General features: G+C 39.3%; 3 protein-coding genes across 21 annotated transcripts; all 3 read right to left on the bottom strand.

The window, feature by feature from the left end:
• Positions 1 to 10,203: 10,203 nt before the first annotated feature.
• Positions 10,204 to 19,794, bottom strand: LOC105056676 (AT-rich interactive domain-containing protein 4). Of its 4 annotated transcripts, none has more exons than XM_019854589.3 (17): positions 19,311 to 19,794; positions 18,395 to 18,553; positions 18,074 to 18,265; positions 16,259 to 16,312; positions 15,479 to 15,567; positions 15,118 to 15,403; positions 14,964 to 15,020; positions 14,047 to 14,100; positions 13,814 to 13,845; positions 13,464 to 13,599; positions 13,210 to 13,383; positions 12,091 to 12,726; positions 11,875 to 12,012; positions 11,636 to 11,734; positions 11,107 to 11,207; positions 10,907 to 10,997; positions 10,204 to 10,503 (listed from the first exon to the last, which is right to left on the bottom strand). In XM_019854589.3, exons 2-17 carry the CDS (start codon positions 18,536 to 18,538, stop codon positions 10,378 to 10,380), a joined length of 2,409 nt encoding a protein of 802 aa, XP_019710148.1. In that variant the 5' UTR covers positions 18,539 to 18,553; positions 19,311 to 19,794; the 3' UTR covers positions 10,204 to 10,377. The 4 variants fall into 4 exon arrangements, with proteins under 4 accessions (XP_019710148.1, XP_019710151.1, XP_019710149.1 ...); XM_019854592.3 differs by lacking the exon at positions 19,311 to 19,794 and adding an exon at positions 19,065 to 19,208; XM_019854590.3 differs by lacking the exon at positions 19,311 to 19,794 and adding an exon at positions 18,654 to 19,038.
• Positions 19,795 to 24,484: 4,690 nt separating this feature from the next.
• LOC105056675 (uncharacterized) lies at positions 24,485 to 33,627 on the bottom strand. 7 transcript variants are annotated; one of them, XM_073247678.1, is made up of 10 exons: positions 33,468 to 33,582; positions 33,239 to 33,313; positions 29,333 to 33,121; positions 29,142 to 29,222; positions 27,438 to 27,590; positions 27,102 to 27,265; positions 26,865 to 27,012; positions 26,573 to 26,695; positions 25,696 to 25,783; positions 24,485 to 24,962 (listed from the first exon to the last, which is right to left on the bottom strand). In XM_073247678.1, the coding sequence occupies exons 3-10, from the start codon at positions 32,207 to 32,209 to the stop codon at positions 24,787 to 24,789; spliced, it is 3,810 nt and encodes a 1,269-aa protein (XP_073103779.1). In that variant the 5' UTR covers positions 32,210 to 33,121; positions 33,239 to 33,313; positions 33,468 to 33,582; the 3' UTR covers positions 24,485 to 24,786. The 7 variants fall into 7 exon arrangements, with proteins under 7 accessions (XP_073103779.1, XP_010937269.1, XP_010937270.1 ...); XM_010938967.4 differs by lacking the exon at positions 33,239 to 33,313 and having other exon boundaries at positions 29,333 to 32,442; positions 33,468 to 33,627; XM_010938968.4 differs by lacking the exon at positions 33,239 to 33,313 and having other exon boundaries at positions 27,438 to 27,587; positions 29,333 to 32,442; positions 33,468 to 33,626.
• A 3,821-nt stretch (positions 33,628 to 37,448) lies between these two features.
• On the bottom strand, positions 37,449 to 43,399 carry LOC105056674 (uncharacterized). Of its 10 annotated transcripts, none has more exons than XM_073247644.1 (7): positions 42,920 to 43,399; positions 42,692 to 42,831; positions 42,302 to 42,496; positions 39,947 to 42,010; positions 39,577 to 39,690; positions 38,271 to 38,308; positions 37,449 to 37,617 (listed from the first exon to the last, which is right to left on the bottom strand). In XM_073247644.1, the coding sequence occupies exons 1-4, from the start codon at positions 43,382 to 43,384 to the stop codon at positions 40,441 to 40,443; spliced, it is 2,370 nt and encodes a 789-aa protein (XP_073103745.1). In that variant the 5' UTR covers positions 43,385 to 43,399; the 3' UTR covers positions 37,449 to 37,617; positions 38,271 to 38,308; positions 39,577 to 39,690; positions 39,947 to 40,440. The 10 variants fall into 10 exon arrangements, with proteins under 10 accessions (XP_073103745.1, XP_029123832.2, XP_073103743.1 ...); XM_029267999.2 differs by having other exon boundaries at positions 39,577 to 39,649; XM_073247639.1 differs by lacking the exon at positions 37,449 to 37,617 and adding an exon at positions 37,697 to 38,114 and having other exon boundaries at positions 39,577 to 39,649.
• Between the last annotated feature and the right edge of the window lie 26,723 nt (positions 43,400 to 70,122).

The following is a 70,122-nucleotide window of genomic DNA, read 5'->3' as shown; positions in this document are numbered from 1 at the left end:
TGATTCTACTTCAGTTATTTATTTTCAGTCAATAAATTTTAATGCATTTGGCTTTGGGTCCATAGGGCCATACTTGGATTTGTCCACGTCACCTTTGGAGCCACCACTCTCCACATGCCAAGAGAAGAAATATGCATGCCAGCATGTGCCGTGCTCATGCCAAGTTGTATCAAGCATCAAGCACCCACATGGAGTTCCATTTCTTCCTTAGAATTCCTTAAGAGTTCTTGGCTACTTACTTATTTTGTTGAAGACTGATTTCTTTCCTATGATAGATTATAATGCTTTACTTTTTTGTGGAGGGTTGATTTCTTCCTTGTAAAGATAAGAAATTCCTAAACAAACAAGACCCTTAGAGTCCTATATAAATCCTTGTATCTTTCATGAAAAAAGACAATGAATGATTTTACAAACTCCACAAATACTTGTGTCAATCGCTCCGAGAGGGAGAGGGTGTGAGACCCAAAATCGCCCCACAAGGGGAGGGTGTGAGGCTCACTTTCTATCCTATTCCTTCTACTTAAGTTTCAGTGTTCCTACGACTTTGATCGACTCCACCATCTACCCACGCAAGCCTATTCCGTCAAGAGAAGATCTGTCTCCTCCAGAATTTTCATCTGTCATGCTGAGAGAAGGAGTGATTTCTTATTCTACAGATCATATGCTGTCAAGGACCTTCATTCCTTAACAGTTGATCTTTGATTTTTTTTTTTAATCCGATGTTGGTAAAGACCTAGTTCTTTATCGATGGATCTATTTGGTTAAAAGATTAAGAGCCCTAATCAGAGTAGTTTCTTAACTACCACGATCCGGATTCTTATCATCTTCTTGGATTTTCTCACGGGTTTAATGCTTTATTTTCTCTCGTTCCATTCTTATTTCTTTTTTTTGCATTTACTCGTGAGCATGTTTAATTTCTGCTATCTGTTTATGAAATTTTCTATTGCTAATTGTTTACTGATCTCTCGAATGGCATTCGTCTGTATCATTTAGATTGATCTCGCTTTAGTCTCGTATCAATCAATCATGCCTCCTGAGCAGAGTATAGGCAACTATACTGTCTGTCCTGGGAATAATGAGCCCCTGGCCGGACGTGATTTGTTGTTGATGAACAGAAGAGAGCTTGATTATTAGGATTAATTTTCTTTTTAGGATTGTCCCACATCAATTTGGTATCAGAGCAGGTTGATTAGGGCTTTAGTTTAAATTCAGCAATTTAAATTTTTGCAAGTTAAATTTTCGCACTCTAAATTTCGTATTTTACTTTCAAACATTTTAATTTTTTATTGCACCTTATTTCTGCATCTTAGAGTTGCATGACCACTAGATCAGATACCTGATACCAACGTCCTACTTCCCCACCCAATACCAATATGGATCCCAATATAACAGCCATCATTAATGCTCTGACTGAAAAGTTTGATGACATGAAAAATTTTATGAAAGCCATGGATGAGAGAATAGTAGTATTAGAAGAAGCTTGGCAGAAACAACCTGAACCTGAGTCTCCCCGACTACCTATAGGACAAAGAGATAGGAATCTAGAACTTGATCGACCTATAGGGGCACGCCCGCACCATAACCAGTTCGATCAAGATGAGCATATTCTTAGGAATGTGAAAGTCGAAGCCCCAAATTTTGATGGTTGTCTAGATCCGAGAGAGTACCTAGATTGGGAATCAGGTATGGACCACTATTTTGGATGGTACGAAATGTCTGAAGCAAAGAGAGTTAGATTTGCTAGGATGAAATTGGTGAGGCAAGCCCGACTTTATTGGGAAAGTGTTGAGCGTCTTCTCAATCAGAGAAGACAAGATCCGATAGAAACCTGGGATGAGATGAAAGAAAAACTCAGAGAGAAGTACCTCCCCACCTCTTACCAACAAAGACTTTTAGATCAATGGCAGAGGCTTACTCAAGGGAATAGATCAGTCACTGAGTATATCACGAGATTTGATGAATACCTCATGAGATGTGGAGTAGCCGAAGATAGAGTTGTTACCTTATCTAGATTTAGAGCTGGATTACGAGAGGATATTCAGCGTGAGCTCTTTCTGCGAGAGGTAACCATGTTGGAACAAGCTTATCAACTTACTTTAGATTTTGAAAGATTTTCTAGATATTCGACTCCCCGTCGTTCTGAACCCAACCGAGTAACTCTTTCTGGATCGAGACCTAATATTAATCAAATTCCTAGTAACAGACCTCCACTTATAAATCCTATTGGGAGAAAAGAAGATAAAGGAAAAGGAGCAATAGGAGAGTTATCAAAATGAAGTAGTTCTCGATCTCATTGCTTCAAGTGCCATGGTTACGGTCACTTTGCTGCACAATGCCCCAATCGATCATTATTCGTAGAAGAATTAGAAGGAGAAACTCTAGAAAATATTGAGGAGGAAGTTTATGAAGTTGATCCAGATTTAGCCTAGCAATTTGAGAGTACTGAGGACATCCTAGGTTATGCCACACCTGAGTCAGACCTTAGGCTTGGAGTCATTAGGTATGTCCTAGCCCAAACTAAGAAAAGTGAAGACTGGCGTAGGACCTCTATTTTCCATACCTTCATAAAATTTGGCGATAAAATTTGTAAGGTGATCATTGATAGCGGTAGCTGTATCAACGCCATCTCCACCGACACGGTTAAGCGATTAGGATTAACTCCTGTAGATCATCTTAGTCCATACCGTGTGTCTTGGATTGATTCCTCCTCTATTCCCATCAAATTTAGATGCCGTGTGTCCATCCAGCTTCATTCCTATCAGGATCATGTGTGGTGCGATGTCTTACCCATGGAAGTCGGAAGTATCATATTAGGTCGGCCTTGGCTATTCAACAATGATGTTACGATTTATGGCCGTACCAACTCCTGCAGCTTTACTCATCAGGGTAAGAAGATCACGATTAATCCTTCCCCACCTAAGGCTACTAATAGAAAGATAGGCGATGGACCAAAAGAAAATCTTAAGAAGAAAAGCCTCAATCTGATAGGTGCTAAAGAATTAGAGACGATCATGAGTGAAGGATCACCAGTTTGGATGCTTGTTGCTAGAGAAGTTCGTGAGGATTCTAAGGTGGATTATCCTAAGAAAGTAGCTAGCTTTCTTACTGAGTTTCATGATGTCTTTCCTGAGGATCTTCCAGATTACTTACCGCCTATGAGAAACATTCAACATGCCATTGATTTAGTTTCTGGATCTACCCTACCCAACTTGCCCCACTATAGGTTGAACCCTAATGAGTATGCCGAGCTACAAAGACAAGTTGGAGAGCTGATAAAAAAAAGATTTGTGAGGGAGAGTTTGAGTCCTTGCGCAGTTCCTGCACTACTGACTCCAAAGAAGGATGGTACATGGAGGATGTGCATAGATAGTCGTGCCATTAATAAGATCACCATTAAGTACCGCTTTCCCATCCCTAGGTTAGATGACATATTAGATATGATGGCCGGATCCACTATCTTTTCTAAGATCGATCTTAAGAGTGGTTACCATCAAGTAAGGATTAGATCGGGAGATGAGTGGAAAACTGCTTTCAAGACAAAAAATGATTTATATGAGTGGATGGTGATGCCATTTGGATTATCTAATGCCCCTAGTACCTTCATGAGGTTGATGACCCAAGTACTACGACCATTTATAGGAGTATTTGTAGTCGTATATTTTGATAACATTTTGATCTATAGTCGAACTAGGGAAGACCATTTAGATCACCTCCAAAGAGTGTGTCAAGTTCTTAAAGCAGAAAGCTTGTATGCTAATCCTAAGAAGTGCGCTTTTATGACAGACCATATCATCTTTTTAGGTTTTGTTGTTACCCCCAATGGTGTATCTGCTGATCCTGAAAAGATTAGAGCAATAGTTGAGTGGTTGGTGCTCAAGAGTGTGCATGACGTGCGGAGTTTTCATGGATTAGCAACCTTTTATCGTAGGTTCATAAAAGGGTTTAGCACCATAGTCGCTCTCATCACTGACTGCATTAGAAAGGAAAATTTCGAATAGACTAGGGCAGCCAATAGAGCCTTTCTAGACATTAAGGACAAGATGACTCATGCCCCAATGTTACGTCTCCCTGATTTTTCTAAGGTTTTTGAAGTAGCGTGCGATGCGTCTGGAGTTGGGATTGGTGGTGTCCTTAGTCAAGAAGGTCATCCGGTAGCATACTTTAGCGAGAAACTTAACGATTCTAAACTCAAGTATTCTACCTATGATAAGGAGTTTTATGCGGTAATTCAAGCTTTAAGATATTGGAGGCATTACCTACTACCGCAAGAATTTGTTTTGTACTCTGATCATGAGGCCCTTAGATTCCTGAATTCTCAAAATAAATTGAATCGTAGACACGGTAGGTGGGTCGAGTTTTTGCAAGCCTATATTTTTGTTTTGAAACACCGTGCAGGTGTAGAGAATCGTGCTGCTGATGCCTTGAGTCGTCGTCATACTTTGCTGTCCACCATTAGTATAGAAGTTGTTGGTTTTGATAAGGTTAAAGAAAATTATGAGGAGTGTCCAGATTTTGGTGACATACTTACCGCTTTACGTAAGGGGCCATCTAGAGAACGTAGTGAATATACCCTTCAGGATGGTTACCTATTTAGAGAAACTAGGCTGTGTATCCTCCGTACATCTTTAAGAGATTTTTTAGTTTGGAAATTACATGCTGGAGGATTAGCTGGACACTTTGGTAGGAATAAAACTATAGAGTTGGTAGAAGCCCAGTTCTTTTGGCCAAGCTTGAAAAGAGATGTCGCCCGAATTGTTGCCCAATGTAGAACATGTGCCGTGGCCAAGCAGAGAAAATAAAACACCGGCTTATATACACCCTTACCTATACCAGACTGTCCTTGGCAAGATGTTAGTATGTATTTTGTTTTGGGATTACCTAGGACAGCTAGGAAGCATGATTCTATTCTAGTGGTTGTAGATAGATTTTCAAAAATGGCCCATTTCTTGCCCTGTTGCCAAACGTCTGATGCGTCGAAAGTTGCAAGGATATACTTTGATGAGATTGTTAGACTACATGGATTGCTTAAAATCATTGTTTCTGATAGGGATGTTAGATTTATGAGCTACTTTTGAAAAACCCTATGGCATCTTTTAGGCACAAAACTAAAGTTTTCTTCTGCCTATCATCCGCAAACAGACGGTCAGACCGAAGTGGTTAATAGAAGTCTTGAAAATTTTTTGCGTTGCTTGATTGAGGAACATATGGGTAACTGGGATCTTTTGCTGCCCCGAGCCGAATTTGCATATAATAGCTCTGTTAATAGGTCCATTGGCATGAGTCCTTTTGAAGTAGTTCATGGATATCAACCTAGAAAACCAATAGACCTCATCCCACTACCCATGCATGCTAGAATTTTCGAATCTGCAGAGTCATTTGCACAGCATGTCAAGAGTCTGCATAAAGAGATCAGTAAAAAAATTAGTATGAGTAATAAAGTTTATAAACAGAATGCAGATTCTCATCGACGTGTTCAAGAGTTTGCAGAGGGAGACTATGTGATGGTTCGATTGAGACCTGAACGGTTTTCCCCCGGAACCGTGAAGAAATTACATGCCCGAGGAGCAGGTCCGTTTAAGATCATAAAGAAAATTGGATCAAATGCGTATGTTGTGGACCTACCTTCTGATTTTGGAATTAGCTCTACTTTTAACATTACAGATTTTGTCGCCTATAAAAAAACCAACTCGGATACCTAGTGAGCCATTTGAGCCTGAACCAACCTTTGAGAGCGAACCTATCCCTGAGTGTCCACCAGCCAAAATGTCAGCAAAATACGATCAGATTGAGAGAATTTTGGATGAGCAGATCCTTTCCACCCGGAGTCGAGGCTATCAGCGATATCTGGTCAGATGGCGAGGTCGACCGAAGTCTGAAGATACCTGGATCACTCGAGAAGAGCTGCAACGCATTGATCCCGATCTACTTGAGCGTCACCAGAACGGAATCGACCCACACTCGACAGGGTCGAGTTTTTCCCACCCCGGGAGAATTGGTGCGGACACCAGAGCCATCAAAAATCGGCAACATGATTTAAGTTTGATTTGGATCGAAGAAGCCTCATTAAATTGATTCTACTTCAGTTATTTATTTTCAGTCAATAAATTTTAATGCATTTGGCTTTGGGTCCATAGGGCCATACTTGGATTTGTCCACATCACCTTTGGAGCCACCACTCTCCACATGCCAAGAGAAGAAATATGCATGCCAGCATGTGCCGTGCTCATGCCAAGTTGTGTCAAGCATCAAGCACCCACATGGAGTTCCATTTCTTCCTTAGAATTTCTTAAGAGTTCTTGGCTACTTACTTATTTTGTTGAAGGCTGATTTCTTTCCTATGATAGATTATAATGCTTTACTTTTTTGTGGAGGGTTGATTTCTTCCTTGTAAAGATAAGAGATTCCTAAACAAACAGGACCCTTAGAGTCCTATATAAATCCTTGTATCTTTCATGAAAAAAGACAATGAATGATTTTACAAACTCCACAAATACTTGTGTCAATCGCTCCGAGAGGGAGAGGGTGTGAGACCCAAAATCGCCCCACAAGGGGAGGGTGTGAGGCCCACTTTCTATCCTATTCCTTCTACTTAAGATTCAGTGTTCCTACGACTTTGATCGACTCCACCATCTACCCACGCAAGCCTATTCCGTCAAGAGAAGATCTGTCTCCTTCAGAATTTTCATCTGTCGTGCTGAGAGAAGGAGTGATTTCTTATTCTACAGATCATATGCTGTCAAGGACCTTCGTTCCTTAACAGTTGATCTTTGATTTTTTTTTTTTTAATCCGATGCTGGTAAAGACCTAGTTCTTTATCGATGGATCTGTTTGGTTAAAAGATTAAGAGCCCTAATCAGAGTAGTTTCTTAACTACCACGATCCGGATTCTTATCATCTTCTTGGATTTTCTCACGGGTTTAATATTTTATTTTCTCTCGTTCCATTCTTATTTCTTTTTTTTGTATTTACTCGTGAGCATGTTTAATTTCTGCTATCTGTTTATAAAATTTTCTATTGCTAATTGTTTACTGATCTCTCGAATGGCATTCATCTGTATCATTTAGATTGATCTCGCTTTAGTCTCGTATCAATCAATCATGCCTCCTGAGCAGAGTATAGGCAACTATACTGTCTGTCCTGGGAATAATGAGTCCTTAGCCGGACGTGATTTGTTGTTGATGAACAGAAGAGAGTTTGATTATTAAGATTGATTTTCTTTTTAGGATTGTCCTGCATCACACTATCTATTGCAGGTAGAATCATTCTAACTAGTTCTGTTCTTATCAATTTGCTGATTCACTTCATGTCCATCTTTAAGCTTCCCCTATGGGTGATCATACAAATTGACAGAAATGGTTTGGGCCTTTCCATGGAACTGGATCTGTGAGTGGGTTCTCTTGTTTGGTTGGACGGGATCATGTATGTAAATCAAAAGAAGAGGGGTGATCGGGTGTTAAAAATCTAGTGGAGTTTAACAATGCACTTTTGGCTAAATAAGGATGAAATTTAATCATAACAAGGAGGATGCCTAGAGAAAGGTTTGGAAATTTGCAAGGTTTTCCGATCCTTTTGGTGCTGATTTGCTTTTATTTTGGGAGAACGGCAAGCTATCAGGTTCTAGGAAGCTCTTTAGTTGGATAGTATTCTTATTTTGTTCACTCTTTCCTTGTCTGTTTCAGGCTTCTGTGAAGTCTAAAGCTTTAATTTTAGAATACTGGAGGAAAAGGAAGAATGCATGGAATAGTAACCTTAAAGGCCCCCTTAGCTATGAAGAATACAAGGAATGGTCACAACTGAAAGAGCTGCTGGATCATCAGACTGGCTATGGGACCTGATCAACCTCATTGTAAACCAACAAAGGACAAAAACTACTCAGTAAAGTCCTTTTGCACTTTCTTGAATCTGGGAGGGTTGGAATGCTCTTACTTTAGATCTTGGTGGCATACTAATGTTCCAGCAAAATTACATATCTTTATGTGGTTAGCCCTACGTAATCGATTGCATACAAGGAAGGTTCTAGCCAAAAATAATAATAATAATAAAGGATGGAACATCAGCAATGTTTGTGCTTTCTATCATTCCATGGTTAAGACTATTAATCATTTATTGCTGCAATGTCCTTTTGTAGGGGTATTTGGAGATGCATCAAGGAAACAACCAAATTCAAGGGTATGCCTTCTTCAATTATTTCATTGTGGACTGTTTGGAGAAGTGAATCAAGAAAGTTATTAGAAACTCTTTGGGATCATATTAGCCTTGCAGTATGCTGAAATCTATGGAAAGAAACGAACAATAGAATTTTCTTGCAGAAATCTAGAAAGTGAAGCTGTTTGTAAATTCCAAAGACAGCTGCTCATTGTCTCTTCTTCAGGCTTCAAAGGTTTCAGGGATTTATGACATCTTAGTTCAGAATGATGGTGGCTTGTCTATTGAAAATTTTTAGACGGTATGTGCGATCAATGGATTCCAAAAGGCATGGCATGGTCTAGTGTCAATGATTTGACCTACTCTTGGTCCAAAAATTAGCAAATCAAATAGCTCAAGCCATGGTTGGACCAGGGAAGCAATGTGATTAAAAGTTACATCTTGTAGAGTAATCTGTTGATCTAGCAGTTCAGTGAAGCTGTTGTTGCCAAAGCACAATGTAGAGCTGCTGCTTAGTGGTGGGGTTTTATTTCTTTCTTAAGATGATTATGATAGACAACAAATTGCAGAAGACACAATCTGTCTCTTATCATTTCAGGGCATTATCCAATTAGTGGTTACCAATCACTGGCTCAGGCTCTTTCTGGTGCTACCTAAGGTTAAAATCATTATAATTAGAGGAAAGATCACATCCCATCACACCTCACACTTCTTCCAAATTTAACTTGATTTGCAACAGCTTTTGGATTCCAAAATCTTAAATTTTATCCTAAAACAATATATAAACGTGCACTGTAAACTTTCTCATTCTTGTAATACCCCTGTTGTCATAAAACCCCCTTTCTGAAAATACTCCCATATTTCTAATATATATCAAAATGAACTTTCAACCCATGGAATAGTGAATAAGTAATACGTGACACTCTATGAAATAGATTGGCTTAAAACAACTGGCACCTTAATTCTGTTTTCAAATGTGAGAAAATTAAAAGAATTAAAAAAATTTAAGGAACTTAATACCACTGAATCAGAAAAAATTAAGCTAGAACGATATCCGACGGCTCAAGAGGCTAACACCATACTTGACTGATGACTCCTTAAGCCCAGAAATAACCAAAAAGAATATGAAATTTATAGAATTATCTCTTTGCACTTTTTAAGCCCAGGTGAAAGGGAGATCCTTAAAAAAAAAAAAAAAAAAAGCTTCTTAAGCCCATTTAAAAGAAAGTTATTAAAAATGTAAATTTCTTTCAGACTGTGTAGGAGAAAAAAAAAAAAAGATCAAAATAATAAAAAAATCTCAAGACAAAGATACTAAAAAAATACTTTTTAAGCTTATGTAACAGAGATTGTTGACTATCTTCCAAAGTGGTATAGGAGAGAAGAAAAAAAAATAGAAAAACATGTTCTAAGACATCACATGCCTATGGTATATCTCATAGAAACCTCAAGCCAACAAGCCAACAAAAGAGATCCTCAAAGAACAAGTTCCAAAATAAAGCCTGACAGTGAACATTGTTGCAATATACATCACTCACTGTGAACCAGCCTAACAAGTGGAAGGCCATTGCTACTGTAATGCTGGAAAGCAAGTTCGTGGAGAAATGTATACATAAATGATTCAAAGCCATCTTATCTTGAATATTCCACTCAAATTTTTGCTTTTGACTATAACAGATTTAAAATTTCGCTTCCCATCTCTAAAGACCTATGATCTCTTGCAGCACTCAAATTTATCTTCATTGAAATATTTAATTTTCATTGTCTCATCCATGTTTACATAGGATTGCCACTAATACCCACAAACCTGTACTCATCAGGATCCTTTTTGGAACCAGACCCATAATTTGAACTTTGTGTAAAAGCATTGGCAACCATCCATGTTTGTGCAAAACAAAAACTTTACAATCATGTCCCCAGAAATTCAGTAATTTTGTTTTTATTAAATTATATCTTAGTTAAATTATTCCAACTATAAAATCATTAGCAAGCAACTACAAGCATTGGCACATGCATTATAACTAGTGAAAGACAAGGATGGGATTGACAGCATCCATATAAATGAACATTTCTCTTATATTCCTTCCGTATGGTGTTCAGGAGCTATCTAAAAATATCAGCCTAGACTAACATTAATGAAACAACAATGGGGATCATACAAATTATAACCCCTCCACAAACTGGGGGCTCGGCTTGTATGCAAAAAGAGAGGGGGGAAGTAAAAGAAAGAGATTACATGGGCCGTGGAATGGAGGATGTATTCAAAAACCCATTTGCCATTTTCTGTGATTTTCTCTTAAAATTTGTCAAACTACAGTGAGGGCAAATATATTCCAACCCATCTGTCTTTGCATAATCCTGTCATCACACCACAACAACTAGTGAGGATTTGAAGTTACGAGTCACAAAGAACCTACAAAGAAGATTTTAGTGAAAAGATGGTAAAGTCTTGAGACAAAATTTTCACTCTGGTCTATAGTTTATCAGTGCTGCCATACAAAAGTGCATAGTTCCTCTAATGCATACATGACGAGAAAAGCTGGTGTGATGCATCAAGTACCATCAATGCTACACTCTCAAATTTGGCATACAGATGCAGATATTAATAGATTAAATGAATTATGTTACATATGAGCACTCTGGAAAGCAATAGGATTTAATAACACCAGGTCAGAAAATGCATGCGGAGAGCATTAAATTTTAATTGAAAGCTGAGCAAGTATGTTATGAAATGCTAAAGTGGATTTGATAAAGATCAAACCTTGAAAGCACCAAGACCCTGCCGTCTATCACAACCAAAGTGGGCCCATTCACCGCATAACCCACAGTTTACCCAATCACCAGGAGCACTACTGTAACTCAGAAAACTCGACATCAATATTAGCTTTGAGGATGGAACGAAAACCACAAAAAGAAAAAGAGAGAGAAAAGAAAAAAAGCAAAAGGATTCATGCCTACAACCTGCGACACAGCAAGCAGCACTCTCCATCCACATCATCATGTGCTAGTTCATACTCCAACAAGTAAGTTTCATAATGTCTTTTTAACGTATTCCCAACACCCTGAATCAAAAACAATGAGCAGTCAAGATGTCAGCTCTTTTGTGCAACAAATCTCTGTTATGCATGTCTGTAACTTGAGGATGTTAAGCAAATTCAAGTGCACACAATATTGTTTGAGAGGGCAAAAATAGGATTAAATTGTTAAAAAGACTGCTTTCTGAGCAATGATAACAAAAAGTGCACTGTGTCCACAAGCATTTTGGCTGAGAAGATGGCTCACTGATGTTTCGGTCATTTTTAAGCACATCATTTATAGCAAAAGGTGTGATACATAATCTCTAAAATACTCAAATAAAATGCCATGAATGATTCCATGGATATCTATTTCAGTATAAGCGCAAGATGAAACAAATAGAGATGTTAATTCCTTTCTAGTGAATTAAGAGCAATATGTACAAAAGAAGCAGATAGGTAAATTAAATACTCACTGTCATTCTATTGGAAACTGTATGGTTGCGCATCTTTGAAAAAACTTGACCTTTCCAGTTTATGCCATTCCCAACATAAAAACCTCCTCTTGAAACCACCTGCAGCAAGTGGTGCATATGCATTGTTACTCTCTAAGATTTTCAGAAAGCAAATAAATGATCACCAAAGTCAAGCCATGTCTGCTGTAAGCACAAAGCAAAATTATGTACTGTATATGCATGTGAGAACAAAAGCGAACCTCTCTATACAAATTGAAAAGGTCCAGGCGCTTGGCATTGAGTATGGCATCAGGAAACTCAGATATTCCTCCTTGGGGAACAAGTCGACTATGCCCCCTAAGGATTAGAAACTGCATAACGTCCTTCAAAAATTCTTCCTATAAGACAAGAAGAAAACAAAAGTTAAGCGGGAACATGCATGCTCTTTTACACAGTTAGAGGATTGGAAAACATACTTCGGAGCAAACTTGAATTGGGGATCTGTTACATCCATGTTTTTTCATTGGCAGAGGGTTTAAAGAAATTATCTGCTGAGCATGGGAAGAACTTGAAATGGATTTCCTGTGTGTTGAAGGAGCAGGAGGAACAATATTGTGCTTTACTGAAGGTACAACTGGCAGGTTAGGCTTTGCCTGATTTCCATTATTCAAATCAGTCTGAGGAACTCCAGAGAAAGGCAGCATCCTGCACTGCCGAGAGTGAGGAATTGGCCTCATTGCAGCAAGCCTCAATCTCTTTTTAACTGTCATGGGGGACAGGTTAATCCCTTCTACCAAACTTGCGTCTACCTTGACATCCTGATCATCTTTCAAAAAAGTTGCTCCATTCTCACTCAAAGTACCGTTACATGTCATAGGTTTTCTATCTGGAATGGGTCTGGATCTTTTTCTAATAAGAGAGGACGACCAGGTAGGCACACTACAAAGCAACCCATCTTGTATGCTCAAGTCTTTCCCTTGTTTTGTACAAAAGAATAGAAGGCGATCTGCATCATCCTTCTCAAAAGAAGCAACTGAAATACCCTGAATACTTGCAACACCAAGTGTAACCAAGCTACGATAAGAGACTTCAGGTGAAAGTTGTCTCAAGACCTGTATCATATCATTAAAATAAATTCAATTATCAAGCCCTCATGTCAGTTAAAAAAACAACTGGGGCCATCAATTCAATGTAACGATTCATGATTTGAATATTTATTCTTTATTAGATATGCTTTCATTTTCAGTGATAGATTTTTTCTTTTTGCAAGAAGATTCAGCTATTGACAATGTTAAAGTGCAGAAAGTTTAAAAGTTCTCATTCAAGAAAAAAATATGGACAGAAATAAAAATTTTCTAGTTCAAGTAAGGCCAGATCTAATTTAATAAAAAATCATAATACTTTTTACAAATGAACGGAAAGCATCAATACATATTGCAAGTAAATCAAAAGATAAAATATTAACAGAGATTAAAAAAAAAAAGACTATTTCAAGTAAAGGCCTGTTCTAATTTACTATAAAATCAAAATATTTTTACAGATGAACTGAAATATATTTGGAAGTGAATCAGAAGTCCAGTCAGCAAAAAAGCAACCTGAGCAGCCCAAGATGGAACCTTCATCCAAACTTCAAACACTGGAGCCCCACAAGCTATAGAAACAGAGTTCAGAGGTTCAGATAAAGAAGGCTTGATTTCCTCACAATTTGGAAGAGCACGAACTAGCTGACTCTTCTCAATGAGCTCATGTTTTATTTCACTTTCTAACAGCTGCATATTAGAAGAAAATGGCTCAAGAATCATGGAGGTTAACAACTCGACAAGCAAAAGAAAACAGTTAGAGCTTGTACCTGGTCATCGAAACATGTTTGTGCACTACCAGACACTAAAAGTGAGATATGAGCGGAACTACAAGTTGTGAGATCACATCTCATTGTCACAACTCCACGAGAAAATGTCCCAGCTTGAAGAGGAGGGGGTGCAGCACTGTCAGGCATTTTAATATTGTTCATCAACTCATATTACCATGATTTGTCATTGAAATGCAAACATAATTATAAGAAGGCAAACATTTGTTTTTTTTTTCAAAAGAAAAAAAAATCACCAAAGAAACTTCTGCAATACATAATTATAACGGTCACTTGAGCATATAATTGGTTGATTGATGAAAAAACTGGTAACATTAGTTTGTATGATATACCTGATTCGATTTTGAAGTTTGCTCCCACGAATCTGAAGCAGCAACAAGAAAAAAATTAGAGCAGAAATAAGTTGTCATTTCTTAATGCATAGACAAAAAGAAACAAAGAAGCAACTGAAACAATTCCTAAGCAATCAAATAAAGGAATTATCTTTATTCCATCAGACTTGATATGCATTAGAACAAGTTTCTTAGAATCCATTTATTTGATCCAGAAATAAGGTTTCTAGTACCAGTTTGTGCCAGTCTGTTGCCGGCTCTGGGCGTGCATGCGATGCCACAATACCCTGCATATCGCAGGGTGCATGAGTCAAGATACGTAGGTACAGCCAGTACAAAGCCAAAAAGTCCTCTTTTCCCCTTCTCCTTCTATTTTAATGCAGCACGGCACATGCCATGCCAGCCACTAGTCAGCAGAAGGCACTTAAATCCTTGTCTAAAAGTGGTTCCCGTGCATAGAGAGCATGAATGTTCATACATTACCCATAAAAAAAAAAAAAAAAAAAAAAAAAGAAGGTTAACTCTACTATATACACATTGCCAACCAATTACCACACACTCATGCTGCATCCAACCCACTGACTTGTCGTAGTCCTATTTTTGCATATATCCAACTCTACTAGAATCCTTCTTCTCATTATAATGCAAAAAAGTTGAACTAATTTAATGCAGTTTGTTGACACAAATAGTATACTAGAATAACTACAATTTACTGTCAGTCACTAAAAACACCAAGCTAACAGTAAAGACAAAAATCACATGCCACTTAAAAGGCAACAAACAATGAATTCTTAAAAATTGTCTCCTCTACACACCCACGTTTCTGCCAATTTGACACTTCTTGATTCGCATTGTCATACATGCATCTATATAGTTCTCCTAAAACTTTGTATTTTTAATGTTTATTAATTTCATTTCTTATAGAAAAGTGATAACTCTGCATATAGGAAAGAGGAAAAACTGTTAAAGGATACCAACTGGGTTCTGCCACTGCATGGGCATTGCGGCATAGTTTGACTAATTATTCTGCTTCATGCTGAAGAATACTAGTTCCATGCTAGGAGTCTAAGAATGACTTGGATCTATTATTTAGTGAATTTCAGCTAAATAAGATTGGCCAGTTACATAAATATTATCTCATTATACTTACTTCAATGTTCAAGAGGGCATTAAGGCCATCTTCCAAGGAACCCAGCAGACAAGCGTCCTGGGAAAGGAGAGGTTTAAATGATACACATTAAGTGTCAAATCAACAAATCAACTAAAGAAAGCAGTAGACTTGGGAAATAAGAGCTCCTACTTACCAATGTGCATGGTAATCCACAAACAAGAAATCTTGTATCCACATTGTCGTCATATATTTTTATAGCAGGTAGATTATCGGATGAGCTTTCTTCTTCTTCTTTTTCTTCACCCATAACTTTGTCTGGAGGAGTTATATTAATCTTAGGAGCATCTCCCAGTAAACGGGGCCCAGGTTTCCCACTAACCTTTTGGCTGTCAGCTGGCAAAACATAGTTGTTTCGTACACAATATAGCCAAAAAGATGCATGTGCAAGTTGAAATGCATCCCATGTATGGCTACATGAACTGAAAAAGAAAGACAGAGGACCATGAAGCTAACATAAACTTCATTTTGTCAAGGAGTGAAGGAAGCAAAGGTACCTCTGTACAACAGACAGCAATGCTTGGCGAAAGTGAGAAGCTGCATAAGACGAAAATGAATTCTTCCAATATATCACATATGGAATTCCCTGACAAAAATAAAAAAAAAAAAAAAAATCCTTGGATCAGCATGTCATCCAATTTAAGCACCATGAATGAGGATGAACTCAATAACACTGAAAAAAAAAAGTATTTCTATTGATGTCTGTTAGAAAAGTCAAACATATCCAGATGAAGCCTGAACTCACAAAAGGGTGTCATTTCCCAACAACCCACCCACCTACATGCCTCAAACACATGCAAAAAGGAAGCATGAAAGTATCAGGTAGATTAAATAGTTTGTTTCACAAAAATATTTAATAAAGTAACCAGAAAATGGAATGCAGAGAGAGAGAGAGAGAGAGAGAGAGTCAACGAACTTTTTAGATCTTCAAAAATAACGATGCCACCATGCGAAAAGGTGCATGTATCTAAGAAAGGGAAACTAAACTCCTTGCCTTTTTTTGGTATTCACACCCCTGACCTGCAATAGCAGGGTACAGTTGTAATTCTTATGACCACTAACCATCAGTGGCCATATAAAAGGTTATTTAAGGGTGGATATGTGCTTAATGCAGGTTAAATAGAGTGGCTTTTATTAAGAAAAGGTCAACGTATCTAAAGTAACAAAATTTTCATGTTTCAGTTCCTTAAGTTAAGCTGTTGCCAATCCAAATATATTATAGACAGACAATAGAATGTATAAAAAAGTAATGCACAGTGGTATTTCCCAGCTATCACCTTGGAATGAAGTGCTTGCGCAATTTTTTCACCATTTGGGACCTCCAGATAAACCTGCAACCAAATCTCATTTTGTCAGACATAAAAGGCAGATATAAAATTGTGCACAAACCACAATAAATACCCGTATAATCAATTATTTTATATGCAGTACACATAGAAGCAGTATATGGGTATGTTAGGTGTTTAGCAAAAATGATAATGAAGACACAGTGTTAGAACACCTCAACCACTAAAACAAGGTGCAAGAAAAATTTCAATCTTTTATCAGCAGAAAAGGAAGAAAAGACTACAGAAATATAAGATGCAAAAGGAGATGGTTATATGTGCCTCGTATAGGTCAAAAAAAGAAAATCGATCACTCCCAGTCTCAAAGTACAACCAAATCAAATGCATACCAAATGAATAAGGTTGTTGAATGCTTCAGCATCTATCAAGACAAAAAGGTTATCCCTTGAAGATCAAACAACTAATGTACTTAACATGATTAATCATTTCTCTTCCACAATAAGCAAAAGCTTATCCACTAGGTGAGAACTAAAAGATACCATTTCTCTTGTAAAACCTTTCAATGCCTCCTCGAAGAAGTAAATGTAGTTATCCGAAAATAAATGTTTGAACCAAAAATATCGATATATGTCTTTTAGTACATAATTATGTTGTTTCACATGCAAGAATTTTGCTAGGGTAGCATCAGGAGAACCCAAAGTCTGACAGCAAATATTCAATTAGTTTTTTTTCTATGGCTATTGGTACTACATGAAATGTCAAAAACACACAAAGAATTAGCATTTAGTAGTATCAATGTCAATAACAAAGTGTTTCTTCTCCCTCAAATGGAAATCCTGATAAAATTGAATAACATAAAGCGTACAAGAATTACTTCAATAATAAATTCTGTTTGAAATTTTTGGAATTTCACCAACAGGTTATTTGCAATTCATGAATAAGAATAAAAAATAAAGACAAAAAATGATAAGATGAATTCAGGTGGTTTCCAAGTGGAGCATGGCAAGAAAAATTGCAGGAGTTCTTTGTTGCTATAAAATGGTTACACCACATAACACCAGGTCACTCTTCAGCTTGTCACTGCCCTAAAAGGCTTTCCATTTTCTGTCCCCTTCTGTATTTCCTTTTTAAAAAAAAGAAAAGATAAGAAAAGGAACTTCAGCATTCCCATAATGAAAAAACAGACCTAATGCCACTAATCAGTTGGTAGAAAACTTGGACAAAATATCAGCTCCATGCAAATAATCATATTTGACCCATGATATATCCTACCTAGTGCAAAATATGATAGTCATACTTGTCTCATACTAAAACTGTCTCATGTATATCATGTTAATAGAAGAAAATCAACAAAAGATTAGCAATGTGTTAGATATGCCTTGTTGACAACCTATGTTTCTGCATAAACATCCGAGTGGCTGAAACAGGATATGAATAGCTAAAAAGCAAGCTGCAGAATTACAGAGGAATGTCTTGGCTTTAGGATGACTCTTACTTTGAAATTAATAATGTAAGGGAAACAACTGCTATTTCAGGAGTTACCAGTTAACGTGAATCATACTTACCGCCACATCTACACTTAGCCCAAATCAAACTAGGAGAGATTTGAGTCGAATATATTTATTGACCATGCATATCCCAAAACAAAAATAACAATGTTTTTTTAGATACATAGCTCACATTCAAACTTTGTAGTATCTAGACATTAAGCTCAAATGAGTTTAATAGAAGCATAAAGAACAGCATGCAAGCTACAATATCAACTATACTAGAGTATAATATTTTCAGAATTGTAGAATTGCTTACGATGGTAGGTAATGATGGACCGATAAGGGAGCTAAATGTTTGAGGCTCTGACACATCGACTGTTCCCCAAACAAGAGAACCAATTTCTTCTTCATTCTCAAGTTGTTCCCCTTGGAAGTACAAAATATTTGGATCCAATGACTTCTGAGCATCCCTGATTTTATCCAATGTCGGGTTAACAAGAGTGTGAACCTGCATTTACACAGGAAACTCAGTCAAAATCAGGCTAAAGCAAATCCCACCCACTTCCAGAATATGAATGCAACAACATTTTGAGAAAGCAATCTTGAATTCATGGAGGAAAAAAAAAAAAAAACTGACCTCCAGGCGCCCGGACGACACAAGCTCAGGGAAAGGATATGAAGACCGATGCTTCACCTCCTCCCTTTTCCTCTCGGCAAACTCCCCGCATAACACTGCAATAAGCCTACAGCCCTGTTTCGAAAAACTTGGAGCTTGAAACATCTTTTATGCATGCCACTGCGAAGAAGAAGAAGAAGCACTTTCACCAAAAGAAGAAGAAGAAGAAAACCTAAAAATTCCACTATCTCATCTCCCTCTCAAATCAAAACCTCCCCACCTCCACTCCCATCCACCGAGCCCCAAATTCAAACTCGAAATCCACGACCAAGCCCCAAATCCAGAGCCCCGGCCCCAAGAAAATCGTTAAAAAGATCAAATCCTCAACAAAATCCAATATTTTCTCGTCCAAACGCCTCAAAAACCCCTCCAATCGCAAAAAATCGACCGGGAGTCGACGCCGCCGGAAGGAAATCAACGGATTTGAGGGAAAGAAGGTCGGAGAACAAGAAGACGGAGGCCAAGAAGAGGGCAAAGAAGCGACGAAGAGTAAAGTAAACCAACACGGAAGAACAAACCCTAGCACCGTGCGACCTTTCCTTAAGATCACAATAAAAACAAAGAAGAAAATAATAATAATCCTAAAAAAGAGGGAAGACTAGAGACCCGAATTAAAAGACGAACCCAATACCATCATCGTTAAATCTCGCCAACGAACCCGATGGACTCACGCGCAGTCAAACCAAAACAAAAGAAAAACAAAAAGATGAGATTTTGGAGTATAAAAAATAAAAATAAAAATCCATCAGTTGGCGAAACTGGAAAGAAAAACCGAATCCAAACAAAAATAAGCGAGAGCCAATTAAAGAATCCGAGCCCCAGAAAAAAAGTAAAATTTGAAAATAATTAATAAAAGACCGTGGGGAGAGAGAATGACCAGAAGATTCGGGGAGAGATCTGTGACAATAACGTGTTATAATTACACCACGTTATTATACTCTTCCACTACGCTCCTGCTGTACTTCGCCGTAAAAGATTTTTTTTTTTTTCTTTTTGCGAGAGAACTCGGAAAAGGTGAGATTGTTATAGGAAATTCTTAAAAGAATCGAAGCGGGTTTGATTTTTCTAGGGCCTTTTTTTTCCTCTTCTTTCTTTTCTTGCTTTTTTTGATTGGATTCATGACTGCTACTGCTGCTGTTATTGCACGAAACCCGATCTTTTTATATCTCTTTCTCCACGCTTTCTCTCTCTCTTCAAATCAATCGGGAAAAAAAAAAAAAAAAAAAAAAAATCGATGGATCGAGGGATGATGGGCGACTAGAGATCTGGATCGATCGCGGTGGATTTAGTTCGTGGGATTGTTCTTGGACTGGCCGTTGGGAATGGGGATGGTGACGCACGTGATCGAGCACCGGACTCACGTGACTGGGAATGGACGTTGTTGTAATCTGTTGTCCCTCCGGAGCTACTTTATCTAAAGATCCCACCAAACACAAAATTGTGGGCATGGGATTTTAAAAATAAATAAAACAAGTATATGCGATTTTTACAGACTATATTTTGGTGGTATAACATCATCATTTTATTTTGCTGGAGAGGAATTGGTGAAAGGGAGGTGTTTATGAGATTTTTGGTTTCTTTTTGGGGGTAAATTTGTGGCATGGAAGGTCTAGCTTATATAGTGGTGAATCTGAGTTGAGTACACAACATGTGGGCCTAGAAGAGACAAGTTATTAATTTTTTAGATTTGATTTACTGTGATGTGGAAGGAAGAAATTGTGACTATTTAATGTGATGCTTCTCTACTTGCATGTTTGTAGTGGGCCCACATTAGATAAATTAGACTTAAAAGAAGGAAAGGGGGAGGCACATGCATCTTAGGTGCATGGGATATAAACAATGGATTTCTGTGTTTGATTACAATTAACATTCTTTAGGTATTCTTAATAAAAGAAATTAGTGAGTGTAAGCCCAACCATGAAAGCATTAACATTCTTGATGTCCATGTAATCTTACTTGCCTAGGCCTTCCTATGTTCTAATTCTCCCAGTTTGATGCATGTCTAACTTAACACCTATTAAATGAACCATGATTACTTAGTTGCACTCATCATTGGAATCTCAGTTATTTATTCTACTATTGAAAAAAAAAAAAAAAAACACTCTCAAGGATGGTATATTCATCAAGCTTCTTGTACTGTGTTTCAGTAACTCTCTACTCCTGTCCATCCTTGGTATACTTTTAAAACAAATGGCTAATCTGAATTCAGTTTTTTGAATTATGAAATTACCAACTATTCCTATCATTATCAATGTGCAGATCCATGTTCGTTTTTTATATTGTCGTATTCAAATTTGGATTTTCAGAATTTTGGCAGCAAAAAGCTCTTTAAATTGGTCAAAGGTGATCTCTGAAGTTGTACAGTGCTGTACTAAGAGGACTAGTCTTACCATCAGTTTGCTTGGAATTATCCTATTATTATCTTTGAAAAGTATGACCTCTGCCACATTACTTTAGTTATCTTGGAAGCTTCTTTCTTATGAGAAAGATCATCAGTGGACTAGCCTACAAATAGAATTGATGGTACCATATATCGTGATCACCACCCTCATCTATATTGTCCTTCTCATTATCATTAATTTTCATCGCTCCTCCATCTCCTTCTTATCACCAAAAACATAAAAGTTAACAGATTAACATAGATTAGCAATTCTCTAATACTCAACATCACTATTAAAGAAAGATAATCCTTAATTTGCCAAGCTGATGGTATTGATTATGACACGTGAAGTATCACCATAACCCACCACGAAGATCCCATGCATGCTTGATATTTTCAACAAATTGCTATTGGACTCAATCTATTTTTAACTTTATTATTATTATTATTATTATTTATTTTATTTTTAAGATAGGGAGGAAAAAAATCACCTACTACAAATTACTTAAGTAGTCCACGTGCCTGGGGTTTTACTAAGAATTCACCACTAATACAAACACATCTGGTGGCAATAACATAGTCAAAAGATTGGCATTCAGGAACAATTAATTAGACTAGATATAATGATTCAAAATTTGGAAGAAAACTGAAAAATTTGTCAAAAGTTAAGAGACCATTCAACTTACAAGAAATTTAAAAATAGCTAAATTAAAAAAAAAAGAATAATAATTAAAAAATATTTATAATTCTATTTGTTTATAAATAAGTATACAAGAGGCAAAAAGAATAAATAATAGAAAATAATAGTGGTACCATTAATTTGTAGTCCATAAAAAAATTCTTACATTGGTCATGAAAAATCCATGAATAAATTGTAAAATTCTATAATTTGAGAGTAATTGAATAGTTCTGGATTGCTTCATTTTTGGAGAATAATATAGAGAATTTAACAGAGAAAAATATTTCTAATAAAATAGAAAATATTATAAGTAAAAGTAATAATCATAACTAAGAGTGTGTTGGGACATTTCTGTGGGAAAATCTTATTGGAACTGGGCTTATTCAATGTTTAGCCTAATAGGAAATTCTTTGTGTACCGAGCAGTATAGAAAATCCGACGTGAAGCGCACCATTTTGTCTAATTGATCCATATAGTTATCGCTTTCCAACGCACATTTAATGTCTATAGATTGGTTTTTTCGTTTAAAAATTTTATATGATAAAAATACTCCTGTCCTTTGAAAAAAAAATTATGATATCCTGTGGCATATTATAGTCCAAGTTGTTATAATATGGCCCAGGATATCATAATATAGAAGGGATATTTTTATCCAATTATTTTTTAATGCGTATTTAATGCCTGTAGATCGATTTTTTATTTGAAAATATTGAATGACGAAAATATCTTCCATGTATATTATGACATCCTGTGGACAAAAATTATAACTTTCTAGTTGCAGGATGTCATAATATGGATATAAAATGTCATAATTTTATCAAAGAATAAGGATATTTTTATCATATAAAATTTTTCAATGAAAAAGTGGATCTGCAGGCATTAAATGCGTATTGAAAAGCGATGACTACATGAATCAATCGGATAAGATGGTGCGTTCCACGTCGAATTTTCTACACCACCTGTGGTGCATAAAGAATTTGCCTTGGCCTAATTGCCTAAATCCTAGTCTGCAAGCTTTATTCATATGCTGGAAAAAAAAAAAAGAAAAATCCATGGAGATCTTTTCTCGTTCCATATGATTTGAGTTGGATGGATGTTAGGTTGATATGGGCCTTCTCCAAATGGAATGTCCATCCACTAATCCAGTTGGAGATCTTGCCTAATGTTATTGGATTTTCCGAATAGCCCCCGAGTGCTAAGAATATAGCTTTTCACTGGATGGCATGGAATAGAGGGTTGGAAATGATCATGACTTAAAGCCCTGGCATGTCAAGATCTTTATATCGTGCTTGTATGGTGTAGCCTTGTAAAACTGCTCAATTTGATATGGACCTTCTGGTTGGATTGAACTGAGGTAGGCTTGATTTGGGCAGCATCAGTTTTGGGCAAATCAAGGATGGAATTCGGATGCTATGATGTAAGTTTTACGCCGCAATGTATAGCTGCAATTGTAGATAGCTGCCATATCATCTATCTCAAAAACAAACAGCTTTTATTGGTTCTTGGAATATAATGAAGCTTCGTTAGTGAGATACATAGTATGTCAGGATGACGAAGGAGAGCTATCTATCTCCAAGATAGATGATATGATAGCTATATTTCCACGATAGCACCACCTTATGTGGTGCAAGATCCCATTTTGATCTCATCCCAGAGAAGTGCCATTCCTTCTTTCCTAGATGCTCTTGTTGACATCTTAACCACATTAGCTTGTGCTCTCTCATCCCAGAGAAGCTCTATCCCTTCTTTCCTAGATGCTCTTCTTTGACATCTTAACCACATTATCTCTAACTATTGGCCGTTGGATCGATCGCCACTTCACAATGCCAGGTCATTTTGTCGATGGCCATCCATCTTCTTATACCGCGCACTGCTTTGGTTGATATGCAAATAAAGTGCTGAAGGATGGTTATTGCTGGACATTTGTTCGAGATAATGCCCCACAGAAATATAGTTGCTAGGAACGCGATGCCGACTGGGCTCTCGATGCTCGGAGTGGGTGTTGAGGTGCTAAAATTGTTTTCGTACCTACTCTAATGTTGCTTACAACACTTGCTGTGGTTTTCACACAAGTTCTCTTGCATAATTTCAAGTCCTTTCACCTCATGCTATCATTGATTTTTTCCTTCTGGTTGTAGGCTTTCCAATATAGATATAGACCTACTACAACTTTGACTCTCGAATGCACAGTGCAATGCAGCATCCATAAGGCCACCAGCAATCATATGATTACGTTTGGCTAGCAGCTTGCAGTTCACATATCCCCTACACAACAGTGACAACATATTAGTCTCGCCACCAACGAGCCATCGCAAGGTTCGACATCAATGCTACCAAGCAGCTTACAACTAACTGGACTTCTAAATGTTCTGAGAAATCTCCGAACAAGTCCCACAAAATAAGTACGAAAAGAATTTGGCTCCAGGATTGGACCCAGTGGTTTCACCTATTCTCTTTTGGGAGGAGGTTTCATGTATGAACCTTGGAAGGTATTTTTATTGAAGGATTTGACAACGGTAACTCTTTGTTTTAGTTTATGATTGAAAAATTTAAAAACTTATTCTGCATGGATTTTAGGAAGGATTGTAGCAAAATCTTTGTTGGGAAAAAGAAACATGAATTGCAGTCCACAAAATTAAAAGAAGTATCATAGACCACCAGAAGCAGAGAAGTGGTGTAGTAAGCAAAAGCCAGATTCAAGAACAAATGCTTCTATTGTAGGAACTGGGGGATGCTGAGTACCTTTATGAACACTAGACTTCTCCGAGTTTCAGCAGCAAAAAGCTTTGATAATACATGAAATGGTTCCATAGTCTATGATGAAGGTAGAAGAAAAGTTGTACAAACTAGTTAGTTCTAACTATCCTTATTTAATAAGTATTACAAAGAATGAATATGGTCTCTCTGTGCGTGTTTGTGTGTGCATGCCAGAACAAGAATAACTATTTATTAACCCTAATAAGTACTACAGCGTATTAATGGGATGATGAAGTTGAACTTACAAACACATAATAAGATCTTTAAGTAGTTGAAAAAAATACATAAATCTCATCCCATAAAAAGGAAAAAAGGAAGTTATTCCAAAGACCCTTGACCTTCACAGCTCCAAAGTAGGCACGCTCTCAAGCTCTCACACATCCCACAGACTATGTAGATAACACATTCATGCCCAAATTATGCTCACAATACCAAAGAAAAAAAAAAAAAAAAAAAAAAAAAAAGGGAAAGAAAAGAGGGGGGAAGAAAATGAACGACTCAAATGGCTACCCATAACGAGAGTGATGGCAAATCACATCAGCTGGAAGATCTAGTTTGATTCGCCACATACATGGAGCGCAGGCGGCTGGCTATTTGGGTGAATGACGGTCGTTGCTCAGGATCAGGTGCCCAGCATTGTTCCATCAACCTTCTCCAATCTGGGTCGCAGGAATTCGGCACAGGAGGCCTCAGCGTATTATTTAAAATACCTCCTGCTTGTAGACAGGGAAAGCAAATTCAGCACCAAAACTTTTGTCGAAGCTAATGCCATACTTAGTTTAATACTTCAATCAGCATATGAACATATTCTAGAGGTTAGATTTATTCTCATTCTATCTCCAAAAAAAGAGCAGTCCAGTGCATGAGGCTTCTACCATTGCAGGGTCTGGGGAGGTCACACATAGACAGCCTTTACTCCAGCCAAAGAGGTTTCCATGTTTTGTACCGGAGGGCAAAGTTGATCAACCATATCATCGTGCCAAGTCTCTCTCTCTCTCTCTAAACAATTAATGGAGGAGTGGACTATTGGTAGGAAAATCGATTCCAGCAGAATCCTGAAACCAGGATGATTTTAGTCATCCTTATGGATTCTTTCTGAATGATACAACTCATTATCACATAATTGGAAACACAGGCTATGATCAGTTCTTGATGGTTTGACCACAATCTAGGTTTAATATGCACGCTGGCATAATTTTGAACCCGACCAAGTTATGTCCTTGCATAAAGAGAAAAGGAAAGCACCAAGTTGTCATGAGATCAACATTCCTAAGAGTGATATGAAGAAGTATCAACTTCAGATCTAGAAGTTCTAGGATATGACTGTCCAAAAGGGTCATGAATTCTCCAAAGCAGGCATTGGAAAAAAACTACCAGCAAACATCCAGCATCCATGAACTAAACAATACAATTTACTGAAAATGTAGTGAAGTTTTGAAAGCATACCTATAACTGCACCATAATGCATATCGGCATAAGGCTCCTCACCAGTGAGAATTTCCCACATGACAATGCCGAAGGAATAAACATCAACCTGTAGTATCATTATAGATTAGTTCCTAATATTAACAAACCTTTGAATCTTGGTAAACCAGACTTCAAACATGTGGGTGAACTTTTTTCTTAGGAGACTTCTAGTGTCAATTTACCCCTTTTGACATACAATACCAGGTTACAAATTGATAGTGAATGGAGTAGATCACTATAAAAGAGGGGTATTCTGAATTACCTTATACTTAATTCTTCATATACACAAGAGGAGGAAAAAAATACATCACTAGCACGTAAATGATAGTGAAGGTCATGGCTTGCAAATAGTCAAAATTAAGAATAAACCAAAAGAATTATTGTTTCTTTCTGAGACCAGATTCCCCTGACAGTCCACTGGTTTCATTTAGCAATAGTAATGCTTGATGTTATTGGTTTATTCTGAGCTCCTACAGAGATATTGCTTAAACAAATGCTTCCCTCGATAACAGGTCTCTGAAGTTCGAGGATGAGCTCCTACAAAAGTTGTTGGGCTTCAATACGGTGGAACTCTGGGAGCAATTGTGGGACTGAATATTTTCCCAAATAGGCATCTGGCCATTACCCACAAGTATAGAGCTCGCATGCATTAAATATGTCATACCATCAGGGATTCATGCATACATGCCATGTCCAAATTTATTCAATATGCAACAGGGACAGTATTCAAAAAGTTGTATATGGCATACAATAAGTATATGGTATACAATAAGCACAGTAATGTGTTGTTGCTCTATATCCATAACAAAAGCATGGTAACTGTGTATCTTATGAAATGAAAAAGATTGGATGATACCTTTTCAGACACCTTGTTGCTGCTGATTGTTAATAATTCTGGAGCCATCCATGGAAGCGTCCCCCTCATACCACCAGAAACCATTGTATTTCTTTTCATCTTTGACAAGCCAAAATCACCTACCTGGATGAAACAAATACTAAAACTCAGATGGCTGAATATTTGGCATTGGCCAACTTGCAAATTATTCACTTGGCATCCATAAGGAGTGCCACTTTTAGCAGTGCACCTAATGAAGAGCATTTTGTTTAGTTGAAACTATGTCTCTCTTAACAACAAAAACGTATTGTACCTTACAAATTGGTCTTGATGGATCTTTGAGATTCACAAGCAAATTATCACATTTCAAATCAAAATGTACGATATTCTTAGAATGTAGATATTCCATCCCTATTGCTGCATCCATTGAAAGTATAAGCCGCTTACGTAGATCAAGATACCTATTATATCCAATTATCCATAAACCAAAGTGTTAGTTCTGATTATAAGAATATATAAACAGAGAAGATGAGAAAGAGAGAGCATATACTTGTCCTTGCGTAGTAAAACATGCTTAAGCGAACCATTGACCATGAATTCTGTTACTGTTGCTAATGTTCCCCCTGGTCCATCTTGCACGACCCCATAAAAAGCCACAACATTTGGATGGTGAAGCTTTGAGAGAATACAAGCCTCCCGCCAAAACTCTGAAGTCTGTAAGTGGACTTATTTGTTATTTATATATGTATGCTAAAAATTATAAAAAGAAAATTATCCAGGCTCAACATTGCCAATCAATTCCATTTGCTGGCACATAAGCTCGAAATCTGCTATGGCGCAACATTGAGAATTAGAAATGGAAAAAAAGAGAGCTCAACAAGCTTACCAATCTATTTGGAGATGATTTATCAGTAAAGCAACTGTTCTTAATCCTTTTAATGGCCACATCACTGCCCCTCCATTTTCCATGATAAACAGTTCCAAATGTGCCAGAACCTAGTTCTCTGAGCTCCTCAAGATCTTCATTCTTTATAATCTGCTAATGGATCATTCACAAAAATAAGTGCCACTAATCTTCATCAAAGATGAAAAGCAAAAATGTTGGCAGCCTATATGGAACCAGTATGCCATGATAACATACTAAAATGTCATAGATGTCAAATAGCAATTCTAAGCGACCATTAGTATTCTATTTTACTAAATGGATTACCAGAGAGCCCTTTTGACATTTTATACTGTAATTATGGTTGGGCACATAATTCTAGTTTTAATTTCCAAGGGCAATATTTTGAACCCTGATTTTAGTTCTGCTGGAGGGTGCCAACTAGTACAGTTGGTAAAGTCCTTGGAGATTGGTACCAAGTACCAACGACTTAGGTTCGAGTTCTGCATTTACCCAATTTTCAGCTAGGTTCCTTCCTGTCCTAGTTCATAAAAGAAAAGAAAAGAATAAGGATTTTAGTTTTATTGACCGGCTACTTCTCCATGTCTTCGTATATTAAATGAGTTTGTCATCTTTCATCTGTGTTACAGATGCTGTCAGAAGAGAGCTTCCCTGTAATTTAAAATAAGCAGCATAACACAGCAAACTGCCATGTGTCCACCAATATAGCATTAGAAGTGCATTAAATACTGGAATATAGAATTGCATTCAATTTCCTCCATTGATGATGAAGAAGCAAAGATATGAGGAATAAACAAAATTTCATATCTCAAATGAAGAAACTAAAACTATTGTATCTCACGAAACGTTTATGCAAAATGTTTTGCTTTCAAGTCTTTGTTGTTTTGGCTGTATTGCTGATAAGTGAGGGTACCAGGTTTGGCAGTTAGATGTATTCAACTCTGACGTAATCACTATTTTGGAGTTCTACCGGACAGGGTAAGAAACCAAGCTGAAAAGCCCATCTCCAATTGATGGATTCCCTTACTGTAAGATAAAAAAGGAACAAGATATACGCAGAAGATCAAATAAAGGAGAATTTGAATTTTTGTTCTCCTTGTATTTGAAATCTACTTGGAGAGATCTTAAAACTAATAAAATAATCTAAACAAGCATGTTTTAAAATGAAGATCAAGGAAGAATGAAAACTACATGTAAGTTTCTATAGTATCTAATGGCAGCATGATGGATAGGATATGAACATTGGAAACTTTTCACCCGCTGCTATCATTAAATGCACAAGAATAGCAGCTGCAATAGCATGCCACGTGTCTGGAAACTTGAGCCGAAAACAGCTACAACAAAAAGGACCATAAAAAGTAAAAAAGCAACACTAAGTTAACAACGATATAAACAATGGAAAAAGTCAAAGAATAAGAATAGTATTTATCTGTTAATAATGTAAGAATAGGACTCATAGGCCAACTAAAGCTTTACCGAGTTCCCACTTTCAACACAACCTATTGTCATGACATGTCATAGCGAAACAAGTAATTTTAATGCAGAAAAAACAAGTCATCTTCAGTAATTGCTAATATATGCAAATTATCTATCAAAAAGTGCAGGAAACTTATTAACTATTTTCAAAAGCCATATATCAGTGCTCCTAGTGCACGCATTACAGCAGAGATGCTCCAAGTAAAATACCTGCAAGCGACTTGGAACAAAATCTTTCAGAGAAGCATCATTTACTGGTACAGCGGCTGGCCCAATCTCCGGTTTCAATTCCTATAGCAAAAATAAATTAGCAAACTTTTGTCTGCAGAGTTCTGATGGTGGACAGCAATAACCATGCTACAAGTTAAAACATACACATGCCCGTGAGCACAAATACATACCTCACAATCCGAGATTAGTGTTCCTAAGTTGTTTCCAACTTCAGCCAATGGATTCCCAGCTTGCAAGGCATCACCACTTTTGTCCGGTAATTGAGTTTGAGTAACGTCTGATGGAATATCATTTGGGTACAACATATTAGCATCCTGTTCATGAGGGCCAGATGATTCTCGTTGCTTTTTCTCATTGCAATCAACTTGGGAATTCTTGTGAGATTTAGTAACATCATCCTTTAAAGGAGCAGAGTGATGTGCACTAGAAAATCCCGCTTCAGTTCTGGTATGCAGGGAACGGTGACTGATAATGTCTTGGTTGAAAAGAGAAACATCTTTATTTCCAGACTTGTCTTGAGCCAAATTTCTCTGGAAAGACAAGTCTTCATGGTTTTGCATCTTCAAGCCGACGCCAGTGTCATCTTCTCTGCATGCTGATAAACATTTCACTTCAGCTGCCTCTCCTCCTTCAATAGTGGATTCTTTGAAATGACTTTTAACCACACCAGTCTCACTAACAACTGTGGAATTTTCTGAATTCCTGCTCCTATCAGAATCATACCAGATCTTATCTTTGTTCATAACATTCTTATCACCAACCAAGCGCAATGGCATAGGGTCCTGATCAGATATCTCAATCTTCCTTCCCGTACTATAGCTCTTTCTATAGTTCTCTTCATTACTAATGTCATCCGTCTGACCATGTGCTGCATACTTGCAAGAAACTTGATTAACTGCAGCCTTTTCCGGATCATGCCTATTCTGCTTGGTTGAGAAAGTGTTGCTGCTTACAGGTTTACAAAAAACTCTTGAAGTTTCTGATTTCTCTGTTGCAGCTAAAGGTTTGAACTTGCTCATTTGATTATCTGTATCAGCCAATATTTCACACATTTTGATCTGTGTCACATCATCCATGATGGTTGCCAGTTCAGCGGCAGGTGGTTTTGCAGCTAAAGGGAACTTTTCACTTTGTGAAACTGGGTTTGCGTCAGGTAATGGTTTAACAGTTTCTTTAAATGACTCTTGAGTCACACTAGTATGTGGGTGAAGTGCTAGTTGTTGGAAACCAACTGAATCATCAGACTTTGATAGCCGAACCAGTAATTCTGCCTGTTCCCGTGGGATCAACTCAGTACGAAAAATTCGTAAAGAACTTGAAGCTGGATCTGCATAGCTAAGACCGGTGACATTAGCCTCATAGTCTGAAAATCCAGAAGCAAAATCTCCTGCAGATGTGCAGCGACTGTCATCCTCTTTGGGTGCAGAATTCTGGCCAGAAGTCAAAGTATCAGGTGGTGGTACCACCTGTTTGGTATTTACATGTTTTGCATGGCATTTTGAAGAAGCTACACACTCCGGTGCAGAAGAGCCACAGGATACATCAACATGCATAAAGTTTGAAACTGGACCATCATTCTGCAGTGTGGGTGCTGAACACTTACTTGCCACATGTTGTATCTCCTTGATTTCATTTTTTCGGTGGGCTAAACCATTAACAGCTGAGTCCACCTCTTTCACTGACACGTCTTCAGCCTGACTTCTGGTGTCTCTGTAAAGCCCTTCAACCACACCCTGATGAACAGGTACTAACTCATGGATTGGCTTAGGAACAGAAGTTTCACCACTGGGTGCATAGTGAACATTACTGCCAGAGTCAGGTGTAGATGATGAAATTGAAATTCTGTCATGTTTAGAATAGTCAAGATGGTGACTTGCAGAGTATGGATTCCCATCACCTTCAGCATTTTGCATTTCATGGTCCCGATGTTGTGGATTATCAAAGCTAGCAGACAAGCTTGATTGAATTGGAAAGGATGGCGTATTTACAGGAGTTGCTGAGTTTTTCTTGACCTCTTCGACTTCGGTATTAAGTAACTGAAACAAGTCACTTCCCAATGTGCTTGGAAAGCCAGATAGGCTCAAAACTTCACCAGATCCTTTCAAATCATTGACAGCAACCAGGTATTGAATTTCAGAATCCCCCTCCATGTTGCCTAGACTGAAATGGATGTCATCGTGGTCATCTGAAGAAAATAAAAATATCCTGGTTTTCTGCGATCCATCACCTTTGTGTAGAATACTGCACTCCTCAAACATATTTTGCAGATCCTCATCACATGATACCGATACCAAGGCATCAAAATCCTCCCCTGGCAGCTGGTATTTGATTGTGTGGGTTTGGCTATACATTGCTTTTGTCTTCTGCATGAATTCTTGCCAGGATATGCCCTTGCTTATTCGAAACATGCGGGTCTCACCTCCCACATACCTTAGCTTGCCATCACTTGGTCGGGGTAAAAATTTACCACCAAAACTGCAGACGAACTTCATCTTTGTTGATGAGATATTGGAAACTTCTGAAGGATACCCATGATGAAATCGTCGACCATTGCCTCCATCTGATAATGAATGTGATACTGACCTCACTAATCCACGATCACCCTTATTTTTAGTCTCAAAGAAGACTTTCTTCTCCTTTTCCTTAGATTGAACTTTATGTTCAGTTGCGAGCACTGGATCATCTGATACACGTTGAGGTCCCAGGGGAGGTAGACCTATAATCACCCTCTGGTCCACATAACCAGTGCCAATTATCTGATTTACAGATGTACTTGGAACAGGAGGCCTCCTGGGATTTGCTCTTTCTCGCATGAATTCAAGAGCAAACTCCTCACCAGTTTGAAATGAGTAATTCAATACATGCCCAACACCATATGATACAATAGACTCTGGAGGTCTAGGATTGGTGTTTGCAGAAGGTCTAGGATTGGTGTTTGCAGAACTTGATGGACCTTGCATAAACCTTTGGCTTGCAGGGCCAAGCCTCTCATTTCTGGTCTCCATGGAATCATAATGGAGGTGTTGAGAGTTTTTAAAACGCTCCATCAATCACATATACTTTAATTTTGGAAGGAATGGATATCCAAAGCAAAAGCCTCTGACGTTCTCATCCTATAAAACAAGACCATATTGGCTCTGCAATGACTTAAATTGTCTCGCTTCACGATGCCATTGCCGACACAGTATTTGTTTCTCAGAAAATTGAGGCTGTGTAAGTGGAAATGGTTGTACCAATCTCCTATCAATTTTTTAGCCTGACAACACAACCTAATACACAGCTGTGAGAAACAGAGCAGAGTCAACAAGATCGTGTATATTAAGACAATCTTGATGAGTAGCAAAGTCATTCCATGAATTTGGTACATCAAGAGACAAGCATAAATGAGATAAGATTTTTAAAAAACATATACGCTTTTAATCAGTTCATGACAACCAAATGAAGCATGATAACTAAAGCAACAAATATTAAATTCACCAAGAACAGCAAAGAAAAGAACATTCCTTGAAATCTACATCACAAGTCTTTCATCTCAAATTAGACAAGCAAAAGAATTCACAGGTTATTCAGGTCCATTCCTTTTTCCATATTTCATGCTCATTTCCCATATGTTATGACAGTCAAAATTCCTATGAGGACCTTCATTTCTCACATCGTTCGTGGACCTGATTCTTGCCTAGCCAATTAATAAAGAATTCCCTGTCAGTTATTCCATCTAATAAAAAACTTCTATATCGTTTCACTCATGATACTGCTCCTTGCTTTCCCCAAAACTAGAACTCGATAACCGCAAGAGAAGAAGATATCTCTTGTCACAGAAAGATGGAGAGAAGAAGAAATTCTTCTCTTTATATAGCAACAGACCAAGGTCTATTCCAATCATAACAAACAAATGGCAATAACAAAAAGGAGAAACATGACCGATCTCTCTGTTTTTTCTTCTCAATCTTCTAGCACACCTGAATTAAGAAGCAGAAGAAAAAGAAGAAGTTATTTACTATCAATATACAATCAGCTAAAGTCACTGCTTCTTATTAAAATAAACATGACCATATTCAGAAAAAAAATCAATTCACCTATAAATAGAGAGAGAAGGAACCTCTAGCATCTGCTAAAAAATTAGCTCCACCAAGAACTAAATTCTTCTCTTTCTATAGCAAAAGGCCAAATCCTATCACAATCTTAACAAGCAAATCTTAATAACCAAAAGGAAAAGCCCCACTAATTTCCTTGTTTTTTCCTTCCCAGTCTTCAAGAACACCCGAATTAAGAGTTCAGGGTAGATCGAGGAGAGAGATGACATACCTTCTGATCTTGGTTGCAAGCTTAACTTGCAGTAGATACATCCATCACTGGCCAAGCCCCACCCCTCTCTCTCTCTATTCCTCTCCCCTAGAAAACTGCCGGGTGGAAGAAAGAGAATTATGAGAGGGTGATAAGTTCAGGCGTGCGTAAGGTCAGAAAGAGACGGGTTTGGCGATTAGTGCGAGATGGGTTCGTTTTGGAGCATCATTGGTGGAATTTGGCGCATTATCATGGGCGGCTGAGACTGTTTCTTGATGGAGCTCCATGGCCAGGGATGACGTCAGAACCATTTATCAAACCAGTGGCACAGATCTCAAAGATGAAAGCTGCCCGGTTCCTATCCTTGGCGTGAAGGCAAATTAACCGCACCAAATTGAAGTTCGAAGCAACGAATTCTCTCTCTCGCCATTGCTTATGTTTTCTCCGTTTCTCCACTTTCGTTCTCTGACGTGCCGACCATGGTTTTTTTTTCTTTGTTTTCCACCGTCCGCTAACGACTGCTGAGGACTTGTTTCTTTTCTCCCCCCACCGACCATGTCGTTTCCCCACCGCCCAACCAAGGGCCTTCTCTTTTTCTTCCGTATTTTTCCCTTCACTCGTTGTCATTGATTGAGACAAAAATGCATTGGACATCCCATCGGGGACTCTTTTGGTTGAGGGGGAAGGAGAGGGGGGAAGTAACGATCCATGAAAAAAAAATGGTGAAAAACTTTATTTTTCATCATAGTTTTTGAAATAGAAAAAAAAAAAAAAATTTCTCTTGATTTATATATTTTATAAAAAAATTAGCTTATAATCCTGTACAGCGCATGAAATGCCATTTTTTAGATAATATTTAATTTTATTTATTTATTTTATAATATTTATTTTATATATATTTTAAAAATAATTAAAAAATTATATTTTATATATTAAAAATTATTGAACAAATCTTGTAAAATCCTGATGACCCTCGCACTATGAAATTCCTTCCTAAATTTATTGTCGATAATGTTGTCCGTCCACCACAAAATTCTAATACAACTCAATCTCATACTTTATCAATCTCAGATCATGAACGCTGAGCAGCCCAAAAGTGGAAAAGGAACCAAGGTTCAGAAAACAACCAAAAATCTTGATTAGGATAAATTTTCAAGAAATCCTCTTCATCAACTAAGATATCCTAAGAATCATAAAATCCTGCCCTAAGTCATCAACTGTCTTGCAATCATAGCAAAATCCAATCAAGGAAAACATCAAATCCTCAAATTTCCATTCAAAGAGAACACAAACGATGCAACCCACCACATAAGATTGGATCTATAATTTATCAATATGTAGCTTTCTCTGCATTATATTTGAGAGGCATGCGAGGAAAATAACTGCAGGGCCCATTTAAGTGTCCATGAAATTGGTAGGTGTTTGATAACTTGGGTAAACTATGGTGCCTTTCCTATCGCTTTCTCAGGAGAATATGTTTTTTTTTCCCCATTTGTCAAGACCTACTGTAGCAAATTAATAAGGATCTGGTAAACGATTTGATGTCACATCCGTTGATGTGATGCTCTTTTCACCCACCAGTGCAAGAATCAAACAAATAAATGAATCGAAGAGGCGGGAGAGGGACGGAGGAGGAATACTCACTTCCAGCGGCCTTCCCGAGTCTTTCTCCCAACTCCTGTGGTTCTCCTCCGCCGCAGGCAGCCGTGCGGGGGAGGCACCAGCTTCTATTATCGATTTTTTTTTTTTTTTTTTTGAAAGTCCTTTTCGAATTTCCCTTTCTTCCAAACGGGAGGCCACCCATATCAAATGTCATGATAAAAGTCAGATTCCTCGTATCCACCAGTCGAGCAAAATCGTTCAAGAGCCAGCCCAATGCCTTTCGCTTCCTCTCCGACTTCGAAAGTTACGGGAGTAAAAAAAAAATGACGTTGCTCAACGCAGCCCACTCCTCCCTTTTGAAAACTCCATGCGACACAAAATCTCTTATTCATGTATCAAACAGAGATGCACCAAGGTAAAAATTTTATTTTAATATATAATATATTAAATTAAATTATAAAATATTTTTTTTGATTAAATATATAATATATATTATTTTTTAAAAAAATAAATATTCAATAAAATATAAATCTCCTACGGTATATTATTTTTCTATGATCAACTAAATATACAAAACCTACTTTCATTATATCTAGACATTGATTCCTAAAATAAAAAATAAAAATACAAATGGATCGAATTAGATCGAAATATGAATAATCTTAGTTTGATCCAATTCTTTGATCGAATCCTAATGTTGGATCTAAATCCAACCCAATAGAAGATTAGGCCTAGTTTATGGCTAAACTTTTTGATTCAATGAGATATTTAAGTCGGATTAGATCTATATATAATCCTATCCCAATTTAAAAAATCTAGATCTAGATCCAATCTAGATTAACCACAGCCAACTACATTTTAATTGCCATATAGTCAAGTATTGTCACTACATAAAATAAGTAATAAATAATATTATTTAAAAAATAAATAAAAATATAAAAATAATTTTATATCTATCTTTATGTTAAAAATATGTCTATACAAATCTTAAATCACAATTTAGAGGATCAAACAGATTTAGATCATAATGATACACTAGATTCGAATGGAGTTGGATCTAAATTCAGTGATCTAATTCAACCTAAAAAATAGAACAAGATCAATTTTAGAACCTGGTCTGGCCCTACAAATTTTTTAAAATGGATCGAATTTAAACAGTCAAGCAAGATTGAATCACGAGACAATCTGATCTATTTACAATCTTAGAAAAAAATTTAATTCTTTCTGTAAATCAAATAAATCTTAAAAATATAAAACTTCCCGGATTGATCCATATCTTCCCATCATGCTATAATAGATACGTACTTCCCACGATAAAATGGTTGATGATTAACATCCTGCTATATAGATCAGATAATCCAAGGAATACTCAATGATTATTAAACTATTTGATAATCCCATATGATTTGAGACATTATTCACTCACGACACCCAAGACAGAAAATTCAACAATTTTTTGCCCAAAGAATAAGACACAAAAAATAAGGGGAGAGATCCACAGAAAAAAATTTATATATGATTGAAATTTTCAAAAAAAAAAGAAATGGAAAAATAGCTTTCTTATAAAAATAAAATTTACATATCATATAAATACATACATACATACAAATATATATATATATATATATATATAAAGATATATCTCTTTATTAAAGACATGATAGGTGTTTTATATAATTTTTTGAAAAAAAAATACTCAATTAAATATAAATTATTTTAAAATATATATTTTTTCATGATCAATAAAATTTATAAAAATCACTTTTCAAATATCATATATATATATATATATATATATATATATATATATATATATATATATATATATATATATATTAAAAAATATTTTATTAAAAAAAATTCTTACCACAAACCCAATGAGTCCTCAAAGATACAAAACTTTTTAAATGGTTCATATCTTCATGCCATACCATAATGGATAAACACTTATCTTGATAGAATGGTAGATAATTAACATCAGATTGTATAGACCATCAAACAATCCAATGAATACTATTTATTGTTAAACTATTTGACAATCCCAATATGGTTTGAGCCACCATTCACTTACGATACCCAAAATAAAAAAATAAAAAAAAATCAACAGTTTTTTGCTTAAAAAATAAGAACTCATCGCTCCGCCCCTTGGAATTATGGGGATAACATAACCCTTGGAATTATGGGGAAAACACAACTTGTTCCTCCAAAATTCTTCTTTCTCAAAGAGTAACGCAATTACCGGCGATAGGATAGAATGGAAAAGAAAAAGAGGAGATATCTTCTTGATCGGGCGGAGTTAGCAATATTTCCTAATAATATTAAAATGGCATGAAGGGATCTTTTGTGTCTATAATTTTTATACATGATCTTTTTAAACAATAAAACTAGCATTCTAGAATGTTAGTTAATAACGATTGTATTCATTAGTAAGATTGATGAGTAACATAATTCCAGACTCGTTTTGAGCAATAAGATTCACAAGCATGATCCGGTCATATGTGATTACTCAAATCCTTGTTTTTCCATTTTTGTTCTCCGCCTATGCTTACTTTCATCAAATACTCTTCACCTGTTAGGAGAAAAAAAAAAAGGGAGAAAAAAAGATCAATAAAAATTCAAGGATTATCTATGTGAATTTATGTGAATTTAAATGTACGTATCACTCGCCATATCATACATGTCCACATATTGGACATTATCTATGTGAATTTAAATGTACGTAGATGCAAATGGCTAATTCAAGGAACATCAGATGGATGGACAGATCAAACCAATAAATAAACATTAATTAGAATTTCTTATCATCAAATTCCCCTTATTTAAGTTAAGTAATAAACAATTATTGTGAGTAACGGACGTATTAATGTTGGCATACAGGATACAAATAAGAGAAGCACTGAAAATGACTAGGATCTCCAATTCTCCATTTGATTAAAACCTTATTTTATTATTTTTGTAACTTGATCTCCGGCTTCTGGCTGGCGCAGCGCACTAGTTTCTCTTCTTTAAAAGAGAACTAAACTAAACCACATAGGGTATTACTTGATAAATTTTCTATGCATCTTTCTGCAATGCAACATATAAATTGAAATCAATGTTTACACCATTCACACCATATATATCATATAAAGTTAATTAAAAAAGTCAATATTTGGAAACCCGTTCGCTACTTATGAAAGGTCACATGAATGATTTTTTGTCAAATGGACAAATTATGCTCACCATGATTAGAAAATACCCGAACAAATGATTGAATATGCCTGGAAATCAGTAAAATATAATGATTAGCACAAACATAGACTTGGATTTCGTACTCTCACAAAATTAGAAATTTTTAAACCATCCACTTGATAAAGCAATTAAAAAAAAGGAGTGCTAAAAGTTTATATGTCAATGTAAGTCATGGCAACCTCTCTACATCAACAGTTTCTACTTGGTCTGCCAACCACCACAATTTGCATCGACTCATCTGTTACCCAAGGCTTCCAAACAAACTTCTATTTTGTACTCGTGAGCGTGCAACCACGCAGGAGTAAAGAGAGGACTTTTACACCCATCTCAAAACTCGAAGTTGGGAATTAAGAAATGTGAAGCTTGACTGTTGCATGAGATTTAATCACATGTTTCAGTTAACACCTTGGCCTATGCATAAGTCATTTTACAATTTACATAGGCAGATGAAATTCTGAATTAGAATGTTCAGAAATTCAGCATTGAGGATATAGAAATGGCATAGTTCACCATGAAAGCCTACTCCAATGCTTTCTTAGTTCAACCAAAAACCTACAAAGGTTTTAATACTGGACACTGCCCAAAGTATGACTCCTACAAATATTAAATAGTTGAAAATTGTCAGGTTCAACTTGCCTCTCAAAAATGGATCTCTAATTAACTACATATTTTATTCCATTATTTACCATAAAACTATAAATCTTCCAAAACAAACCTTTATAGTTTACCATGAAAGCCTACTCCAACATTGACAAAGGATTTAATTCTGGGCACTGCCCAAAGCAGGATACCTACATATAATAAATAGTTGAAAATAGCCAAGCTCGGCTTTCCTCTCAAAAGCTTATCTCTAATTGACTAAATATTTTACTCCATAATTTACCAAAAACTATAATTCTTCAAAGACAACAATTCTCATTCTCCTAAAATGGTTGAAGAAACTAATCTTCATACAAATGCTCCTCACAGCTATGAAATCCGCATGTTCAGCTTCTTCATTAGTATCTGCAATATGATAGCAGTAACTCCCTCAAGACCTGAACCTACCATACCACCACATTAAGATGAGCAGCAGCAAAAAATATGCATACAAAGGAAAAGGAAAGTGAGTGCCCCATGAAAAGAATGAAAAAAGGCATATAGATCTGGAGAAAGACAGGATGAATTAAAAATTTTAATTATATGAATGAACTCGGAACACTTAACAAAAGACTAATCCAAACTGCACTAGAATTTAGTAAAGGTAGCATTAAATTAATTTCTAGAAGATTCAAAAATCTAAAAGGCATAAGTTTACCTCACGATGCAGCTCTCTAAAATATGAGAAATCTAGTAGATGGTTTCTTTCCCCACTTCTCTCTCAAACAATGCTGCGAATGCATAAAAGTTGAATATGAGTTTTAGCACAAACCTTGCATAGAATCAAATGGACATAATCATCGTTCCACATATGGAATTTAATTTAAATTTCATTAACATGATGACTAGAATAACTATGAAACACAGTCCACTTTCTAGTTTTAACATGATTCATAATTTACATCTAATGATTCATAGCATCGATGAACAAGAATGTAAAATTTTGTGTGCAAGAATCCAAAGAGTGTCATATTACTAACAAAGAAGTCAAAAAAATATTCTAAGGCTAAATGACAATGCTAACTTACGGTAAATTGGGGCTGACATCTAAAAGAAGCAGGTATTCATGACTTGTCCCAGCTTGATGATCATGATTCTCCGTGTTAACCACTAGTCCAGCTTTTGTAATAATGAGGAAGAACTTCAGTCATTACCAACTCTCAAACACAACCAATTTCCATGACAATGAGGTTTAGCCTTCATATTCAAAGGAAGCTGATCGAATCTGAAAGCTTAAATGTGATTCTGTTGAGGTCATTGAACCTTCAAGTTTTGAGCATTGCAATTCCAAGGTAAATTGGTTCACAAAATAGTCTGCTCATTAATTTGGTAGCCAACACAATCCTGATTCCAAAGCTTCCAGTAACTCTTCAGAAGACAATCAGATAATGGCATCATTCCACCAATTTGGTGAAAACAAATGATAAAGAATGATCTATGATACATTTGATTAATGCAATCCTTGATAATACATTTTTGTCGTTGGGAAGGTCCTTGCATAATTGCACTATAATCTTCAAAATCAACCTTCTTCTTCACACCTGTGCAGCATAAAACTACTCATGTGCTCATATACTCGACTTGCCTCTTTGTAATATCCTTTCCCCCACAGAGCTTTGAATAATGAATTATACATAGAATAGCGGCTCACCAGACCCTTCATGGTCATTTTCTCATAGTTCTCAACTGCTTCTGCCAGTTTTCCCCTTCTGCACAGCAGTTTTATGAGAATGTGAAATGGCACATGATCAACAGGTAATCCAGATTTCTGTACTTTGCTAAACAGCTCTTCAGCTTCCTGGAATTTTCTCTTTAAACAAAGGCCTTTGATCAACTCAGTGTAAGAGATAATATCAGGCTGGTAACCTCTTTTCAACATTTCATGGAGCAATTGGTGAGCAAAATAGATGTAACCACTGTTACATGCAGCAGCAATCAATAAGTTATAAGTAACAACATCAGGAAAAAGCCCACGAGCAAGCATCTCCTGCTTCAGCAATAGAGCATAAACTATGTTTCCTCCTTTTACTTGAGCATTTATCAATGCATTGTATGTGAAGACATTTGGTTCCACACCCAGTGCTACCATCATATCTCTAACTGAGTAAGCACCGGTGACATCTCCAAATCTCCCATAGCCATTAATGACAACATTCCATATTAGAGGCTCTGGGAGCATGGAATCTCTTAACATCTTTTGCAAGAACTCTGAAGCTTGTAGGATGTGCCCCTGTAGGCAAAGACCTTGAATGACCAATTTGTATGAGATTTGATCAGGTAGAACACCAGCAAGAAGCATCCTGCGGTGAATATCACAAGCCTCATCCATCTTCCCTTTTTTAGATAGACCGCTTATAAGAGTGTTATAGGTTACAAGATCTGGAATAAAACCCTTTTTGTGCATTTCACAGACATATCTGTAAGCAAGCTTTAAATCCTGCACCAAACAGAACCCATTGATGATTACATTATATGCGATACGATCAATTCTAATACCTTTACCGGACATTCCATTCCAAAGCTCAAGTGCTTGGTTGATATCTCCCTTCCTAAAACATCCATCTATCAGTATTGTTGAAGTAATTAAATTTGAAGCCTCATGCTCCTCCAATATATCCGCAAGAAGTTTCTTTGCATTATCCAAAAGACCTCTATTGCAGAGGGCAAGAATTAATATATTGCAAGTAACTATATTTGGTCTAATTCCACTTTGTGCCATTGAAGAAACAAGATTAAGGGCATTGTCTACACTGTCCCAGCGACTATATGCATCAACTAAAGTATTGTATGTTACAGCATTTGGGGACATGCCAACATCTGACATCAATTCAAGAAGCCAAGTTGCAGTTGACAAGTCACCCATCTTACAAAGTCCATTCATGAGGAAATTATAAGTGTGAATATCTGGAATAGCCTTTTTCCTGAATAATTCAGAGTGAAGCTGCATAGCAACTCCAATCTTTCCTTCAGCACATAATTCCCTAATCAATGCATAATCACTGTCAAAATCAAGTTCAGAAGTACCCTCTAAGCTCATAACACTAGCAACTCCTTTGTACAGGCTACATCTCCCAACAATGGCCATGCTTTCCCTGCAAAATACAAGATACCAGAGGGAAAAAGTAAATTAGATATCAGTACTCCTGCACATAAAGTTATTTAGAACTTCAATCCTGGCCGAGCATTGTGATTGTCCCTAATTTCTAACTGCAAATTGACATCCATTAGCATGCTAAAAATTTTAGTGTGCAGTGAAACTTTGATCAAAATAGAAGCATACAATATTGCAAATATTAAACATATTCATTGCAAGTGAAAGTTTAATTTCATTTCATGAAGCATACAGAATTACTGATTTCAATCAGCTAAATATATAAACCAACCTTAACTTCTTCAATCGCTCCATAGTGTCAACGAGGACGGTATCCAACACATTGAAAACAGCACGTGGATCGTTGTTGTCATTGTAATTACCCTGCCTACCCTGCTTGAAGAACCAGTCTTGCACATTGATGCAGTATGGCTCCTCGACAGTTAGTCCTGGGCTTTTGACCATCAATGGCAGCTGCCCATCGGATCTACGACAACCCATACATCAAAGAATGATTTAAAAAAATAATGATAACTAAATTCAACAAGAAACTGATGGTGTATCAAAATCAAATAAAGGATCAATTTTTTCAACGGAAACCCAAAGGAAACGCATCAATAACAACGACAGACCACATTAGGCGTCAAGTTTAGCAAATCGTGGATTGTAACAAAAAGGATACCTCTGATAGTCGTCGGGTTGTGATATCTGGGAGAAGATTCCAGAGAAAAAATCGCCGATACCCCTGATGAAAGGAAGGGTGTGGAGATCGGAGCAGAGGATCCGGATGAAGTGCTGGAATTCTTCGCCGGCGGCAATAGACTGAGGCGTCGAGAGGGCGTGAGAAATCGGAAAAATTGGCATACAACTGGGGAAAAGTGGATAAGAGAAGGAAAGAGAAGGAGCTCACCAACATTTGATGAGGAATTTCTCTCTTTTTTTCCCTTTGGATTTGATCGTTGGTGTGATTGGTTCTCGGTGGAAGGCAAGGAGTGGGGAGAGCCGCCCAAAACCACCTCCGCCGCCCACTTCTCCCACGGCCGCCGGCACGCGCTCCACTCTCGATCCCGCCCCCTTCGCCTCCGCCGCCCACTTCTCCCACGGCCGCCGGCACGCGCTCCGCTCCGAGAAAAGAGAGGAGGAAATGGGTGGGTGTTACCTCACCATCGAGGCGCCGGCGAGGAGAGGCTCCGGCGGTTGCCACCGGAAGTCCGTTACCACGGCAGGGATGTCGGCGCAGATGTCCGGCTGACAGGGTGGAAGGCGAGGGGGACGACCGGAAGAGAAGAGGGGGAAGAGAGGAAGGGCCTATATGAAGCAAGGGTTTGGGGCTCTGGGAACGGTGATAGGCGAACCGGGTCACGTGTCCCGTCATTTCAGTTCGTGGCCCTGATACGCCACGTGTGAGAGATGTAATCTAATTATATATATATATAATAAAAAATAAAAAATAGAGATTATTTATAATTTAAAATAATTAAACCAACCACCGGCGGCATTCCAAGAACTGAACTCGCCACCTCTCGCAGCCAAAGCGAGAATTATACCACTAGACCAAATGCTCAGTTGTGATAATTGTTGGGATATACCGACCGACGACCCCGACCGCCGACTCCGACGGACGACTCCGACGGCCGACTCCGACTGGCCGACGGATGACTCTGACTGGCCGACCGACCGACCGACTCCGACTGGCCGACCGACCGACCGACTGGCCGACTGACCGACTCCGACGGACGACTCCGACGGCCGACTCCGACTGGCCGACGGACGACTCCGACTGGCCGACCGACCGACCGACTGGCCGACCGACCGACTCCGACGGCCGACTCCGACTGGCCGACCGACTGGCCGACCGACCGACCGACTGGCCGACGGACGACCCCGACGGCCGACCGACCTACCGGCCGACTCCGACGGACGACTCCGACGGCCGACTCCGACTGGCCGACGGACGACTCCGACTGGCCGACCGACCGACCGACTGGCGACCGACGGACGACCCCGACGGCCGACCGACCTACTGGCCGACTCCGACTGGCCGACCGACTGGCCGACCGACCGATCGACTGGCCGACCGACCGACTCCGACGGACGACTCCGACGGCCGACTCCGACTGGCCGACGGACGACTCCGACTGGCCGACCGACCGACCGACTGGCGACCGACCGACCAGGAAGTCTGATGGCCGACTCACATAAAACTCGCCGACCAACGGAGGAGCCCGACGCCACTCAGCTGGCCACCGACCTAGGGTCGATCGACTCCTCTGATCGCCGTACAGCTGCCAGACCTTGTCAGTTCTGACAGCAACATGCGGCACGGCCACCTAGGGGCATTGTCCCGCCGAGGGCATTGTCAACCCTAGTGATTTGACAGCCCCACGGCGACATGATGTTTTCACGGTGACTCTGACAGTCTACAGTGAGTTGACAGTTCCTCACTTGTCCGCGCCATTAATGACGGCGCCATACCGTGCTCCACTATATATACCGGGGAAGGCAACAGTGCAAAGGATCGATCCGCCCGTCTCTCCCACAAACGCAGGCTCGCTCCTCCCTCTCTCTCTCTCGATCGAGCTCTCCGTCTACATCTCACTGTTGCCCAGTCACCTCTCTGACTTGACCGTCAGAGGGTCCCCGCCGGAGCCGCCTCCGGTCAGTGCGGACTTCCTTTTGCAGGTGCACGCTTCCCGGCGATCGGGCGACGAGGCGATTGGCCGCAACAGATTGGCGCGCCAGGTAGGGGTACAGCATGACAAAGACAAGAGCTCAACGATCGAGAGTCACTGGGTCGGCCAGGCGCTCTTCCCGCCGGGAAGAAGCCTCCCCGCCCCCACCAGCGGCGGAGCCTAGCTCTCCGCGCCCTGCAGTGACCACGGAGGCCCAAATTGCGGCCATTGTACGGCAGATGACCGTACTGACCGACGCAGTCAAATGCCTCCAGCAGCAGCCGGCTGCCCGACCCATGCCTTCCAGGAGCAGCCGCCGGCGACCGCGCCGATCCCTATCGTCTCCACGTGAGCGCCCTCAACAGCGCTCCCACAGAGAGGAGGAGAGACGACCACGGCGCGATGACCAACGGTCCCAGCGGCCCTCTCCCTCCCCGTTGGAACGGGCAAGGAAGGAGAAGCGGCCGCGCACACCGTCGGCCTCCTTTTCAGAATCTTCCGGAGGCTCCACCCCTGGGGTCTCCCAGCATCGACGAACGGACGACTACGAGCGACGGTTCGAGGAAATCGACCGCCGACTCGCCCAACTGCAGACGGACGGTCAGAGGTCTTCGAACGACGTCGACTTCCAGACCGCCCAACCACTCTCCCGACTGGTCCTCGACGAACCGATTCCCAGTCGGTTCAAGATGCCACACGTGGAGCCATACGACGGCTCCACCGACCCAGTCGACCACCTCGAGAGCTATAAAGCTCTCATGACGATTCAAGGGGCAACCGACGCTCTTTTTTGCATCGGCTTCCCCGCCACACTCCGCAAGGCTGCCAGGGCCTGGTACTCCGGTCTCCGATCGGAAAGTATCCATTCCTTCGGGCAGCTCGAGCACTCGTTCGTGGCCCATTTCAGCACCAGCCGAAAGCCGCCGCGAACGTCGGACAGCCTTTTCTCCCTCAAGCAGGGGGAAAACGAGACGCTCCGAAACTTCGTGGCGCGATTCAACGCGGCCACGCTCGAGGTTCGGGACCTCAACGAAGACATAGCTGTCTCAGCCATGAAGCGGGGCTTGAGGGTGTCCCGATTCACTTATTCTCTGGACAAGACCCTCCCCCGGACTTATGCCGAGCTACTGGAGTGCGCGTACAAGTACATGCGCGCGGACGAAGGAGCTTCCGACCGGCGCCTGACTTAAGGCACGGGCCGAAAAGAAAAATGGAAGAAAGGTCGGGCCCATGCTGAACCCAGCAGGCCCTCCACCGATAGATGGGTCTTGCCCCGACAATGGAGTCCGAGATCGATGCATCGCAGGTATGACTCCTACACCCCTCTCCCCGCTTCTCGTGCGCAGATCCTGATAGAGATCGAAGGAGCGGAGAATCTACGACGGCCTCGACCTCTGAAGGCAAAAGGCCCCGACCAACACGGCCAATCGTCGATCGCCGAATCAACGGCTCGATCATCGATTGTCGAACCGACGGCCTCGGCCTCTGAAGGCAAAAGGCCCCGACCAACACGGCCAATCGTCGATCGCCGAATCAACGGCTCGATCACCGATCGCCGAACCGACGGCCTCGGCCTCTGAAGGCAAAAGGCCCCGACCAACGCGGTCGATCGTCGATCGCCGAATCAACGGCTCGATCACCGATCGCCGAACCGACGGCCTCGGCCTCTGAAGGCAAAAGGCCCCGACCAACACGGTCGATCGTCGATCGCCAAATCAACGGCTCGATCACCGATCGCCGAACCGACGGCCTCGGCCTCTGAAGGCAAAAGGCCCCGACCAACACGGCCGATCGTCGATCGCCGAATCAACGGCTCGATCACCGATCGCCGAACCGACGGCCTCGGCCTCTGAAGGCAAAAGGCCCCGACCAACACGGTCGATCGTCGATCGCCGAATCAACGGCTCGATCACCGATCGTCGAACCGATGGCCTCGGCCTCTGAAGGCAAAAGGCCCCGACCAACACGGTCGATCGTCGATCGCCGAATCAACGGCTCGATCACCGATCGCCGAACCGACGACCTCGGCCTCTGAAGGCAAAAGGCCCCGACCAACACGGCCGATCGTCGATCGCCGAATCAACGGCTCGATCACCGATCGCCGAACCGACGGCCTCGGCCTTTGAAGGCAAAAGGCCCCGACCAACACGGTCGATCGTCGATCGCCAAATCAACGGCTCGATCACCGATCGCCGAACCGACGGCCTCGGCCTCTGAAGGCAAAAGGCCCCGACCAACACGGCCGATCGTCGATCGTCGAATCAACGGCTCGATCACCGATCGCCGAACCGACGGCCTCGACCTCTGAAGGCAAAAGGCCCCGACCAACACGGCCGATCGTCGATCGCCGAATCAACGGCTCAATCACCGATCGCCGAACCGACGGCCTCGGCCTCTGAAGGCAAAAGGCCCCGACCAACATGGCCGATCGTCGATCGTCGAATCAACGGCTCGATCACCGATCGCCGAACCGACGGCCTCGGTCTCTGAAGGCAAAAGGCCCCGACCAACATGGCCGATCGTCGATCGCCGAATCAACGGCTCGATCACCGATCGCCGAAATCGATGGCCCCCACCTCTGAAGGCAAAGGGCTTCGACTAATGCGGCTGGCTAACTTGCCGACTTAGCTTCGACTAAGGAAGGCAAAACGCCAAGACGACCGCAGTCGTATTCGCGACATACCGATCTGGTCACGACCGATCGAAGGATATTCGGCTTGCCACCGTTTATCATACATCCCGACGCATACGTCCGACCAAGGGCTGGACGATAGATATTCGACTTGCCATCGTTATCCTATCCGAATACGTCGGATGCTACTCGACTATCAGATTCTGCGGAATGATCGTGTCGACGAGCAACGTTCGGAGGTTGACCGACCTCCGACCCGACGTGCATGCTCGACCTACAGTCGGGACGATCGATATTGGATCGTTCGTTGATGTGATCGTCAGAGTCGGGGCAAGAAAAGACGAAAAACCACTCCTTTCGTCCGAAGCCGTCGCCCACGTGTTCACGCGAGCCAACACGACATCGGGCTCAGGAGTGGGGGGGCAACTGTTGGGATATACCGACCGACGACCCCGACCGCCGACTCCGACGGACGACTCCGACGGCCGACTCCGACTGGCCGACGGACGACTCCGACTGGCCGACCGACCGACTGGCCGATCGACCGACTCTGACTGGCCGACCGACCGACCGACTAGCCGACCGACCGACTCCGACGGACGACTCCGACGGCCGACTCCGACTGGCTGACGGACGACTCCGACTGGCCGACCGACCGGCCGACCGACCGACCGACTGGCCGACTGGCCGACCGACCGACCGACTGGCCGACGGCCGACCCCGACGGCCGACCGACCTACCGGCCGACTCCGACGGACGACTCCGACGGCCGACTCCGACTGGCCGATGGACGACTCCGACTGGCCGACCGACCGACCGACTGGCGACCGACGGACGACCCCGACGGCCGACCGACCTACTGGCCGACTCCGACTGGCCGACCGACCGACTCCGACGGACGACTCCGACGGCCGACTCCGACTGGCCGACGGACGACTCCGACTGGCCGACCGACCGACCGACTGACGACCGACCGACCAGAAAGTCTGATGGCCGACTCACATAAAACTCGCCGACCAACGGAGGAGCCCGACGCCACTCAGCTGGCCACCGACCTAGGGTCGATCGACTCCTCTGATCGCCGTACAGCCGTCAGACCTTGTCAGTTCTGACAGCAACATGCGGCACGGCCACCTAGGGGCATTGTCCCGCCGAGGGCATTGTCAACCCTAGTGATTTGACAGCCCCACGGCGACATGATGTTTTCACGGCGACTCTGACAGTCTACAGTGAGTTGACAGTTCCTCACTTGTCCGCGCCATTAATGACGGCGCCATACCGTGCTCCACTATATATACCGGGGAAGGCAACAGTGCAAAGGATCGATCCGCCCGTCTCTCCCACAAATGCAGGCTCGCTCCTCCCTCTCTCTCTCTCTCGATCGAGCTCTCCGTCTACATCTCACTATTGCCCAGTCACCTCTCTGACTTGACCGTCGGAGGGTCCCCGCCGGAGCCGCCTCCGGTCAGTGTGGACTTCTTTTTGCAGGTGCATGCTTTCCGGCGATCGGGCGACGAGGCGATTGGCCGCAACACAGTGGTTCTTCAGGTTTTTGCTTACTCTGATTGGTTCATATTGCTACAAGATCTATGCTTGTGCCTTTACACTTATCTCCTCCCAAAGTCTACATTGTCTCTCTACAGATTACAAGCTGGTTTGCTGCCTTGTATGTTTACTGTTTCTTGTATGTTTTATTGTATATGTTTTGTATTTCACTTGTAGACTGCTGTACAAGCTTGGGTTGGGTGAGGCAGGAAGTTTTGGGTTAATTGTAATCATTTTATCTTCCTGTTATTTCTTTTGGGCTTGCTTGCTCTGTTCATCGGGTCCTTGTTTGAGGAAGTCAGAGCTCCTCCTTTGTACAACCGTTGCTTCAGCTGAAATAAATTTGTGTGGTTCACCGAGAGAGAGAGAGAGAAGGTGGGGGGGAAGAAAGAAAAGAAAAGAAAAGAAAAGATTATTGTTGCGGCCAATCGCCTCGTCGCCCGATCGCCGGGAAGCATGCACCTGCAAAAGGAAGTACACACTGATCGGAGGCGGCTCCGACGGGGACCCTCCGACGGTCAAGTCAGAGAGGTGACTGAGCAACAGTGAGATGTAGACGGAGAGCTCGATCGAGAGAGAGAGAGGGAAGAGCGAGCCTGCGTTTGTGGGAGAGACGAAGCGGATCGATCCTTTGCACTGTTGTCTTCCCCGGTATATATAGTGGAGCTAGGTATGGCGCCGTCATTAATGGCGCGGACAAGTGAGGAACTGTCAACTCACTGTGGGCTGTCAGAGCCGCCGTGAAAACGTCATGTCGCCGTGCGGCCGTCCAATCACCAGGGTTGACCCGGCTCTCGACGGGACAATGCCTCTAGGTAACTGCGCCGCATGTCCGTGTCAGAGCTGACAACGTCTGGCGGCTGTACGGTGGTTGGAGGAGCCGACCGACCTAAAGTCGGTAGCCAGCCGAGTGGTGTCGGGCCCCTCCATCGGTCGGCGCATGTAAGTCGGCCATATAACCTCGGGGTTCAGTCGGTCGGGATGGATACGCCCGACATACCCCCAGTCGGCGATAGGCCGTTGGACGGCCGGCGGTTAGCCGCTGATGGTATCCGTCAGTCGGTCGCCCCGACCGACGATCGGTCGGTCTGTCGGCCAGTCGGAGTCGTCCAACGGAGGCGGTCGGGCCCTCCGGCAGTCGGTCGGGCGATCGGGCCCTCCGGCAGTCGGTCGGGCCCTCCGGTCGGGTCCTCCGGCAGTCGGTCGGCGGGTATCCCCCAACACACTGTTATATGGACTCAGAGGTAAAAGCCTTTGAAATACTGTTCAGGTAATAAGCAGCCAATGTTTGTAGAATGAAGAGCCACATCCAGTATACTGACCATAGCAGCAGTGATAAGCCAGATAATACCTTTTCCACAGCAGAGGTTGTGATGAAGGATGTTTTGTGCAGTAAAAGGAATAGATTGCCAAAGATGAAGTCCATAAATACCCTGTACATTGATCCATGAAAGCAGAATCATGAAGATTGGTATCCAACCACACTGGACAGTGTATGGTAATGATAGAGATAAGAAACCCTTAAGCTTAATCATGATTAGGTATGTCAGGTCCGTTAATGGTGTCAATAATCTTTGTATGGGAGGAAACAGGTGCTGACATGTACACAGGTGAACCCAGGAGAACAGCATGAGATAATGATCAGGCAGCAAGCAGATTAGTGCAAAGCAAGTAAGAATATGAGTATGAAGGGGTAGAATTATAACTCCAAGCAAGAAAAGCTTAGATACCCTGCACAATAAAAGAAAGACAAGGTTAGTAAAAACACTCAGATTTTCTTTATTTTTTCCTTTTTGCTCTCTTTTTTTTTCCTTTTGTTTTCTTTTTCTTTCCTTTTTTTGAATATCATTGTTCTTTCTTTCTTGTGGTGTGTTATCTCAATTTTTTTTTCCTTCCCTCAAAATTTTCCGTAAAAACATTCCAAGTCTCCTCAGCTGTATGACCTCCTGAGATACAGTATGAATAAAAGAGAGCAAGAGATGGCGCTGAAACAAATTGGGCCATGCATACATAATGAAACAGAGACAAGCCACCAAACAGAGACGAGGCACTAACTGGTTTAAGACAGAAGTAATAAGTGTATAAGGCTCAAAAGAAATAAACATATTTGCCATATTAAAGAACAATGGTATGTTGCACAAAGAGATCAAATAGAAGTTAGCATAAACACTCCAATTTTGTATACTTTTTCCTTCTCCAATGTTTTTTCTTTTTTCCTTTTTTTTCCTTTTCCTTCTTTCTTTAACCTTTATTTCTTTTTTCCCTCTCATATGTTTATCACTTCCATCATGTTTTCCCTCTCTGATAATTATCATTCTAGCAGATCCCCCAGATGGAGTATAAATACTAGTCATGGTCCCAAAGAAGCAAGAAACGAACTTCATGCTGAGCAGGTTCAGAGAAAGATGTAGAGTTATAGAATTGTAAGAGCCCAGGATGGATCTTTGAATAACAAGCATTGAGTAACTGATAATTTGTATGTAAGTGCTAAATGCCATGTCTTAGAAACCCAACCGAATATGCATCCGCAGCCAAGATCCGAATAAAAGCAGGGTACATATGTAATTGAGTAGTAGAGATAAAAGAAATGTCCACCGAGAGCTTGAGTAGCAACCCAATCGGCAGCTTGATTCCCTTCTCTGCAAATATGAGATAAGGAAACTTCCTGAAAGGATTCCAACCAGAAGCAAATATCCTTCATCCATGGTGAGAGAGGAGTGCTATTATCTGAAATATGATGCAACCTACTTAACACTACCATAGAGTCTCTCCTTGGATGCACACATTCCGAACCGTCGTATGGGAAACTAGATATTGAAACCCTAACCAGACACCAATCATCTCAGCATAAGGGACTGAAGAGCAGAAAAGTTACTTACCTGCAGCAGCCAATAACAAACCATCATGATCTCTAATGATGTATCCTTCAGCCGTATTATTAGATCTTATCGCCCCATCAAAGTTTAACATAAATGCCGCTAGGGTAGGGGGCCTCCAAGAAATCAAGTTAGAATGGAGAGAATGCTGATTGCTCAGCACAGAATGACCCTTGTTCTGAAAGGGGACCTGCATGATAAAAGAAGATGATGATGACGACACACACAAATCATTAGAAGCAGATATACATCGTCGAAAAAGATCAATAGGACGAGAGTTTTTGGCTTGAAACAGTCTTTCATTCCTAACTTGTCAAAGAAGTGAGACCATCATTGCAAGAATTACTTTGTCCTTCATATATGAAATGGAAGTAGACGGGAGGGTATTGGACAGGAGCAATTTAGGTTCAATAAAATCCAGCAATGTTTAGCTAGAGCACAATCAATGAATCAATGAAAACATGCTGGCAATTTTCAACATAACCTGGGCATAGCTCATAGTTAACCGAATTAGAATGAATAATACCTTGGTAGAGCAACAATTCTTTTGTAGGCAAATATTGCCACACCAATTTCCAAATAAAAAATCTTGCCCTTATTCTGATGGGAAGGTGCCAAGCCCAAGAAAAATTTCATTTAAATGGCTGAGTAGAATGGGTTAAGTGCCCTAGCAACCTCATTGGAAGCAACAGAGAGAGTCTCTGTCTAGAAGCCCATCCCAGTTGGTCCGACCAATGTCTTTGCACAAGAGGTATAGAAAGAATCCTAGTCATCATCTCTTGATTGCAAAAGCTGGCCAAGAAGGATACATCCCACTTGTTAGCGGATTTTATTAAATCTGCAACAGTATACTAGGCCAAATCATGGTGTACATTAATAAAAGAAGGCTCGCAACTAAGCGGTATAAATTGATGTTGAATTTGAGAACCAACGGTAGAAATTTCATGCCAGATAGGAGTACATTTAAGGGGTGGTTTATAGTTAATTCAAGAATGCTTGAATCGATATTTAGTAGAAACCAGCTAAGCCCAAAAAGAATTATGATGGATAACCAAGTTAGCATCTAGTTTACCCAACAAAACAGTTTGACGTTGATGGAGAGATTGAAGACCAAGCCCGTCAATAGCTTTCGGGATACAAATAGTTTCCCAAGATATCACATAAAGTCGATGCTGATGTAAATCATGATTTCAAAGGAAAGAATGAAAATCCTGCTCCAGCAAGTTCAAAACTGAAACTGGCATTGAAGTGGCAGACATCATGTATAGGAGAATGGATGCAAGGACAGATTGTAGTAAAGTGAATCACCCAGCAAATAAAAGAGTTCGCCATTTTCATAATTAAATTTTAGAAAAAAATTTATCAGATAAGAATCTAAAATCCACGGGACGAAATGGAGCATCAGAGATTGGAATACCCAAATATTTCCAAGCACCCCTTTTCTGAGTCATTCCAAAAGTTGAAATAATAGTATGCTTAATAGTAGATGAAACAGAAGAGCTAATGATAATAAAAGATTTACTATAATTTACAGACTATACCAAATAATGGCAGTAAGAGTCCGAAAGAAGTTTTAACAAAATCACATCACGAATCGTAGCACGAGCCATTATAAGATAATCATCAGCATAAAATAGGTAGGATATATGAGGTCCAGTATAAGAAGGGCTATAAGGACGAAGAAGCTTGTTTTGAACAGCTGATTGTAAAATGATTGAGAAAATCTTCGAACATAATACAAACAGGAATAGCGATAGTGGACAACCCTGACGAAGACCACAACTTGTAGAAAATTAATTAGTAGGGACGCCATTGATAATAAGAGCACATTTGGGATTTAAAATACAAGCTGAAATCCAAGCAATGAATTGATCATAAAAATTAAAAAAATTAAAGATACGAAAAAGAAAACTCCGTTGGATTCTATCATAAGCTTTCTCCATATCCACTTTAACAAGAAATAGTCCTCTAGTCGACGAGGCACGAACCAAAGAGTGAGTAACTTCTTGGGCAATAAGAATATTTTTCATAATACATCTTCTTCCAACAAAAGCACCTTGGTTAGGAGAAGTGATTTCAAGAATATAGGGTTTAATTTGGTTTAGCAGAACATGAGCGACAATCTTGTAAGTTGTGTTGCAGAGACTAATCGGACAAAAATCAGCAGGAACCATTGCCTGATCAGATTTGGGGACCAAAGTTATAAGAGTATCTTTCCAAGATGCCATCAAGTTAGATGTGCTCAAGAAATATTGAACAGCCTTTATGACTGTTGGATGTATGTTCTAGAAATCAATATGGCTGATATATTGTAATAACTCTAAGATATAATTTTGTATTTAAACTATTGATTTGATCAATAAAAGGATAAGTTTAATTTTCATTCAAGTGTGATGTATTCTTGAATCATCCATAAAATTAATACTTTCGATATATATTCTCAAAGTATTAAAAATTAGAGACATATATAATTAATTTCTAAATACTTTCGATCATAGTATCATCGTGAGGATGATGATCGATCCGGATAGATCGACGCACAGGTCGCTTTCTTCAGGATAGATAAGTCTATGGTTTACAGTATAAAGATATTGAGCGATCAGTGCGGATAGTTGTTAGAGAATAACTGATACTAAGCGTGATCATATGAGAGATCACTTGGATTTTTACTTAATCATTATTGATCATTTCGATGCTGTAGTTGTGTGAATAATTCTTTGACTTGCGATGGCAAGATTGCTCACAGTGTGGTTACTGAAATTTGAGTAACACATAAACATGATCTCATTAAGTCCTTGTAGTGGATGTTGGCGATAGTTGGTCTACTATAAGAGTAGGATGCATATCTAGATGGAATCTATCAATCTTGATAAAAAGGAGTAGTCCTATGAGATTTGAGAGGCTAAGCTCATAAGTTTATAACCACAACAGTGTGATTGATGGAAAAGAGTTTCTATATAAATCATAATTAGATTTGAGCTAATCAAATTTATCATATGACTGATGATGAGATTTGATGATTTATCCATGACCTGCCATTTAGTCGGGACTCACGATAGAGGGATTGAATTACACGTAAACTATACCTTGAGATTCTATTTCGATTCTATTGGATTGCCACTAAATACTGTAAGATGGTTGGGCGGCTACCTTTTCTTATTGCTTTTCAGAGCTTGATTGCTACTAAATCAAGTGAAGGAGATCAAAAAAAGAAGAGAAGAAAAAGATCAAAGAGTTGATTCGCGATCCAGGCTTCATTCAGATTTGCAAGGTGATCGTTCTTGAAGAAGAAAGATCAATATCTTAGAGAGCTGTTCCAGACTGATTTCGAGTGGATACCTGTAGAGACCGGATACTTGTATGGCTAAAGAAGAACTCTCTTTCAGATCCAGATTTGAAAAAAAAAATACGAAACAGATATGTAATTCGATCACATATCTAATTTCAGTGTAAAATTGAGCATGTGTTCAATTTCAACATATGAACTAGATCTTTGTGTTCTTTATTTTATACATGCATGATTCGGATAAAAAGATATTTTAATCTTAATTTTGCTACTTTATTTTAAAAAAAAATTAAAACACACATGCATGCATCCCCCACAAAATTCCAATAATGACATCATGTCTTACAATTTGCTAGTAATCTTCAAAAAATAAGGCAAAAAATCCATCAAGACCAGGGACTTTGTCAGGGTTAATAGAGCGAACAGCACAAATAATATCTTCTTCCAAAACCTACGATGCGAGAGAGTTCTTTTGAGTCTAAAAGAGAACATGGGGAATGATCGGAAACCAAAAGTCATCAGCAGATTGATTGTTTGCCCAACGAGATTGAAAATGTTGGAATAGATTCTGACGGATAATATTTTCATCAAACACCTAATGCCCAGAATCATTCTTAAGAGATAAAATATGATTATGATGTCTTCTGATAATGGTAGCTTTGTGAAAAAATTTGGTATTCATATCGCCTTCATGAAGCCACCTAACACGAGATTTTTGACACCAAAATAATTCTTGCATAGATAGGTTTTGATTATAATCATGGAGAAGTTAAGCAAAAGAGAATGATCCATTGAAGAAAAATAGTCAAAATGAGATTCACGCAACTGCAACAAAAGGATATGATTATAAAGGATGTCAGCATTTCTAAACATGTTTCCCACTTTATACTTGTTCCAAAAGTATTTTTTTTTTATAATTTATTAAAGAGAAAATTTAAATATTTATCAGACAACAAGAAGTCAGCCCCAACCTAAAAAGTTTGAATCAACCATTGAAATTCAAAACAAAGCTTCTAAAAATTATGATATCAAAATGGAGGATGGGATGCAGGCAATGAAGCTTGAATCAAAAGCATTAAAGGACAATGTTAGAGGCAAATCTGGCCAAATGTTGAAGATGTGATTCAGGATATTGTTGCAGCCAATCATCAAATGCAAAAGCTCAATTCAATCGCTCACAAACTCTAGAAGTTTCAGATTGATTATTACACCAAGTAAATCTCGGACCCTCATACTCCAGATCAATTAAATCGGTTGAAGATGTAAATTGATGAAATTCTCTAACATCTCTATTAATATGAAAAGGTTTACCACCCAACTTGTCACGAGGAGATAAAATACAATTGAAATCACCCATAAAAAGAGTAGGAAGATGCAAGTTTAAAACATGAGAAGCAGCTTGCCAAAGAGAATGATGGGTAAGACTATGAGTATTAGCATAAACAATACCAAGAATCCAAGATGAAAACCTAGGCTGAGTAATAACATCAAAACAGACTTGTCTATCCTTACGAACAAAAGAAATAGATCCGATATTGTGACGTCAAGCCACAATAATTTCTCTAGATAAACCTTCCGAAGGAACTATATAGACTTGCCAAAATCGATCAAAATTACACTACACACGATCCATGGCATTTAGTCCAAGATGAGTTTCCACAAAATCACAAATATCTAATTTATAAGTACGTACCAAAGATTTAGAATACTTAACAAACGAGGGTTTGGTTACCCCTCTATAATTTCAAACAAGAACTCTTATGATGAAACCGATGGATGCACCCCATGCTCCCCTGGCATAGGGCTATATTTCTCATCAATCTTAGATGAAGAACCTTCAGCTTCCAATGTGGCCGTAAACTGAGATAGGACTTCATCATGCACAAGAATAGACTTAGCAACATTAGATGAAAATTTAGGCAAATCCTTACCAACTAAAGTGGCATCCGATGAAGGTCTTTCCAGCCATTTGGAGTTGGCCCAAATTGGTCGCCAAACTTCCTTAATGGCAAGGCCTTTAATACATAAAACCAAAGCTTTTGTATCATTATCTGTCAATTTTTCATTAGGTTGCTCCTCTCGAATGATTACCTTTGATTATGGAGATGAGTCAGAATCAGAAGGTCGTGATGCTGGGGGCACCTTCATAGGAGAGCGCTTTCTCTTATCCTTTTGTCCCCCACGATCTCCTTCCCTTTTGGGATAAAAAATCTGTAACTCCATTGGAACAATATTAGAAGAGGTTAAGTCATCTTTTTCAATTAAAGAATCAAACCTAGAGCCACTTGATGAGCCACCAGAGACAGGCTTCATTGGACAATTTGAGGCAGCTTTTTTAGGAGTAGTCCATGTATTGTCTAATGGAGCAATTTGAGGTGATGTCGTAGTTGGGTTACCAATTTCTTTAGCTTGAGTAGAACTTGCAATAGAAACCCTAGCAGCCCTAATCTGAGGCCAAACACAGGATTATCACTAGAGGACATACCCTTACAATAGGCACAATTGCGAAGCAGATGACTTATATATCCACATCCATAATATATATCAGAAAGATCCTCATAAACAAATCATTGCCAAACAACTTGATCGTCTATGAGCAGTTTTGTGCCAGGACAAATTGGATAGCTCAGATCTATTTGAATGCAAACCCTCACAAATCCCAAACGAGAGGAATTTGCTATCCAGAGATCAAGAAATTTGGATTTACTAGCTTTGGAAGCTATCTTCAATATCATATCCTTATCCCAGACATTTAGAGGTAGATCTGATAAACGAAGCCACACATTAGCTTTTTGGATCGTATCCTTTGAAGGCTTAATTTGGCCTCCAGATTTTCAAGGCTAGCAGCTGTCCAACCAAAGTTCAGGGTCCCTTTTCTAGAATTCTATCCTTAACTTACTCAGATATTAGAGAGAAAAATAAGAAACCCTCAGATAGTAGACTTACCTGAAAATATCCCTTAATTAGCCATCTCTTCTTCATCTTGCATTGAATGAAATCTATTGCAAAACCAGATCCAAGAAACTTACCAATCAAGGCAGCATGATATCTTTGAGCAGTTCTTTGTAGTTGTTCCTTAGAGAAGATGATCAGATCATTGAAATGCGCTTCTAGAGTAGAAATGTCATCTTCTGAAGGTGCAGCCATCTCCCAGTTAAATTGGTGGTGGCCTTGAACAACCTGGGCCCAAGGCCATTTTTGCTCTATACCATGATTGATGGAAGAGACTGAGGGAGGATGAGATGGAAGAAAATCCACCCCCTTTCCTTTAGCTGGCACATCATTGGTGGACGGAAACCCACCATCTAATGAACCATGAGATGCAGAATTTGTCGGTGACGATTTTCCAACCGCAGCAGACTGTGACAAAATCCTAGCTTCGTTCCCTTTAACATACAATCCATGCATGGGACTAACCCCACCAACTAGAGAATCGTCTGATTTTAAACTCTTCGGAGACGTTGTTGAAGTCGATCACCCTTCTGGAGAAGGGTCAGATGAAACTCTTTCTTTTTCTTTCTCTCTATCGCTCGGAACACTCATAATGCTCACTAAAAAACTATAGTTGCGATGATCTTTTAACATGATACAAAATATGCATAAGGCGAGAACAAATAAACTACAGTAACTCCGGTGGGGTTTATATGCTGCACTCCAGTTGCATCTCTTTAAGGAGTTGCAATACCTCTAGAAGCTAATTGTCAATTACCCTGTGATCATGCACCTTTAAGAAAACACATCTCCTTCCACCATTAGATCAAACAACTCCCTTGAAACCTTCACATTCCAAGATACCACATTCCTTATCGGCATCTCGTCAAACAACTTCCTTGCGAGCGGCAATAACCCAATCTCGACAAGGTCAGAGAAGGTGAATTGATCAAGAAGGGATCGCCCTCATAGCAGAGGGAGTAGAAGGTGGCGGATCCGACAAGGTGGAGATGCAGATAAAAATACTGTAGAGGAAGGTGGTGGAGATGGGGATAAGGCGGAAGTAGAGGCATGAAGGGGGTGAGTGAGTAGAGGGGTTGATGTGGGACAATTTAGATCTAGAGAAAGTAAGAAATCATACTTATTCACTATCAATAGAAAACCAGCAAACCAAAGATTATGGAAATGATTATACTAAAATCGGATGAGACTACTGTTATGCATGCATGTTGATCAGTCTCTAGATCTAGATTCAGACCGTAGATAATTGAAAAATCATCCATGATTAGGACATCAGATTACAATTAAAATATTCAGATCTAATCAATAAAAAAGTAAGATTTTAACTCTCTATAATAACGATCTACTCCAAAATATATTTAGAAGCAAAGGACCTCACAAATACGTTGATGAAGATTTCTGGATGAGGAAGGAATCGAACGTCAGATCAGGCCATAGTTGCTTGCAAATCCTTCCGTTGTCCAAGATCATAGAGATCCAATCCGAGTATGCAAAGAATTGCCTACAGCAATAGAAATAAATCAGCAATCATGAAAGGAAGGTGGGGATTTGGGAGAATAGAAAATTATGGGCGTTGAAATTGGATCATGCAGATGGGTGGATTGCTGAGGATTCTTCATCATTCAACCTTCAAGCCTTAAGAGAGATTTCAGAAGAGAGACAGGAGAGAGGAAGAAGAAAGGAAGGAAGAGAAGGAAAGAAGAAGGAAAACAAGAGACGGAGAATAAGAGGAGGAAGAGAGCTCGTAGAGAAGGAAAATAAAATTTTATTTCTTAAAACCATCGGTGATTACAAGGCTTTTTGTTTTCCTTTTTTAAAAGAAAAAACCCAAACAACCTAAATAGAAATAAGATGCGATCCCAATATTTGTGAGAGGAGGCGTTAAATCCCATGGAGATAGGCCATGTCAATTTAGATGGCATTGAGTTTCAAAAGGGCTATCGTGGAGGTCCCACATGAAGAAACCATGAAGCTTTTGTGTGAAGAAATCAAGTGGCTGAATATAAAAACTCCTCCAAATGGCTGACTCGAACTCCTCCGAGTGGCTAACTCAAACTGAACATGAAACTCCTCCAAATAATTGACTCTAACTAGGACTCAATTATAAATCAAGTGGCTGAACATAAAAAAAATCAAACTCAATTGAGGACCCAATTACAATCCTGTTACAGGACTCAAAAATAAAGGGCTCTATCAATAATCGAGCCATAATAAATCATGATAACTGGTATCCACACCAATTCTTCCAGACTGGAGAGAATTCGACTCTGTCGAATAAAGACTGCCTCGGCTCTGATAGTGTTCAAGTAGATCAAGATCAATTCTTTATAGCTCTTCTCGAATTATCCATATATTTTTGGACTCAGATCATCTTTGCTAACGAATCAGGTACCTTTGATATCTTTTTCTCTTAATGAAAATTATCTGCTCATCCAGAATTTTTTCAATACCATCTTATTTTTTTTGAAAATTTTGACTGTCGACACTCAGGTTGGGATTTACTCTCAATGGATTGGTCAGGTTCAAATGAATCATTAGGTATCGTTATTGATTTTTTATATTTAATCAGATTTGAAACATTAAAAGTAGAGCTGATGCCATAATCAGATGATAAATCTATAATATATGTATTTGATTCGATTTTTTTTAAGATTCTAAAAGGGCCTGCTCTATATGCATGTAATTTCTTGACGGTTCCCAAAGAAAACTATTCTGGTCTAACCCATATCATAGCATAATCACATTCTGCAAAATCATGGGCTCATCGGTGTGAATCTACTAATTATTTATAAATTTGATTGCTAATATTAATTTTCTTTGTAATTTCTTAGTGCAGACTCCTAACGTGTTGTGCAAATGATTTTGCTGTCTCGGATGTTCTAGTATGCAAGGGTACAAGAATGAGGTCAACTAGTTTTTTAGGGTGATGGCCATATATAACCTCGAAGGAACTCATGCCAATAGTTCTATTAACAAAACTAATATACGCAAATTCAGCTCTAGGTAACATCAAATCTTAATTTCTTGTATTCTCCCCAACTAAACATCAAAGTAAATTTTCTAAACTTTTATTTACAACTTTGATTTGACCATTAGTCTAGGGGAGATATGCTAACAAAAATTTTAATTTCGTCTCCATTAAATACTATAAAATTTTTCAAAAATAACTAACAAACCTAATATCTCTATCAGATACAATTGATTCAGATAATCTATACAATCAGATAGCTTCATCAAAGTATAGACGAACAATTCTAGAGGCATCGGAGGCTTTAGAATAGGAAAGAAAATGGATCATTTTCGAAAATCGATCCACTACCACACAGATAGAGTCATTCTTTCTAGTTGTACATGGCAAACTCAAGACAAAGTCCATACTCACGTCTTGCCAAGGATAGTCAAGAACAGGTAGCGGGGTGTAAAGGCCTATGTTTTGCTTACGTTGCTTTCTTACGGCATAAGTCCTGCATTGGGCAACGATACGCACAATATCACGCTTCAAATTCGGCCAGAAAAATTGATTCTCTATGACCTCAATGATTTTATTTCTACTGAAATGTTTAGATAAACCTCCTGCATGTATTTTCTGTTGGGAATAGTATCCCAAAGCCAATCGTCAGCCTGTTGACGGTTGTGCTCCTTTTGTATTAGTACATGAATTATAAATAAATAAAAGTTATTTTGATATTTTTTCATCATAAATGTTTCATCTTCTAATGAACTCCTGTGTTGTGATGAAGTCCTTAGGACTATCTAGACTCGACAAAGGAGAATTTATCGCTTAGTCCTTAAACCTGTTCGCGACCAAATGATACATTGTTACCAAGGACGACAACGTTTATCGGGCATAGGTCGTTGTGTGCCATATGGATTGGTTGTCCTCATAACCAAGGAGTGTGGAGACACTGGTATGGCATACAGGTAAGATGTAATGGTACATCTGCACTGAACGTGATCGACTCCGGAGCTATTTCTGCTGTCAAGATTTACTCCGATGGGATATGGGTATAAATGTCCCTCCGACCTGAGACCACCACGGTGACTTGCAAGCAACTCACTGCACTTAGGCACTGGACTACCTGAATTTCTAATTCAGTGATGGAAGGCTGCTGGGTGTAGTCAAATACTTGACTTGTCGGTGCGTGTGTCAAGATGGGATTGACCACTTCAGTTTAGGAGCTGTGTACAGTCATGTTTCAATTTAGCAAAATCTTGACCAGGATAGTCCTAGTGAGGAGTCACAGGACTAATTGAGTTGAGCACGATTCGGATGATCTAATCAGGGTTGACAGTTTAACCCTGAGTCATCTTAAACACAGGGATCAAAAGGGATGAATTATACGGTAACCATATTCATGTAGGTTCTGAATGTTGCGATTGTGACTATTCGACCTATCCGATCATCGGGTACCATTGCTAGATGGTCACTTCGATTAGTACAGAAATTGATTTCTGTGCTACCGACTTAGGTTCGAACCTGCGGGGTCATACACATTAGAGGTTCCTTTATGATCTGATGGCTGATTATGAGTCTTATGTATCTGAAACTCTATGATTGAGAATTAGGATTCTCTGATCATGAGTTCCACACATTTTGGATATCGGGGTCAAAATTTTGAATTTTAAATTTTGAATTTGAAATTTAAACTCTTCGATCAAGATTTTATATTGATGGACTTTGATATCCGATTGCCCATCGGATTTGGATTCAATAATTATGAGAGATTTTATTAGTGATTTGATCGCTAATTAACTCAATTTGATTGAGTAATTATTTTTGGATCAAGTCTAATTGAATTGGATTCAGTTGGGTTTGACCCGATTAGGTTAAAAGTTGACATAATCGTAGAGATATTTTGGTCCTTGATTTGATCAGGGGTTGGGCTTAGTCAATTTTTGATTTGATTAAAATTTTATTGAGCTTAATTAAGCCTAATTAAGTTGGGTTTAATTTAGTCTAATTGTGCTTAACCTATTTTGATTAGGTTGGTTCAATTAAGATCAAACCACCATTTGAATTTGAATCCCTGCACCACCTTAAATCTCTGCGCCCATTTGAATTCACAAGAAGAAACTTCTCGTGAATTTTTTCTCACACAAAGCCCTTCTCACGTCCACTTTTGTGCACCATATGGATGGATAAAGCTGATTAGTTAACCATTCAAATTCAAAGCGTGTTTGAATTTGAATGGATAACTTATCTCTTTTGCCTTCAAGCTTATCCATCTTGTGCGCCACATAATTCACATAAGAAAGAGTTTCTCGTGAAACCTTTCCACACACAAAGAGTCCACGCCCTTCTCTTCTCATGCCATAAGTGGATAGGGATGAGTTGGTTTTCATTTGAATTCAAATTTGATTTGAATTCAAATGTGTAACCACTTGTCTTTATCCTCTCACACGGATAAGACACGCTTTGAACTATTTTAAAAGAGATAGGGAGGTGGGGCATGCGTAGAAAAATTTTGAGAAAGAAAGTAGGGTGTGAGGAAGCCTTGTGCATGAGGTGAAGGTCCAAAACCTTTCGAGAGAAAAAGAAAGAAAAGAAAAAAAATTGGGCGCAGGGTTTTCAGTGTAATCCCTAGGGTTTCAGCCAGGGGTTCGGGAAGTGAGATTGGTGTGTCACGAGTGTCGTGAGTCCACTAAATTTTAGGAAGAGATCCATCAGCCTCTCAATCAATCATGCAGATGATTCGGAGTGTCTGAAGAGTCGGCACACATCAATCGAAGGAGTTCGATCAACATCAGCCATCAAAAGGGTGAAATCACGAACTAGCATTCGTGAGGAGCCGATCAGATGGGAGCTTCATGTGGATGATCCACAGAGGGTCAGATACTAGTGTGGCTGCGACGTGACGATCAGAGTCCCCCGACGGTGATCAAATTATGGTGATCGACTACTCGCAAAAGGTGGTGTGTTCTGAACATAGTACAGTAAAAAGTTTACTGTTTCAAATTTGAATTTTAAATTTAAATGCATGCTGTTGTATCATATTTAGATCCTAGTATAAGATTAATTAGTATTAATTAATGAGATTAATTAATAATTTTGCTGTAAAATAGTAATTTTGAAAAAATTTTAAAATTACCATTTTGCCCCTGCACTGAATTTTTGCTTCATTTTCCCCACCAAGAAATCCCTAATAGAAGTACGTGGGATACATAACTTATTATTTTTAAAAAGATAGCCATCCTGAAAAGTGTACTCACTGTACTCCCTAGACAATCTTTTCCCAAGCGAGGCAACAACAGTACCAAAATCAGGGCAATCCTCGTAATCCTCTTTAAGCTTCTCGAAGCCTATTATTTCAATACTTACTACTGATAAGAGGGCCACTCTACGAGAGAGTGCGTCAACAGTTCGATTCTCTATTTCAATCTTGTACTTTATCGTGAAGGTGTAGGCTTATAAAAATTCAACCCATTTTTCATGCCGGGGGTTTAATTTTCTTTAAGAATTGAGGAATCTAAGGGCTTTATGATCTGAGTACAAGATAAATTTCTATGGTAGCAGATAGTATCTCTAATATCTAAGGGTTGTACCATAGCATTGAATTTCTTATCGTAGGTGGAATACCTAAGCTTGGATTCATTTAGCTTTTTGCTAAAGTAAGCTATAGGATGTCCTTTCTGACTCAAGGCTCCACCAATTCCTACTTTTGATGCTCAGAAGACACCTAAAATACTTTTGAAAAATTGAGCAGACGCAGGACAGGAGCTTGGGTCATTCGATTCTTGATTTCTTGAAAAGCTTGCTCAGCAGCTTTAGTCCATTCAAAGGCTTCTTTTTTTATACAATCAGTAATGGGAGCCACAATCATGCTAAAATTTCTAATGAACTGACGGTAAAACATGGCTAATCCATGAAAGCTCCACATATCATGGATGCTCTGGGGTTCGGGCCACTCACTGATGGCATGCACTTTTTCAGGATCAATGGACATACCGTGAAGAGTAACTACGTAACCTAAGAAAATAACACGTTTGGTTATAAATTCATATTTTTTGATGTTAGCGTAGAGGCTCTCAATTTTAAGGGTCTAAAACCCCTGACACAGATGGTCTATGTGGTCTTCCTTGGATCTGCTGTATATAAGGATATCATCGAAATACACAACTATAAATGTACCAACAAACAGGTGCAGTACCTGATTCATTATCTTTATAAAAGTGCTTGGAGCATTGGACAAACCAAATGACATGATCAGCCATTCATAAAGATCATCTTTCGTCTTAAAAGCGATCTTCCATTCATCTTCGGGCCTCATTCTAACTTGATGGTATTTACTCTTTAAGTCAATCTTGGAGAAAATAGTGGATCCAACTATCATCTCTAGCATGTCATCAAGCTGAAAAATAGAAAACTGATATCTTATCGTAATTTTGTTAATTGCTCGACTGTCCATGCACATCCTCAAATTTTTATTCTTCTTGGGAGTCAGGAGTGCAGGTACCACACAAGGACTCAAACTTTTTCTAACAAATCCCTTCCTAAGGAGTTCTTCTACTTGATGTTTCAACTCTACATGCTCTGTGGGATTAAGATTATAGTGGGGCAGATTGGATAAAGAAGCTCTCAGAATGAGGTATATTGTGTGTTGGATATTCCTCATGGGCGGCAAGTGATTTGGGAGATCCTTAGGGAAAATATCTTTGAAGCTTTCAAGGAGGTTTGCTATCTCTTGGGGGTGATGACTCATATCCTTCATGCTAACCTCCTTAATAGCTAAAATCAAAATAGAAGAGTTTTCTCTCAAGTCTTTTTCAAACTCTTTGACCCTAATTAATTGTAAGCTCTTGTTTTGCTTTTTTTCTTTGGACTCTAAAGGGCCGTTCTTCTTTACTTTCCTAGAGGGTGAAGGGTATATCATAATTTTCTTATCATTATTCATGAACGTACATGAGTTAGATCGATCATAAAGTGTTGCATCTTGATCGAATAACCAAGACCTTCCTAGGATTATGCTTTCTACATCCATGGGCATAACATCACACCACATATTTTTCTGGTAAGATTGAAATTTAATGGGGACCAGACAATGGTGCCTAACTGGGATGGACAATGCATCTATCTAGACGATCTTGCATGATTTCAAATGATCTATGGATGTCAGACTAAGTTTTGACATAGCATCAGTCGAAATAGTGTTGATGCAGTTACCACTATCAATGATGATCTTGCATATTTTATTTTTCTGACCTATGAAGGTATAAAAAATAGTAGTCCTACATCAATCTTCACTTTCTTTTGGTTGGAATAAAATACATCTTATTGCACCCATTCTCTCTTCAGGGTCAACTTCCTTTAGAGCACTAGGTTCCTCATAAGCTTTAGTTAACTTAGTATTTGCTATGTATACTTATTCATCTCCTAAAAGATTTTTGGGGTTCTCTTCTTCGGGCTCTCCAATGTGTAGAGCTCGAGATAGGCACTGACTAGAAATATAACCTAATCTATTGCACTTGAAGCATCGGATTCTTAAACTGTATCCTCTCAGGTTCTCTACAAAGGCTCCTTTGCCTTTATCATCCCTTCTCAGTGGGGGACCAATAGGTGGAGAACGATTGGTTGGGATTTGATTATAGTCGGATTTAGAAGTCTGATTAAAGCTGGATCTAAGATCAAGAATATCAGATTTACGTGACTTAAGTTATCGGGTCATCGGTAACCTTTGAAATCTCTTATAATCCTGGACTAATTGATAAGCTTGTTCTAAGCTATAGACTTCGCACATGAACAATTCTCTCAATATGTCATCCCTTAAACCAGCTCTAAATCATGACAAAATAACAGATGGATCTTCACTAACACCATATCGCATAAGGTATTCATAGAATTTGACGATGTATTCAGTAACAGACTTGCTACTTTGGGTCAGCCTTTGTCATTGATCTGGAAGACACTGCTGATAGGAGGTAGAAAGATATTTTTCATGAAGTTTATCTTTCATTTCGTCTCAGGTACTTATGGGCTCCTGTCTCCTATGCATGGCTAATCGCTCTACATTATGCCAATATAATTTGGCTTGTTCTAGAAGTCTCATTTTAGTGTATCTGATTTTTCTTTCCTCAAATATGTCATACCATTCAAAATAATGGTTCATATCGACCTTCCAATGAAAATACTTGTTGGAGTCCAGACGGCCCATAAAGCTTGGAGCTTCGACCTTGACACTCTAAAGTATTTTCTTATCTTGATCATTATGATCGTGATGGGGTCGGACCGCTTGATTGCAACCTCTATCAAAATCAGGATGGTCACATTGCCCTCTAGGATAGTCATCTAAGGGAAGGGCATTCCTAGCACGTTCTTCCATGTCATTCATCTTTTTTTTTTTAGGATCTCTACTCTCGCATTCAAATTCTGGATGGAACCACCTATGGCATTTAACCTCTTAGTAATACCCTTAAAGGCTATGGCAAAATCAAAATCCATTTCATGACTTGAATCTGAGCTCTTTGGGTGATATCTAGTTTCGAATCTAGTAGACATGTAATACAACCAACTCTAGGAGATTTTCTAGACCTAAAAACTCAAATCACTATGAATCATTTGAAGCACAAGTAGATCAACATTCAAATCCTTGGGCTGGCCAGATAAGAGGTGAAATTTGTGGGAGGCTCTCCTCACTCTCATGAGGTCCTAATTAAAGAACCGCAATTCACTTAGGCTTTGCCTTATACCTCTTGCCTTAGATACCAACTTACGAAGTCAATTGTAGACCAAACTCGCACTAAGACTCATCGTAGCAACCGAATTTGACTTATTTTGATCTTATTTTTTTTTAATATCTAATTAATTTTAGCTTAGGCTTGGGTCAATGCGCATGAGGTTGATTGTTTTTGGGCCAAAGAAATGTGATAAAATTCTTCTCTTATCTTATGATGGGAGTGCCCTTAAGATAGCTTACAGATGTAAACAGGATACAAATATTGGTTCCAAAATAAATTAAAATAGTATCAACTAAGTTATCAAACTAGAAATTGAAACTAAGTTACTGAAAATATGAGGTTCAAATAAATATAAAAATTCTTTCTAAGTGCAGGAAATTTCAGACTCCAGAAATTTTTGTTTTGGATTAGAGAGCTCTCTGATTGAGGTTCTAGTATGGAACTCTCAAAGGATAGCTTCCATAGATTTCAAAATAAGACTAGATTCTTTATTGAGTGAGGATTCTAAAAAATCAAATCTTTGAATTTTTGGATATTTCAATAGGTGGAAAACTCTATTTTTTCCTTAGGTTGCGCCACAATAGGACAGGTCCCAGAATTCTGCTTGTTGACCTTCAACTAATAGAAAATTCTAGCACCAATCCCAGATCTATTTTTTAGATCTCCACTTGTAAAAATCTTCATTATCTAATCTAGTTTCCAAATCATCAAATATCATAAATTTCTGACTCTTCCCTGGATGGGAACTTCTATTTCTTCTAAGGGTGCACAAATATTTTTTGAACAGTGTTCAGGTGTAGAAGTCAGGACGTGTAAGATTATTTTAGATAAATTTTTGAGAATCAAATGATTTTAGATTTTAATGAAATTTAAAATTCTACTTATCAATCAAGTCTAAAATCTACACAAAAAATTTGAGAATTTTCTGAAGTCTCTGAAATTGAAAATTGCAGTTTCTTTGAGGACTACGTAGGGTACCAACTTGTAGGTTTTGATACAAAAAATTTTTTAAATACAAAACTCTAGCCCTAACCTAACCTAGCTCTGATACCAAACTGATGTGGGACAATTCAGATCCAGAGGAAGCAAACAATCATACTTATTTACAGTCAATAGATAACCAGCAAACCAAAGACTATTATGATGATTATACTAAAATCAGATGAGACTATTGTTATGCATGCATGTTGATCTGCCCCTAGATCTAGATTCAGACTGTAGATGATTAAGAAATCATCCATGATTAGAACATCAGATTATAGTTAAAATATTCAGATCTAATCAATAAAGAAGTAATATTTTAACTTTTTATAATAATGATCTACTCAGAAATAGATTTAGAAACAAGGGATCGCACAAACACGTCGATGAAGAATTCTGGATGAGGAAGGAATCGGACATCAGATCAGACCACGGTTGCTTGCAAATCCTTCTATTGTCCAAGATCATCGGGATCCAATTCGAGCATGCGAAGAACTATCTACAGCAATAGAAATAAATCAGCAATCATGAAAGAAAGGTGGAGATTTGAGAGAATAGAAAATTGTGAGTGCTGAAATTGGATCCTGCAGATGGGTGAATTGCTGAGGATTCTTCGTCCTTCAACCTTCAAGCCTTGAGAGAGATTTTAGAAGAGAAACGGGAGAGAGGAAGAAGGAAGGAAGAGAGGGAAAGAAGAAGGAAAATAAGAGACGGAGAATAGGAGAAGGAAGAGAGCTCGTAGAGAAAGAAAACAGAATTATATTTCTCAAAACCATCGGTGATTACAAGGTCCTTTATTTTTCTTTTTTAAAAGAAAAAAATCCAAACAACCTAAATAAAAATAAGGTGCGATCCCAGTATTTGTGAGAGGAGGCATTAAATCCCGTGGAGATGGGCCTCGTCAATCTGGCTGGCGTTAAGTTTCAAAAGGGCTGTCGTGGAGATCCCGCATGAAGAAATCGTGAAGCTTTTGTGTATAGAAATCAAGTGGCCAAACATAAAAACTTCTCCAAATGGCTGATGCAAACTCCTCCAAGTGGCTGACTTGAATTGAACATAAAATTCCTCCAAATAATTGACTCTAACTAGGGCTCAATTACAAATCAAGTGGCTGAACATTAAAAAAATCAAACCCAATTAAGGACCCAATTACAATCTCATTATCGGACTCAAAAATAAAGAGCTCTATCAATAATCGAGCCATAATGAACTATGGTGATTGGTGTTAACACCAGAGGTGGTGGGTGGTTAGTGACGAGGGCGAGCAACTTGAAGATGGGGTTGAAGGTGAGTGAGTTGTGGGCAGTGCAATAGAAGTAGAAGAGGGTGTCAAAGGCATTCGATTTGTATCTTTCGTGCGAAAGAAGGATTCACCTTCCTTCGCATGAATCCCACCGCCAGATAGTGCAATGGTCCCTTTCAAATCCTTGGACGTGATGAGTAAATGAGGTTTGTTTGTGTTGAGTTCTATGCAGCTTACAATCTGACGGTTGACAT

The sequence above is a fragment of the Elaeis guineensis genome, chromosome 13 (genome assembly GCF_000442705.2).
Source record: "Elaeis guineensis isolate ETL-2024a chromosome 13, EG11, whole genome shotgun sequence".
In the NCBI taxonomy this organism is placed as follows: domain Eukaryota; kingdom Viridiplantae; phylum Streptophyta; class Magnoliopsida; order Arecales; family Arecaceae; genus Elaeis; species Elaeis guineensis.
The sequence above is the reverse complement of the archived record's forward strand: the minus strand, read 5'-3'. Positions and strand labels throughout refer to the sequence as shown.

Bases quoted from the DNA above. Each gene is read 5' to 3' on its own strand.
- LOC105056676 (XM_019854589.3), bottom strand. From the start codon at position 18,538: ATGTTTCAAGCTCCAAGTTTTTCGAAACAGGGCTGTAGGCTTATTGCA. The intron at 16,313-18,073 runs GTAAGCAATTCT...ATTTGGTTGCAG, and splicing joins GTCCATCATTACCTACCATC to GTTTATCTGGAGGTCCCAAA. The intron at 13,384-13,463 runs GTACAAGCTCTA...TCTAATATGCAG, and splicing joins AAACATGTTTCGATGACCAG to CTGTTAGAAAGTGAAATAAA.
- LOC105056675 (XM_010938967.4), bottom strand. From the start codon at position 32,209: ATGGAGCGTTTTAAAAACTCTCAACACCTCCATTATGATTCCATGGAG. The intron at 29,223-29,332 runs GTATGTATTTGT...TTTTTGCTATAG, and splicing joins CACTAATCTCGGATTGTGAG to GAATTGAAACCGGAGATTGG. The intron at 27,591-29,141 runs GTATTTTACTTG...ATGATCCATTAG, and splicing joins TTGTTCCAAGTCGCTTGCAG to CAGATTATAAAGAATGAAGA.
- LOC105056674 (XM_073247644.1), bottom strand. From the start codon at position 43,384: ATGACGGGACACGTGACCCGGTTCGCCTATCACCGTTCCCAGAGCCCC. The intron at 42,832-42,919 runs GTGAGCTCCTTC...TCGACGCCTCAG, and splicing joins AAATTCCTCATCAAATGTTG to TCTATTGCCGCCGGCGAAGA. The intron at 42,497-42,691 runs GTATCCTTTTTG...GGGTTGTCGTAG, and splicing joins CAACCCGACGACTATCAGAG to ATCCGATGGGCAGCTGCCAT.